General features: G+C 47.6%; 1 long non-coding RNA gene across 1 annotated transcript; it reads right to left on the reverse strand.

Annotated features, from left to right (window-relative positions):
• Window positions 1–30764: 30764 nt before the first annotated feature.
• Window positions 30765–42606, reverse strand: LOC142498521 (uncharacterized). Its single transcript, XR_012802453.1, has 3 exons — window positions 42310–42606; window positions 41889–42057; window positions 30765–31326 (listed from the first exon to the last, which is right to left on the reverse strand). It is a non-coding gene; the product is annotated as an uncharacterized LOC142498521 (long non-coding RNA).
• Between the last annotated feature and the right edge of the window lie 29483 nt (window positions 42607–72089).

The raw sequence follows: 72089 nt of genomic DNA on the forward strand, positions 1-72089 counted from the left end.
ACGTGGTGTATACCTCGGAATACCCATGTGATGGCGCGGAATTGCTTCCAACCGTACCGCCCTAAGACGCGAGTGCAGAAAATGGCATTGTAGTGTTGTGGCTTTTAAACACCTGAAATTGACACAGTAGCACTGTACTGTGCACATTACAATTCATTCATTTATTGCACACAATCCATGAAATTCAAACAAAGCAACAGCGATAAGCGCGGGTGCCTGGGGCGATTGGCCACGTTCATGCCGCATGGAGTACAGCAGCGCACACGAAAACGGCGCCGTGATTTCTTAAAATAATGGCCGCTGCAGCTGTATTAAGACATTGCATGCACAGTTAGAGATAATATATGTTATAGGCCTATGTAACAGTTACAGATCACATAAAAATCTGAGACAGTTTTAGTTTTGAAAGAACTTAGACTGGTGTTGGCAGTGAGAGTCTCCGGGAGACTGTTCCAGTTTTGGGGTGCACGGTAAGAGAAGGAGGAGCGGCCGGATACTTTGTTGAACTTTGGGACCATGAAAAGTCCCTTGGAGTCAGATCTCAGGTGATAAATGCTGCATTTGGTGAAGAGCACAAAGTCAGACATGTTCACAGGTCAAATCCATGTTTGCCTGAAACATTGTACAGAACAAGCAGTAAGTCACAGCAGATCTAGAGTGTATAACAAAAGAAGTGCCTTCACACTTAGGGGCCTATTCTATAAGCCTTCATAAAAAAAAAATCACTTGGCCGGCTCTGCCGCCAGTTTTTTGAGCGTTGCTATCACGGTATTCAGACAGCCTTGATTACCTGTGATAGCAAAATGCCCAAAACTGGCGAGTAGCCGGGAGCGTGAATATCGCCTCTCTCAAGGGGGCTCACCCGGCGATCTGTCCCAGCTGCACAGAGAGCGGCACAGAGAGAGACGCCTCTCCCTGCGCGTATCTCGCAGCCATCTCAGGCTTTTAATACAATTTTTAATACTAGTGTACGTGAGCAGGGGGTCTTCGGAGCAGAACCGCATTGATTTTGAGGTCCGGGGACCTCTGCTTCCCAAGATGCAGGCCCCGTTATGGGATGCCGATGTCTCCTATGCATTTTATTCCCACGGTCACGTGACGCGAGACATTTAAATGCATAGGAGATACCGGCACCCCATAACGGGGCCTGTATCTTGGGAAGCAGGGGGTCCCCGGACCTCAAATTAACGCGGTTCTGCTTCGGAGACCCCCTGCTCACGTACACTAGTATTAACAATTTTATTAAAACAGCTTCATTACCTTAGCGGCTATCCGTGTGCTCCTTCTATTTCTCACTGCCCCTTCATCCTTCTATTTCTTGTTTATAGCAATGTGAGACATTCTCACACTCACACTCTATCAGTCTCACACTCACACTCTATCAGTCTCACACTCACACTCTATCAGTCTCACACTCACACTCTATCAGTCTCACACTCACACTCTATCAGTCTCACACTCACACTCTATCAGTCTCACACTCACACTCTATCAGTCTCACACTCACACTCTATCAGTCTCACACTCACACTCTATCAGTCTCACACTCACACTCTATCAGACTCACACTCTATCAGTCCCTTCTAATGCTGCCACATTCCACACGTACTAAAAGTTGTAGTTTTTTTTGTGGGGAAAAAAGGCTGATGCTTCTCCTAAGTAATAGTTTTTCTGTCTGTTGATTCAATGCGTATTATATGATTTGTAGTAAGCAATCACAAGCTATGAAAAGAGAGCGATGGACATTTATTGATTTGATTTCTCATGTCTTTCTTGTTTGATTTTCCCTTTAAAAGGGCCAGGAGTGCTACGTAGCAGGCTTAACTAATTCAAGTATGTACTTATTTAATACCTTAAAACAGGGGTTCTAAAATCCAGTCCTCAATACCCCTCCCCTCCCCCCAACAGGTCAGGTTTTCATGATATCCCTGCTTCAGCACAGGTGACTCAAACAGTGGCTCAGTCAAAAAACTGAACCACCTGTGCTGAAGCTGGGATATCCTTAAAACTTGACCTGTTGGGGGGATCTTGAGGACTGGAAATGAGACCCCCTGCCTTGAAACATGTAACCCTTCTTAAAGTGATAATTCCACTTCTTCATACCACCATAATTGCCTGACATGTCACCCCATATCTACTAAGTCATGTTACTCCACAAGACCAATTCTGATGCCAACCCAACTGAATGGAGCCATAAGATATCCCCCAGGAATAGCACCGTTCAGTAAATATGGCCCATTCTCACTTTCTGTCTCCCGAGATTAACCGTTAGCCAAATAATGGCAATATAAAAAGGGGGGACACTTTGCCTGTCAAAAGGAAGGTTTTCACCTACAACCGTATAAAGATAAACATTGTATAAATCAGGAGGTGGTCAACTTCAGTCCTCAAGGGCTACCAGGTCAGGTTTTCAGGATATCCCTGCTACAGTGCAGGTGGCTCACCCCCTGTGCTGAAGCAGGGATATCCTGAAAACCTGACGTGTTGGGGTTCCTTGAATAGTGGAGTTGGCCGCCCCTGGTATAAACCTTCCAAACAATAGATTATTTTGTTTTTATCAAGTCCTCGATCACACAAAATGTACTCCCATTAAACTGCCATAAATTCACTTTGGACCTCCATGGGTCAAGTATCTGTCTTGTATATACTGTAGTTAACCCCTAGAGTGACATGCAGGGCTCTGATCCGGTACTGAACGGGTCAAAACAAGAGGCGAGAGAAACGAACGCCCCGGGCGGTTTTATATCTGTGTTTTTTCCATTTGGTCCCCCAGGCTTGTATTTCTTCTCCTCTTTATTCTCCGTGATAAATATGAACCCAGCGGAGGAGGAGATGTGGGGACTGGTCTGACAGCAAGATCTTGGAGAGAGCGCGATAGATCAACGATGAGCGGCTGTCAGAGAGGCCTCCTCCGTGCAGGGCTGGCAGCATGGCTTAGGCTGCGCTTATAGTGCGCGCAGCGGCGACGAGACGGGTGACATCGCCGCTAGCGAAAGTTGTAATTCGCTTTTGCGGCGACGTCGATAGGCGACAAGGTCATTGATTGGTTCAGAGGCTGTCACATGTGGTCGACAGCCTCTGAAAAAATAAAATTTGACCGGCTTCAAAATTTCGCGTCGCTCCCGTCGCGCTTACTATAAGCGCATGCGACGGCGGCAATACATTTGTTTTCGGGCGAGGTCGCCGGCACTATAAGCGCAGCCTAAGAATGACTAAATCTCCCCCAGCGCCTTCCCTCTGTTACACATCTCACATGGGGTCCTCGTCATCTCCTCCACTGCTAGAACGAAGGGAAAAACGGGGCAGGCGGGTGACCGTGAGAGATGTGGCATATGAACCTGATGTTCTGCAGAGGACGGATAAATAGGCAGGGTGTCCTATGCAGGCTGGGCGTACGTACCGGAAACACTGGATGTATATTTACCTGACCTGAGGAGGTAGAGCAGGGGGTGATCAACTCCAGCCCACAAGCCCCTTACCCCTCCAACAGGTCAGGTTTTCAGGATATTCCTGCTTCAGCACAACCTGTGTTAAAGCAGGGATATCCTGGAAACCTGACCTGTTTGGGAGGGGGGTGGGGGGGCTTGAGGACTGGAGTTGAGTATCCCTGAGGACCTGAGTATACACAGACAGGCTAGATATATACAGATCTCATGTCATAGAAAGGCTGGGAATATACAATTTGCCATACACGAGCCGGGATATGCGTATATACCAGGTGTATACACAGGTGTAAAGGCAAAGCATCAAAGTTTTTTGTAGCGTGCCAAGGCAACCATTATCTATGCCTGATTATGTTAGAGGCGCAATCCCACCGACTATCAACTTGACTTCCAAAGAAATCTTTGCTATTATATGGTGGTGAGAGATACATGTTACCAGGGGCGGATTGGAGACAGATATCGGGCCCCGGATGATATCTGTCTTACCGCCCCTCCTCACCACGATGGCCTCATGTGACATCACATTGTCATGACAACGCGTCACCATTTTACGTCAGGTCGTCATGACAACGCGACGCTGCAGGAGGAGATGCCACTCCGGTAAGAGACACTTACAGAGGCCCGGTGCTCTCCCCCGGCAATTAGTTTAATTGTTGTGGGGAAGAGCTCGGTGCCTCCGTAACCGCCATTAAGCCTAGGGTTGCCAGGCGGCTTCCCAGGTGAAAGGTGCAACGCACCTGGTTGGTGAATGGTGAAAGGTGCAACGCGCCTGGTTGGTGAATGGTGAAAGGTGCAACGCGCCTGGTTGGTGATTGGTGAAAGGTGCAACGCGCCTGGTTGGTGAATGGTGAAAGGTGCAACGCACCTGGTTGGTGAATGGTGAAAGGTGCATCGCGCCTGGTTGGTGAAAGGTGCAACGCACCTGGTTGGTGAATGGTGAAAGGTGCATCGCGCCTGGTTGGTGAAAGGTGCAACGCACCTGGTTGGTGAATGGTGAAAGGTGCAACGCGCCTGGTTGGTGAATGGTGAAAGGTGCAACGCACCTGGTTGGTGAATGGTGAAAGGTGCAACGCGCCTGGTTGGTGATTGGTGAAAGGTGCAACGCACCTGGTTGGTGAATGGTGAAAGGTGCAACGCACCTGGTTGGTGAATGGTGAAAGGTGCAACGCGCCTGGTTGGTGATTGGTGAAAGGTGCAACGCACCTGGTTGGTGAATGGTGAAAGGTGCAACGCACCTGGTTGGTGAATGGTGAAAGGTGCAACGCGCCTGGTTGGTGAAAGGTGCAACGCACCTGGTTGGTGAATGGTGAAAGGTGCAACGCGCCTGGTTGGTGAATGGTGAAAGGTGCAACGCGCGTGGTTGGTGAATGGTGAAAGGTGCAATGCACCTGGTTGGTGAATGGTGAAAGGTGCAACGCACCTGGTTGGTGAATGCTGAAAGGTGCAACGCGCCTGGTTGGTGAATGGTGAAAGGTGCAATGCACCTGGTTGGTGAATGGTGAAAGGTGCAACGCGCCTGGTTGGTGAATGGTGAAAGGTGCAACGCGCTTGAGACACACACCCCCCTTACCTCTCTGCTCCATGCTGTTTGCTCTGCGCCTTGGCCCCACCTCCAGGGTCCTGACACCTCTTCCTAGTTGGCTGCATTACCCAGCAGCAGCCAATCAGGATGGTGGAAGCTGCCCAGCTCCCTAGCAACAGCCCTGCTCTCTCTGGAAAATCCGGCGGCCCCCCAATCCGGTCAGGTCACTATGCACAGAGAGGTAATACCGGTATACACATACACGCCCAGAGAGGTAATACCGGTATACACATACACGCACAGAGAGGTAATACCGGTATACACATACACGCCCAGAGAGGTAATACCGGTATACACATACACGCCCAGAGAGGTAATACCGGTATACACATACATGCACAGAGAGGTAATACCGGTATACACATACATGCACAGAGAGGTAATACCGGTATACACATACATGCACAGAGAGGTAATACCGGTATACACATACACGCCCAGAGAGGTAATACCGGTATACACATACACGCCCAGAGAGGTAATACCGGTATACATATACACGCCCAGAGAGGTAATACCGGTATACACATACACGCCCAGAGAGGTAATACCGGTATACACATACACGCCCAGAGAGGTAATACCGGTATACACATACACGCCCAGAGAGGTAATACCGGTATACACATACACGCCCAGAGAGGTAATACCGGTATACACATACTCACACCCAGAGAGGTAATACTGGTATACACATACATGCCCAGAGAGGTAATACCGGTATACACATACACACCCAGAGCGGTAATACCGGTATACACATACACGCCCAGAGAGGTAATACCGGTATACACATACACGCCCAGAGAGGTAATACCGGTATACACATACACGCCCAGAGAGGTAATACCGGTATACACATACACGCCCAGAGAGGTAATACCGGTATACACATACACGCCCAGAGAGGTAATACCGGTATACACATACACGCCCAGAGAGGTAATACCGGTATACACATACACACCCAGAGAGGTAATACCGGTATACACATACACGCCCAGAGAGGTAATACCGGTATACACATACACACCCAGAGAGGTAATACCGGTATACATATACACGCCCAGAGAGGTAATACCGGTATACACATACACACCCAGAGAGGTAATACCGGTATACACATACACACCCAGAGAGGTAATACCGGTATACACATACACACCCAGAGAGGTAATACCGGTATACACATACACACCCAGTATTACGTCTCATTTTTTACTGAACAGAGCTTCCAAATACAGGACAGTCCGGTTCAATACTGGACACCTAATAAAGCTCCTAAGGCAGCACCGGCACATGGACCCACTGGCTCACGCCTTGTTTCCTGGCGGCCCAATCTGTCCCTGGATGTTCCAGAGTCAAGACTAGGTATGTAAAGCTTGGCACGTGGATATATATATATATATATATATTTTTTATTATATATATATATATATATATCCATCATCTGGAAGTAGATGCCCCCATTTCATTCAGAGCCCTATATTTACTTTGAGTGCATCACTAGATGGATATGTCCTAGGCTTTGGTCCAAATGTCTTCATCCTATACCTAGCAGCCATGGTCTTCAGACTGCTGCGTCTGGATTAGACACATCCCAAAGGGCTTCATCATACCTTAAAGTGTCTCTGATGTCAGCAGGGTCCTTGCTACCTTTTTTGGATGCAGAAATCGGAGACGGAATCTTGATTTGACTCTGTACATCTATGTATTTTCTCAACTTAAAATACTATGTTACTATAGTGGGTAAAGTCTTCTGTGCATTTTTTAAAGACATGACCTCATATGCTGGACATTTGTGCAGAGAAAGGACTTCACTGCTGGGCTCCTTAGCTCTTGTATCTCCATTCGGTGGGAAATTACATCCACCACCCCCTGTAACTCAGAGGGCCAGCTGTTTCTGCAGCTCCCAAACTCTGGGATTGCTACCTTGTCAGCAAGAAGTCCACTTGCCTTCCTTTAAGATGAACGGAGACCAGTTATTTCTTCCAGGGGCAGGTCCCATTAACATTAATGGAATAAATGGATTATATATATATATATATTAGCAAAATTAATCATCTCACAGGATGTTTCACAAAAAGATGCAGTGTTAAAAGGAATCAGGTATCCTTCCAGTGATGGGGGGTGAGAGATGAGAGTACCAGTGCTGGGGTAGGTAACCTCCCAGTGATGGGGGGTGAGAGATGAGAGTACCAGTGCTGGGGTAGGTAACCTCCCAGTGATGGGGGTGAGAGGAGAGAGTACCAGTGCTGGGGTAGGTATCCTCCCAGTGATGGGGGGTGAGAGATGAGAGAGTACCAGTGCTGGGGTAGGTATCCTCCCAGTGATGGGGGGTGAGAGATGAGAAAGTACCAGTGTTGTGGTGGGTATCCTCCCAGTGATGGGGGGTGAAAGAGGAGAGTACCAGTGATGTGGTGGGGGGTGTGAGAGGAGAGAGTACCAGTGCTGTGGTAGTTTTCTTCCCAGTGATGGGGGGGGTGAGAGAGGAGAGTACCAGTGCTGGGGTAGGTAACCTCCCAGTGATGGGGGTGAGAGGAGAGAGTACCAGTGCTGGGGTAGGTATCCTCGCAGTGATGGGGGGTGAGAGATGAGAGTACCAGTGCTGGGGTAGGTAACCTCCCAGTGATAGGGGTGAGAGGAGAGAGTACCAGTGCTGGGGTAGGTATCCGCGCAGTGATGGGGGGTGAGAGATGAGAGTACCAGTGCTGGGGTGGGTATCCTCCCAGTGATGGGGGGTGAGAGAGGAGAGAGTACCAATGCTGTGGTAGGTATCCTCCCAGTGGTGGGGGGTGAGAGAGGAGAGAGTACCAGTGCTGTGGGTAGGTATCCTCCCAGTAATGGGGGGTGTGAGTGGAGAGTACCAGTGCTGGGGTAGGTATCCTCTCAGTGATGGGGGGTGAGAGAGAAGAGAGTACCAGTGCTGTGTATCCTCTCAGTGATGGAGGGTGAGAGATGAGAGAGTACCAGTGCTGGGATAGGTAACCTCCCAGGGGTGGGGGGTGAGAGAGGAGAGTACCAGTGCTGGGGTAGGTATCCTCCCAGTAATGGGGGGTGAGAGACGAGAGTACCAGTGCTGTGGTGGGTATCCTCCCAGTGATGGGGGGTGAGAGAGGAGGCAGTACCAGTGCTGGGGTAGGTGTCCTCCCAGTGGCGGGGGGGAGGGGAGAGAGGAGAGAGTACCAGTGCTGTGGTGGGGGTGAGAAAGCAGAGAGTACCAGTGCTGTGGTGGGGGGTGAGAGAGGAGAGAGTACCAATGCTGTGGTGGGGGTGAGAGAGGAGAGAGTACCAGTGCTGTGGTGGGGGGTGAGAGAGGAGAGAGTACCAGTGCTGTGGTGGGGGTGAGAGAGGGAGAGTACCAGTGCTGTGGTGGGGGTGAGAGAGGAGAGAGTACCAGTGCTGTGGTGGGGGTGAGAGAGGAGAGAGTACCAGTGCTGTGGTGGGGGTGAGAGAGGAGAGAGTACCAGTGCTGTGGTGGGGGTGAGAGAGGAGAGAGTACCAGTGCTGTGGTGGGGGTGAGAGAGGAGAGAGTACCAGTGCTGTGTTTGGCTTATTTGCAGGTTATTCCACGTCTGCCCCTCTATCTGCTGACAGGTATATTTATTGTTACACTCTTTCAGAGTAATGGTAGGAATCAAGTCATTTTATTTATTTTAATGACACCCAGTTTGCAGAGTAACATTGATTAAATGTCCATATGGGGGCAGCCTTCGTTAAACACACTGTACTAGCAGCGCTCCACTTGCACACTGTCTTTCACCTCTGTGTAAAAATATACGTGTGTGTGTGTGTGTGTGTGTGTGGGCTCTCTGCTGCTTTGTTTGTGTTGGTGTGTGTCTGTGCTGGTGTGTTGGTGTGTTGGTGTGTGTGTGTGTGTGTGTGTGTGTGTGTGTGTGTGTGTGTGTATGCTGGTGTGTGTGTGTGTGTATATATATATATATATATAGGTTATGGTGGGTAAAAAAAGTGACAAAAACCCTCCACAGTAAAGTATAAAGCAACTGTAAATATTACTATTACTGTATGTTCATTTGCATGTCTTAGACAGGTCTAAGACATGCAAATGAACATACAGTAATATTTACAGTTGCTACATATATATATATATATATATATATATATATATATATATATATAGTGGTCGACAAATCACCAAAAAATCTACTCGCCGAACAAAAAAAATCTACTCGCTACCTAGTATAAAACGTGTGCTGCTTGGGCCAATAGGAGCTCGCCACGATGTTAAATCCACTCGCCCGGGGCGTGCAAATGTATAGGTTTGTCGAACACTGTATATATATATATTTTTTTTTATATATATATATATATATATATATATATATATATATATATATATATATATATATATTGTGAGTGTTGGTGTGTATACACACATACATATACACACATACATACATACATACACTATATATATTTTATAACTATTCTTCCAGCATACATTTTACAGGTATAGTACCACTACTTTTTAATACAGTAGCATGTCCCTAATTGCTTGTAGTATGAATTTTAGTGCATCACTTAGGTGTGTTTGTATTTATGTGCTAGGTGTTCGTGTGTGTGTATATAGTAGAGTATAGTGTGTGTATGTTGCAGATGGCCCTGCTAGCTTCCCGTTGGTTCTGTATCCATAGCACATGGAAGGTCACTGCTCCATCTGCCCGCATTGTCTCCAGTCTATTTGGTGAGAGCTTTAAAGTTTGATTTCAGATTAATTAGCATTTTAATAATGATGATCATCTCCAGGGAGCTTGTGTGAAAAGACTTGTCACAGAAATAGGCAAATAACACAGGCGCTGCGACACGAATATATAACACTAGCAAGGCATTTCTCCACTCCGTTTCCCAGGCCGGGGAGTTACAGGGACAAGGGGAAACGCGTCGGGGGCTGTGTATGAAACGTTGCTAAATCCAATTTAATGGTAAAAATTCCAATGGATGTATTCTTCCAGAGGTAGTTACAAGCTGCAGGCAAGGATCGGTGAGAAATGGAGACCAGAAATACATAGCCCAAGTATGTTCTCCATTTTTAACCTGCCCGTGCCTGAAGCTTGTAACCGCCTCTGGAAGAATAAATCCTTTGGAATTGCAAAAGACCTGCGTCAGACCAATATATTGGGACAAAGAATCTGTATTTTCACACACTTGGAACGGTTATTTTCAGTGTCCAAAATGACGATGGGCACACACAGACACACAGACACACAGACACACACACACACACAGACAGACAGACAGAGACACAAACAGACACACAGATACAGACACACAGACACACACAGACACACATACAGACACACATACAGAGAGACATACACAGAAACACACTAACACACCCAGATGTACACACACACACACACACACACACACACACACACACACACACACACACACACACACCCAAACACACACACACGCACAGACACGCACAGACAGACACACACATAATCTCTCTCTCTACACTTAGGTAGAGGCCTCGAAGCCGCAACGGTCCACGGATGCCGATGTTGGACCTGACTTCTGGCATGAGAGAGAGGCGCGCAGCAGCTGCGGTCGTGGGCATCCACAAAAGGCTTGGCGGGCGCCATGGTGCCTCGTGGGCACGCGTTGGGGATCACTGCAATATACCGTCAAACTGCTTCCCTCTGGAGAAGATTTGAGTCCCATTTATGGAATAGAGCCAACACTGGAAAGGGGCTTTGCAGCATAGTGAGTATGACATGGGCGCTTAACTCCAATCCTTAAGGGCCACCAACAGGTCAGGTTTACAGGATATCCCTGCTTCAGCACAGGTGGCTCAATCAGTCCCTGCTTCAGCACAGGTGGCTCAGTCAGTGGCTCAGTAGCCACTGATTGAGCCACCTATCCTGAAGCTGGGATATCCTGAAAACCTGACCTGTTGGGGGTCTTGAGGACTGGAGTTTAGAACCCCTTTAGTAGGGGCTAATCAATGCTGCCATGATACTGCTAGCTTGATCTCTTTATCCTTTTACCCCTCACTCACTTTGAGTGGCTGAAAAGCAAGTAGTAGTACTGTGCCCGACCGCACGTTCTACGGATATATTGGATTTTATACCGTTTTTATGCTTCAAAACAAAAAAAATCATTCTTTCTAAATCCATCTTTTATTTAGTGCAGTGTTTCCCAGCTCCAGTCCTCGGGGAACCCCAACAGGTCAGGTCTTAAGGATATCCCTGCTCCAGCACAGGTGGGTCAATCAGCGGCTCAGTCATTTTGACTGAGCCACCTGTGCTGGAGCAGGGATATCCTTAAGACCTGTCCTGTTGGGGTTCCCGGAGGACTGGAGCTGGGAAACACTGATAGTCGAACAATAAGGTAGGAAGAAGCATGTTTCGGGGAAAGAGGAGGGGGCGAGAGGGAGAGCTGACGCTCTGAAGCTGGGCGAGTTCGAGGCGAAGAAAGACATATGAGCAAGTGCTTCTTCACAGAAAGGGTAGTGGATACATGGACTAGCCTCCCGGCAGAGGTGGTGGATGCTAATACAGTGAAGGAATTCAGAAAGGCTTGGGATTGATATAGGGGCTTCCTATATAGGAAAGAAAGCCACGGATGTAATAGCGTGTGAGGCTGCACAGTAGGCAGGAAGGCGGGCAGACCAGGTGGGCTGAATTCTTATCTGCAGTCAGTTTCTATACCGAATTTTACACTTGTAAATAAAACAGTGTACAGTGAATAACTATCCCGCCTGTGAGCCCATTCACGTCTCAGACATGTCTGCAACTCTGCCCTTCCCCATTATCTCTTAGCATACAGCGCTTCCACTGCAGCCAGGGATCCTGGGGAATGACCTGCAAATGAGCACTCGCAGTGTCTCCCCTTTTGCCTCTTGACAGTAATGCGTAACTCCCACTCCCATCTCCCCCCGATTTCGATGAGAGGACGGGGGCGCCTCCCGTCAGCTGGAGAAGCTCAGTCTGCTCAGTGTGTCCTTCGGAGCGTGTGTTGGCCCGGGAGCCCGCGGAGATGGCCTGTTTTCCTGCATCATGTGACAGCAGCTGATCTCACCTCCATGAATGTGCCTATTCATCCTTTGCACACACACACATCAGGTCACCACGGGCTGCTCACCGACTTGAAAACGCGGGCTCTTTAACTCTTTACCCGCCAGAGGCGCCTGTGATGTGGCGTACAGCATTGAGCTGCAAGCTGTAATGCTGCTGGGGATTGCGGTTTTGAAGGGCCGTGCGTTTTTATTCTGCATTTTCACATTGGTGGCCCTTTTTTTGCATTAGGCGGTTAACACGTTCAGTGCTGGAGGGGAAAGGAATGGGAAGGATCGAGTTGCTTACAGGTCTCCTGAGCCGCACACATTACTCCACGTGAGGTCTGTGAAACAACAATACCCCAAATTCTACTTTCCAGCACCCAAATGTGTGAGATTTGGGGGTTTCTGCACCATAATAACAGTATAGAGTACGGAGTGAGACACCTTTGAAGTCTGTGGGATGTTACCTGCCTGCAAACTGGGGCAAAAAACAGCACCAAATATTACATAGTTACATCGTTACACAGAAGATGAGGTTGAAAAAAGACTTCCGTCCATCAAGTTCAACATATGCTAAATTTAGACGACAGATACTTATCCTATATCTGTACTTACAGTATATTGATCCAGAGGTAGGCAAGCAAAAGCCTCAGTGACATATCATCCAATGATGTCTCATAAGGAGAAAAATACATTCCTTCCTGACTGCAATATTGGCAATCAGATTATTCCCTGGATCAAAATCCTTCCCATGTTTACTTATTTGGTATATCCCTGTATAACTTTCCTTCCTAAAAAGATGTCCAACTGTTTTTTTTTAAAGATATCTAATGTATCTGCCATCCCAGTCTCCATGGGTAATGAATTCCAGATTGTAACTGCCCTTACTGTAAAAAAAAACCCTTTCCTTTGTTGCTGGTGAAATCTCCTTTCCTCCAACCTTAAGGGATGGCCCGAGTCCTTAGTACTGCCCGTGGGATGAATAATTCTTTTGAAAGCTCCTTGTATTGTCCCTGAATATATTTGTATATAGTTATCATATCCCCTCTTAGACATCTCTTTTCTAATGTAAATAAATCTAATTTAGCTAGCCTCTCCTCATAACTCAGATTTTCCATCCCCTTTATTAATTTGGTGTCTCTTCTCTGCCCTTTTTGTTGTTGTATTGTATTGTATGTCTTTATTTATATAGTGCCATTAATGTACATAGCGCTTGTATAGCATAGTTCCGTAATGTATTTTCAATGGAGTGATGCCTAAAATTGTACTCCATATTCAAGGTGTGGTCTTACTAATGCTTTGTAAAGGGGCATAATTATGTTTACTTCCCTTCCATCCATTGCCCGTTTAATGCAAGATAAGATCTTGTTTGCCTTTGCAGCTACTGCATGACATTGGACACTATTGCTAAGCCTGCTGTCTACAAGCACTCCTAAATCCTTCTCCATCAAGGATTCCCCTAATTTATCCACATTTAATTGGTGTCATCTATTTATTCTTGTTTCCCAAATGCATAACCTTACATTTATCTGTATTAAACCCCATCTGCCATTTACCTGCCCACGTTTCCAGTCTTTCCATGCCCTTCTGGAGAGAAATTACATCCTGCTCTTTTTCTACTACCTTACACAATTTAGTGTCATCAGAAAAGATGGAGACTTTGCTCTCGATGCCAACCTCAAGGCCACTAATAAACAAGTTAAAAAGCAGGGGTTCCAGTGCTGATCCTTGAGGTTCTCCACTCACGACTTTAGCCCAACCTGAAAAAGTCCATTTATTACAACTCTCTGTTCTCTATCCTTCAATCAGTTTTCAATCCAGGTGCAAATATTTTTACAGAGTCCAATTTCCTTCATTTTGTACACTAACTTCTTAGGTGGCACTGTACCAAAATCCTTTGCAAAATCTAAGTAGACCACATCAACTGCATTACCACGGTCTAAATTCCTTCTTACCTCAAAGAGACCAATAAGGTTAGTTGGCATGATCTATCCTTCATAAATCCATGCTGACTATTACTAATAATTTTTTGTTATACATTAGGAATTCCTGAATATTATCCTGTACTAATCCCTCAAGTAGTTTCCCCACTATTGATGTCAGGCTTACAGGTCTGTAATTCCCTGGTTGTGATCTAGCTCTCTTTTTAAATATAGGCATCACATCTGCTTTACGCCAATCTTCTGGTACTGAGCCCGTGGAAATATATCAAAGAAAAATATCCCCAAGAAAGCAATTCTTTTTTTATGATATACTGTTATTTTGTCCTAGTTTTACAATTGGGCGACTTTGATACATAACCTATGAGACCACAGAAAATGAATGAAACTTCACAGGTCTGATAATAATCATATATATGCTGATAATACCCCATGCCGTAGACTGGCCACTTTCGGCTCATTAGAATGAACTCTTAATCCCTTTGATAAATTACAGTGTAACCCAATTTTGGAAGGTTTGCAGCCTTTAATTGTTGTCCATTTCCCCGGCCCGCTCCCCAGGCGAGATGTGTCTTACCCATCTTTCCGCCTGAGCATCAGCAGCTCTGCTATATCGCCAACAGAAGCAAATGACAGATGTGGCTTGTGACAGTCACTGAGCTGGGATTGCACCTGCTCCCTGCCTGTAATGTGTGCGCTCTCCTGGACCTGTAACTTTGGGGGCGCAGGGAGATGGATTGTATGAGATCCATCAGCCAGACACATTGCATGGGGGGGGGGGAGGGGGAAGGGAGGGATGATCTGCAGAGCATAAGCCAGACAGACTCCCAAAAAAGGATTTTTATAGGGGTAAAGAAAAAGAAAACTTCCCTGCTGGAAGCAACGCATTGCAGGGCCCGCCAGCCTCATTCTGCAATGATCCAGCAGTGAAGAGGTTCGAGGCGGCAATAGGAAGCGCAGAGCATTGCTGGCCACACTAGCAGCAGAGCGGTTAATCAAGAGCGCGAGGGATTCGATTCTCTGCCATGAGAGGAAGTGAAGCGTGAAAAGGGGATAGTCACTGGGACAGTGAATGGGTTATCTAAGCAGGTCCACCTGTGCACATCAATGCCTCACATACAGGGGTCCATCACTACCGGGCTTAAACCAGGGGTGGGCAACTCCAGTCCTCAAGGGCCACCAACAGGTCAGTTTTTCAGGATACCCCTGCTTCAGCACAAGTGGCTCAAACAGTTGGTCAGTCGTTGACTAGCCAGGTCCAGTCTTCAAGGGCCAGCAACAGATCAGGGTTTATGGATATCCCTGCTTCAGTCGAAGACCGAGTCACTGATTGAGCCACCTGTGCTGAAGCAGGGATATCCTGAAAACCTAAGCTGCTGGTGTCCCTTGAGGAATGGAGTTGACCACCCCTGCCTTAAACTGTGTGCGAGCGTTGTGGCCTCCTACTATTTTCCTGCATAGAACTCGCACATGGCCGACACCTCCTCTTGCCTGAAGTATGCCGAAGCATTGATACTCACCGTAAGCAAGAGTGATGGATCTCCGCTCTCCGCTCAGCTACCGCGGCTTCTCCCCGGCTGCTGACACTTTGCCAGGGGAGCGCTCCATCATGTCTTGACGGCAAGAAGATTGAAAGTGGAACAGAGGCGGTTGGAGAGCATCTGCAAACTTGCGGAATGATTCCCTTATTTACATGTGCAGATATGAATCCGCAGGTGAGGGGGAGGGGGGGACTGCGCAGGGAAACAAGACGTTTGGCAAGTAAAAATGTGTGGAAATCTGCCCGGCATCATCTACATTGGGCAGAGAGGGAAGTAATACAGCATTGAGGGTGCATCAGATTCCCTGCAGCACCGTGACCAACTCATCCTGATTTCCAGGGTCTCCCCTTTCCCATACAGTAAATACAAGAACAACCAGGTAAAAATCACTACCCCCCACTAGTCCCTCTCTGGTTAATCCACAAAGACACGACTTCCCTTCCTGATCAGCCATTGGTTCCACCTTTTCATGATATACAATAATAATAAAAATAACAACCAATGGGAGTCAAAGTGCTTCCCAATTACACTATAGCGTGCGGTACAATTACACTATAGCGCGCGGTACAATTACACTATAGCGCGCGGTACAATTACACTATAGCGTGCGGTACAATGACACTATAGCGCGCGGTACAATTACACTATAGCGCGCGGTACAATTACACTATAGCGTGCGGTACAATTACACTATAGCGCGCGGTACAATTACACTATAGCGCGCGGTACAATTACACTATAGCGTGCGGTACAATTACACTATAGCGCGCGGTACAATTACACTATAGCGTGCGGTACAATTACATTATAGCGCGCGGTACAATTACACTATAGCGCGCGGTACAATTACACTATAGCGCGCGGTACAATTACACTATAGCGCGCGGTACAATGACACTATAGCGCCGGTACAATGACACTAGCGCGTGATACAATGACACTAGCGCGCGGTACAATTACACTATAGCGTGCGGTACAATTACACTATAGCGCGCGGTACAATGACACTATAGCGCGCGGTACAATGACACTATAGCGCCGGTACAATGACACTAGCGCGCGGTACAATGACACTAGCGCGCGGTACAATTACACTATAGCGCGCGGTACAATGACACTATAGCGCGCGGTACAATGACACTATAGCGCCGGTACAATGACACTAGCGCGGTACAATGACACTAGCGCGCGGTACAATTACACTATAGCGCGCGGTACAATTACACTATAGCGCGCAGTACAATTACACTATAGCGCGCGGTACAATTACACTATAGTGTGCGGTACAATTACACTAGGCCGGTACAATGACACTATAGCGCGCGGTACAATTACACTATAGCGCGCGGTACAATTACACTATAGCGCGCGGTACAATTACACTATAGCGCGCAGTACAATTACACTATAGCGCGCGGTACAATTACACTATAGTGTGCGGTACAATTACACTAGGCCGGTACAATGACACTAGCACGCACTGTACGCAGCACATATGCATTTTTACAGACAGTAAATATAGAACCCTTTCAAAATTGCCTTCTGACAGAACGCCAGCCTTCCTCTCCCGAAACACTATCGGGCGTTCTGTCAGAAGATATTATTTTATATGCCACATATTGCATTACAACGTAACATGCTTTTATAACTTTTATATCATTTCATTGAAAAACATATATATATATATAAAAAAAAGTGGCACCAAAAAACATTGCAATGGCTAAAAAAGTAAATGTCTCCTCTGATGGCGCTTGTGGTGAAATTCAGTGGGAGCCCAGGTAAGCCCCCGCGCTAAACCCTGATAACTCTAAGCGCTCACGACGATGCATTGGGCTGAAGTGAGGAGCAGCAGCCGTGTGGTGAAGGCCTCAGCCGCTGTACGGGAAAGCAGTGCCAAGCTTTGGATGGCAATGTGACTTGGTGCCTGGGACAGTAACACATTAGGTTACAAGCTCCCCTGCTTAGAGGCTCGCTCTGCCTGTATTGCTCCTCTACGAGCAGAGTAGAAATGGAAGCAGTGCAGGAATGTTTAAGGTACCCCTTTGAGGACTGTTCCACCTTGCTCGCTGACAGTGGCTATTCCATTGGCACCATGCATCAATGGAGGAGAGCACAGAACGAATTGCTGAGTGACCCGATGCTAACCATTAACTCTTCGTTGCCAGAGGGGCTTGCAATGCATTGCTTCGCTTGTGTTGTGCTTAAGATACTCAATGCTAGGAACTCAGCTCCTTTAGCCTGCAGCGCACAGGAGGGAAATTACGTACTTAATTTAACACGGATATAATGTGCATGTAAATAGCTTGCATAGGAAAATGTTGGAGGTGCAGATGCCTTAAGGACATTCCCTATGCCTCTCAATAGGAAGCTTTATAACCATCACTGCTGCTCTCAGAATGTACTTTGTGTGCTCAGCTCTTCACTATATCAATGGAAATGCAACCAATGGTGTTGAACAATTGTCACAAGAGTCCCTTAAGCGTCAGGACCTGATGGAAGCGCAGTGGCCCTGAAATGCTGATACTTTTACTCTGCTCTGGCATTGATAGCTAATGCGCTCGGGGTGGACATGCTTTAATGCAATGCTTCTCATTTGTTTTTATAGCCTAACAGCCCGGGTTCCCCAGCGACCTTGTGTCTGTCACTGTTTATTTCTGCCACTATCTGTCCTTTGGTTTTGTTTATCTTTCCGCCAGACCCCTTGCCTCCCATGACAGCTTCTGATTCTACTAGGTCAGGGGTGCTCAATTCCAGGCCCCCTCTTCCAACAGGTCAAGTTTACAGGATATCCCTGCTTTAGCACAGGTGGCTCAACCAGTCCCTGCTTCAGCACAGGTGGCTCAATCAGTCCCTGCTTCAGCACAGGTGGCTCAATTAGATTGAGCCACCTGTGCTGAAGCTGGGATATCCTGAAAACCTGACCTGTTGTGGGGGGTGGGGGGGGGGGGGGCTTGAGTTGAGCATCGCTGTACTAGGTCATGCCGACAGAGAGGCAGAGTTGCAGGCTTCCCCAAGATAAAGGCGGCCAGAGTCACCATTTCTGTTATTTCGCCTATTGCAAAACAGCGAAATCTGCACATCTGATCTAATAATAACAGAAATGCTGCAGAGATTAATAAGAAGTCTGGGGAGACGGGGAAGGGAAAGCGATGACAGGAGAACTTTACTCTGAGAGCGTTCGCTGCTGCTACTGGTTTGAAGGACAAATAGTCTATCTCACAGCAGAGGCAGAGGATGCTGTGTCTGGCAGCTGACCTTCATTTATCCTTTATGGGGACATGCTCCTGCCCCTCCGATGTTCACTTCTTGCACTTACATCTCCCCTGCACTCTAGTTCAAGGCCAATGATTACTGCCCAGCTGAGACTCTGAGTGCAGGAAAGGTCAGTTAACCCAGAGAGGGCTTGCAGGTTATTACATGCTGGTCTGGGAGGCTGAGAATGTATAGCCACCGCTGGGTATGTGTGCCAACTGTATATAGGCAGAGCTGGTGATGTGTGCCTACTGTATATAGGCAGAGCTGGTTATGTGTGCCTACTTTATATAGGCAGAGATGGTTGTGTGCCTACTGTATATAGGCAGAGATGGGTATGTGTGCCTACTGTATATACTGTAGGCAGAGCTGGTTATGTGTGCCTACTGTATATAGACAGAGCTGGTTATGTGTGCCTACTGTATATAGACAGAGCTGGTTATGTGTGCCTACTGTATATAGACAGAGCTGGTAACGGATCGTTGTTCATGTATAGGAAGAGCTGGTAATGTGTTTGTGTGCATGCGTGACATGTATAAACAGAGCTGATTATATGTGTACGTGTGTAGGCATAGGGGGTAACATGTATGTGTGCATGCTCAGTAAGAGCTGACACGTGTGTGCTGCTTCTAGACTGAGCTGGCAACGTGACTGTGCCATGTACACGTTTAGTAATTAACGTGTATGTACAGTATGCTGTGTATAGGATAACTGAATAACACATACACACACACACTCTGGGTATACAAGTGTGTTTGGGTCTATACTGAGTATTACATACCATACAGATGTAGCAAGACTTACTGTTCCCGGCGCCACGTCCACGCACGACCGCAATGCTGCCACGTGGAATCACGGCATGAAAACGGAAGGCAGCCCGGGCGTATTAACTCTGCGGGGGTCCGTATAACCCATGTATGAGATCTCTCTGAGTAACAGAGCTAACACACCTTGTGAGCTGCCTTCCAGGAGGCTAGATGCAACCCATGCATTAATAACCTTCAGTAGGGTGAGATAACCCAGCCTGACTTTGGGTCAGTGACTGTATTGCCCTGTATCTCTGGCACATTGTAGGCTCTCAGTAGCAGAATATTTGCTGATTAGTGAATGCAGGAAGGATTTAGTCCTGGATACACTATGCATTGTGTATTTATTATCACTATGCATCCTCACGCGCTGTCACCTTCCCCTTCAATCTTCCCAGCCTCCAACATCTCCCCCTGGACATCCAGCTTCATTTAAAGGGACAAGGTGTCGCTCTGCATAGCACATCACAATCCCTTCTGTGCCAGACAGCCTGTACAAACCTCAGCACCATCAGGATAAAGAGATTACTGTACATTAACAATTCTATCAAGTATATATATATATATTCATTGCATTACTTTAAAGAGAGCTTGATGCTCGTATCTCAAAAGAATGTGTGCAGCCACCCTTGGGGTGGAATCCGCAGAGAACATTTCTGATGCTCTGCTCTGCAAGATACTCTCCAAACATTGTAGGGGAAAGAAAGTATCATTGATTATTATTACTGACGATCCATTACATAAAGGTCAAGATTGACCATAAGCTGCTAACACCTGTACGCTAATACTTGGCACTGTTTAGTAAAGCTGGGCCAAGATTACATAGTTTGATTGCGATGGCTGCGGCTGTAATTGGGCACACACGCTTGGGAGCTCACAAGCAACACTTTAAGCACAATGCCACCACATTTGGGCATCCTGGTTCAAGAGTGTCACCTCCCTGTCACCTTACGCAGGTGACATCACCCGAAAGTGCTGGCCTCTGCACCTATTATTGCCGAATATTGAGCAAGCGGGAAAGTATACATTTTTTATTTACCTAAGTGCATCGCGTGTGTGTACGCGCATACACGCGAGTGCGCATCGTGTGAGCGGGGACTTGCATATATATATATATATATATGCAAGTCACCTCGCCAAGCACCGCCTGCTCAGCGCTAGCGGGGCCGCAGCCTAAGACGCGTGAATGTGCTCACAAGTGATATTATTTATATATATATATTCTATGTGCTGCCATGTCGCGGGCAGGTGACCTCAGGCTGTGGCGCAGCACTCCCGGCTTGGCTGTGAGATTGTATTCTCTCTCTTCTCTCATTCTCATTCGGAGGAGTTTGTAATAAATAAAGCATCGGATACCGCCGGAGTCCTGGAGGAGTTTTCTGCCGCCGTTTGCCGATGCTGAGTGACAGCTGGTTCCAGGTTTGGGGACCTTTCTGAGCTCTTTCCCTTAATGTTCCATCAAACAGCTTGGATCCCTTCTCCGCTCACCATTACTAATTCATTGTCACCTCGCCTTCTAAAGCTTCTCGGCGTGCCCTCTCCAAGACGGTGACACACAGCGGAAACAGAACTCTGTTGTGTTTTAGGAAGGAAATCATTACTTTTGTATGAACCTACCTCCGGCGCAGACGGAAACCAACCCTCGCTAACTGACGGAGACACCGGCTGCAGCTGAGGACCGTGTGTCTAACCCAATCGGCACATTTATTAGGCCGGTTGTAAACGCAGACGTTGCATCACCTCTGGTTTGGTTCCATTGTAGCCAGCACCTCCTCATCTGCTTTATCACGGTATCCCTATATCTGTGACGCAGGATTACTCCTCTCTTTAATTTCCCTTTCATTGTACTATGATAAGGTAACAAACCAGCATGAGAGCCAATCACATCTGTAATGTTCAGCACAAAACAAGGGGCTTACTCGTCTTCCGTCAATGGGGGCTATTGACCGAAATCGGCTGGAATGGCCCCTTTGGCGGATGAAGAAGGCTCTATATCTCCTATTTAGCCTCGCACGTGCTGACCGAGACCTGTGAGGTCACAAAACATGTACATCTCTAAAAAAAAAAACTCCTGTTGGTTCATTAAACGTTATTACAACATGCAATAAACCCACATTTTCCAGAACCAACACAGAGGCCTGCCACTCATTGCCACTTCGCAGGGAACATTAAGGGATTTTGCACTTCAATGCACTTTGTATGTACTGTATGTCTTTATTTATATAGCGCCATTCATGTACATAGCGCTTCACAGCAGTAATACACGTGACAATCATATAAATAACAAATAATACAAATAACAGATCATGGGAAGAAGTGCTTCAGACATAAATGTAACATTTCGGAAGAGGAGTCACTGCTCCGAAGAGCTTACAATCTAATTGGTAGGTAGGAAGAACGTACAGAGACAGTAGGAGGGCGTTCTGGTAAGTGCGTCTGCAGGGGGCCAAGCTTTATGTATCGTGTGTAGCCCGGTCCCCCTTGGACCACCCAGTAGCTCCTTACCTGCAGGCAGGGTGCGCTATGTAGTGGAGGCAGGTCCCGACAGTGTCGGGAGTACAGCTGGGAGTACAGGTAGGGCGACCGAGTCGCCGGCGGCTCCCATAGCAGGGCGCCACCATGTTGTTAATTCTCGCGCATGCGCAGTGCAGTCGCGCATGAGCAGAGGATCCCTCAGTCAGGTGGCCATGTTGGGGTTGGCGCCAGTGCGAGGGACACTTCGCGCATGCGCAGCCGGTCCCCTGGAGTGGCAGCCATTAGCCTGAAAGGTTCCAACAGGAACTACAAACCCCAGCAGCCATTGGGGTTGCAGCTCACATGGCGCGAACCAGCCAATAGGGCTGTAGTAGTCCCCCTGCAGGAATTAGTTACATTTTGCGCACTGTGACACACTAGGCAGTCAGAGCTGGGACAAGGAAGGGGTAGGTAGTGTGTGCAGGGGTCTGTGGCTCCTGCACTAGGCCAGAAAACCCCCATTTGGCCCCAGCTAGGACCCGACTCCTCTCAGCTTGTGGTTGCAGGGACAGGCCCATAGATAGGGACACTACCCCTGTAGCATTGAAAGTGAGGGACACAGACAGGACACGGCGGTATCCTGTTCACAGGTGGTCTGGGACCTGACACCTGCTACCAAAGAGACTCCTAAAGGTGGTGCCATCCACGCGGGACCCACCCAATGTAGAGGCGGAGGCATCGCGGGTTACGGCACCGGATCCGTGGATCCCATCATTCGCAATACAGCATCAGCGCGCCCGGGTGTGGACAACGAACTGCACCAACTCGCTCTTACACCTAACTGGGCGCCGCTGTACCATACATTGTGTTGGGGTATTGACCTTGTGGTCACTGGGTTGGTTGGATGCCCAAGGGCCCCTAGGAACTTTGGGAGGTACGGCCGTGCGAGGCCTGGAGGGTAGTTGTACTTTATTAGTGACATATGACATATAGTGACTGTTATGCTTTCCAAGTGTGTATTCTTTATTGTCCTGTAACGGAGTAATTCCACACAGTAGAATCCCGTACAGGTGGAGGCGCTACCGAGCACCAGGTTCCGACCAGCGGAGGCTCAGGTTTCCTCTGAGCCACAGGTATCACACCGCACCACACACACTGTAGCCCCACATCTCCCAGGGGGTGGGGGAAAGTGCATTACATGTGTACAGTATTAGCCACAGTGCTATTCATATGCTTCTTTAAGCAAGTGGGTCTTAAAGGTGGATAGAGAGGGTGCAAGTCGGGTACTTTGCTAAACTTCGTCATTTTGAACTTGTTTTTTTTTTAATAAGACTTTCTGGAAAATCTCTTTTAATGTTTCAGGTTTTTGAGCTGTTGCTGTGCCCTCTCCTTGGGAAAGATAAAGGGGTGCAATCGAAAATTCCAGCCCTGCGTCTCCAGTGCAAATACCATCAGCGGCAGACAAATAACCGCTCCAATGCATTTCCCCTAATACAGGTAGCTGTGACCCTCTCTCTTCTCGGCGTGCGAAGCAGGGAGCGGATGCGAGATGCAGGCTCGCTCTCTCTGTCCCCAAACCCCTTCACACCAGCTGTGCCCGGGGAGAGAGACGGTATCCCTGCTTGCAATGCAACAGCATATTCCCTCTGGTACAGACGGGCTCATTACTAAAGGAAGATCACCGCGGAAGTCAGGCGTTGGCAGCGAGATGGGAAAGCGGTGTAATGGTGCGGTGTGTGGCTGTCAGGCTCCCACGGCCACGCTGTGAGTGATGCCCTTGTGCCAGGAAAATCAGCTTCCAGGACCGAGGCTGCATCCTCTTAAAGGGTCGCTTGATTCAAAGGCACCGTTTCTATATGCTGAGAACCGTCTTCCCCTTGCTCAGGGAGATTGCAGCCCCCGCTGCAAGGAATGTTAAATGTTCCTGAAAAAGATGGCTTTGCAGCAGGGGTGGCCCAACTCCAGTGTTCAAGGGCCACCGACAGGTCAAGTTTTCAGGATATCCCTGCTTCAGCACAGGTGGCTTAATCAGTGGCTCAGTCAGTCCTGTGCTGAAGCAGGGATCTCCTGAAAACCTGACCTGTTGGTGGCCCTTGAGGACGGAAATTACCCACCCCAGCTTTACAGCATATTTAGTATGGACAAGAGGTATCTTTTTGAAACGGCGTCCATTCCTTGGATCAGGTTTTCCGCCCGATTTCCCATTCCTGTGATACCAAGCTCCAGAAAACAAGGTCTCAGGAACCGACCTGAAGGTCAGTTAGGGGTTGAACCCCCAGTAATAGTAACAATTTCTTTCTCTTTAGGATTTTTAATTTTTTTATTTTTTTTTTAATAAAAGGGCTATGCTTGGGAAACAAGGCTGCATCATAAATAGGACCTATTCTTCAAAGATGGATTTTGGAGACGGTTGGTTCTCTAACATTTTGCAAAGGGATTGAAGCCTAGACTGCAGCATAACATAAACAGTTACATTTTAGCACTAATGCCCTGTATAACACACCAGTTGGGGAAATATAATGGGGGGGGGGGAGGGGGGCTTGAGGTCAGGAGTGGAGCCCCCCTAACAAGTCAGGTTTTCAGGATATCCCTGCTTCAACACAGATGACTCAGTCCCTGCTTCAGCACAGGTGACTCGATCAGTCCCTGCTTCAGCACAGGTGGCTCAATCAGAGGCTCAGTCTGAGCCACCTGTGCTGAAGCAGGGATATTCTGTAAATCTTACCTGTTGGGGGGGGGGGGGGCATGAAGAATTGAGCACCCCATATCTATAATTCTCTTCTCTGTTGCCATGCGAAAGCAGCCCTGGTGCCTTATTGTATTATTAGAGACCACATTTCCTACGGCGTGCTTTTCCATGAGAAGGCTTCCATGCTGGCGCACACTGTATGGTCCCCTTTAAGTGAACGGACCATATTTACTAAACGGGGTTACTGCACCAGACACCTCTCCGATACCAGAAGGCAACTTCCAACACATCCACTTTAACGGGCCACATATGTCCTAAGCCGTGCTGGGAGGTGTTTTATGGAAAAGCACCGCTAAGTAAATATGGCCCTATATTAGAGAAGAGTTAACACCTTCACTGCCATAGGTGGCTGTCCTGCATTGCTTGATACGATACGTTGTGTGCACCTCTGGCAGCGGCGAGGTTAAAAGCGCCAGTGAGAGAGAGTTCAGCTGGCAGGCGGCAGATGGAACACACTCAACTGCAAAAGATGAATAAATACATTTCCATTTCTGGACGCATTTGTTTTCTCATTACGCCATGCATAATTAAAAAATTGAAGTTGACCCCGGGGGTGCCGTTAAATTTGAAGAGCATCAAGTATTCATGGACAGGAGCGAGCGGCGGGTTTTCTGGCCTGTGGTGTCGCCGGAGCTATCCGCGGCGAGGAGGGGTGCGTGCAGGACGATAGGGAGATGTCACAGGGGGGGGGGGGGGGGACACGCACACATCACGGGAACACAGGCGCCGATGGCAAGGAAACACGGCTAGGCCGACCACATGTGATGTGCCGGAGACCCCGAAACATGGCGAGAGGTGACAAGACATGAATGACGAATAGAAGGGGGGCAGGCGGGACAATGAGTGCTATGCTTAGTGCCGTTTATTAGACATAGCCCTAAATGTACTAATCAAACCAGATTTAACACATCCTCGCTGACAGCCTGTTATACGTGGATCTCTAAGACTAAAATAGTGGAGGGCTCTATGTTCAATGCTCCACGTTTTATTCCCCGAGGGTAATACAAAGCTAAAACGCTGACCGCATTAATGATGGAACATTAAGGCTAATAATCTGGCCAGAGAGCAGCGGGCAGGCTAATTACCCACTTACAGGAGAGAGCAGACCCCACCTTGCAGTGACAAGCTCAACGCTGGATGCTGACCGGCTAATAGGGTCAGCTCCCCATGGAAACAGAGTTAGAGTGGAGCGTGTCCACCCAGGCCCTTCCAGAAAGGGGAGGCTCTGTGTGGCTCCCTGTTCCATATGCTCTAAGTCTTATTCATTGGCATGAAGTTGATCTCCTCTCCAGCACTGGGGAGCGGGCAAGAGTAGCGCCCTTCTTGCTTAGACCCTGCAGCAGGTTTAGTAGTTAAAGCTGCAATCCAGGATTGAAGCCGGGGGTCTCCAGAGCTGAAACCCATTCATTTCAGCTGTGGGCACCTCCTGCTTCCCGAAATATGCACATCTATATGGGGTGCCGGTATCTCGGCGCTGCTTAAGGGCCCTGGTCACGTGGGACAATAGTAAGCCGCAGAGGATGACATCATAGCTTCCTATTGAAGGACGTGGGAGCTTTGAACGCCGCCATTAGGAGAACCCCAGGTAGCCCAGCTGGGGCTGCTACTAGAACCCCTACGGAGGTAAGTATTTTGGGAAGCAGGAGAGCCCCGGAGCTGAAACGAATGGGGTTCAGCTCCGAAGACCCCCTGCTTCAATCCTATTTCAAAATCAATTTAAATAGCACACAAAAAATGGTCCCCTTGTATCACTGCTTTAAAGGAGTGTCCCCAGTATCAAGTCCTGTAATGTCCCATGCGGATCACTTACACCATGAGAAGAGCCTCACTGCCTTTCTGCTGGGGAGGGGGGTGGGGGGTGGGGGGAGGGGGGGATGGATGTAGGATTTATTTTAAAGTCCGCACCAAAAATATTTTCATCTTCCGGAATTTTTAAAACCTACTTTACATTCACAATTCGGTTGTTGCTTCACAGTTCTTCAGTTACATAATATGTTTTTTCCCCCCCTTGAAAAGTGCCGTACATACAATTTTGTAGGTACAATGAGCTTACAATCTAATTTTAACGCCTGAGACACGGGGAGATAAAGTGACTTGCACGAAGTCACAAAGAGAGCCAACGCTGGGATTCAAACTGGGTTCACCCACTTCAAAGGCTAGTGAAAAAAAGCAGTCAGCCATGTAACACCCTCTCCATATAACTATTCCACGATCGCGCTGCATATCCGTGGCAGAATAAGAGATCTCCATCCTTTTCACCTCCCAAGCCCCTCCGAAATGCATTCGCATGCTGGTCCTTCATCTTGTTTCCTATAAACAGGCTGCTACACTGTGTCCCTTCAAGCTGATATATAGAGGCAACCTCAATGCTCCATGAGACACACATTATCACAGTATTACTTGCTGCAATATGAAGCCCATCAATCAGACCTCAAAGGATGGTTAGTAGCAAGAGCAGACATGCAGCCTGCTCCGGAGAATAATCATTCTGAATAAACACTGGGCTGTTCAAAGATATAGCAATGCGTTCACTACAAGGTTAGGAGGACAGGTACAGGAGATCTGTATATATTATATCCCAAAGTACAAACCTACTGGTCCAATCCATCCTATCTCAATGAGGTTTTAAGGCCATCTTTATTTTTTTCACCGATCATTCAAATGTATCTTGGGACTTGCTTCCCTTTAAAAACAGTGGTTAAAACTCAGTGGGGTCAGTGTCTCCATGCCTAGGGCAGTTTGCTTTTTCTGTTTGCCTCAAATCAAGCAGATCGTTAATCGGGGAGGTTTATGCCATTTTAGACCTGCCCGATGTTTGTGCCGTTAAGAGAAGGGGGGAATTGATGCACAGAGATGCACGATTTGATACAATTCCCTATTACACAGTATGTCTGGCATGTAACACCTTGCTTCTGAAATGGCACACGTACAACAGAATACATTCAGAGCAAACTGCCTTGATACCCTGAGGTTAAGAGCAGCAAGATAAAAACGCCTCTATGAGTCAAATTAGCTCCAAAAATGTCCTTAAAGCAGCAGTCCAAGCTACAGGTTTTTTTTAACATAATTTTACATTTTTGGGCCTTTTAATATGCGTTTCAATCCAATCCACACAATGATAAGTAATTAGCTAAGTTGACGATCGATCCGTTCTCCTGTGATCGATCAGCGAATAGGGGGTTCACTAAATGGCTGTCAGTGCCGCAGAAGAGGACCAAAGATGCAACGTTTTGTGGGGAAGATCATGTGACCAGGCAGTCACTAGATACAATTGATGCACTGCTCATTACATCAAAGACCAGAAGCAAATTCACAAAGGGAAGAGTCTTCGCCTCTCTCGGAACTTCTAGGTCCTACACAGGGTTCATTCTGCTCAGGGAAAGCTCTGCCAATGCGACACTGACCTAATTGCACCGGGGGACACAAAATACAGGTATGTGACCTTGCTGGAGGTTAAACTCTATTGTTCCCTGGCCAATGAACATCATGCCAGAAAGTCTGCCCACTCACATTAATGAGTAAAGGGAAAATGAGGACAGAAGTAAATAGGGAAAACTGCGCTTTCTCTACATGATAATATCATTATTACGCTCATCACATGCTGGTCTCTGCGAGATTCCCATGTGCTTTTCTCTAATGCTGCCATGTTAAGCCAATGTATATGGGTCGCAGTATACTACGGTACTGGAGTCCCTTTGGTGGTACATGGTCCAATTGACTTTCATTGAAATGGGCCCCATTGAACTGCAATCATTTCCACTTTGAGTGAGAGAAAACGCAGCTCTGACCTTGAACGACCTCCCTTCGCCATCAGGTGTATCCCCTAAACACCGTGGCTAACGACATTGTTCCAGCTGTCACTTACAAGTCTCTGCACCCTCAGCAATGTCTTTATATTATAAACTGAATACCATTAGTGCCGACTGTGTCTTCAATCTACAGCTAATTACACCCCCCAGTGCGTTAAAGCTACTTTTTATATCTGGGAAGCACACACGATGCAGTACAAAGCCATACAGAATATGGTTACATTCTTTAAATCTGGGGTTGGCCAACTCCAGTCCTCAAGGGGCCACCAGGTCAGGTTTTAAGGATAGCCCTGCTTCAGCTCAGGTGTCTCAGTCACAGCTTCAGCACCAGGTGGCTCAATCAGTCCCCGAGTCAACAGGTGGCTCAATCAGTGGCTGTTTGACTGAGTCACTGATTGAGCCACCTGTGCTGAAGCAGGGATGTCTGTAAAACCTGACCTGTTGGTGACCCTTGAGGACTGGAGTTGGCCACCCCTGCTTTAAATCATCTAAAGCTTCATAAACTGGGAAAATAAAACATTATGAAATTCCTCCAGTAACCGCTATGGCCTTGTAACTCCCTCTGGATTCATTTGACATTTGATTGAAACTACATATAAAGAGAAAACAAAACATATGTATCCCCAGCACTGTCAGACGGACCTGCAATGCTCTTTAATGACCTATAGCTCACCTGCCAGGCAAGGATCTAAGTCTCTCTAGCTGACCTTGTGCTATACGATGAATGTCTGATCATTTGCTTTTCACCGTTCATAACTGAGCTTCCGCTTTGATATATCCCATTATAATACCGGGCTGTGCAAGTGCACCCAAAACCATTCCTTATAACACCCTCTCTAATTGTTTCTATAATTACCCCCAATATCCCCACCCCTAACATCTACAATAGCCATTCACTCAATCCGCAGAGCTATACCGGTACAAAGCCCTTTCATACTGATGGAGCGGCCGTTAGCCGAACAAATCACGGCGCTGATTTTGAGTTCTCTGCTGTTCCCCACCCAGCATGAATTGCGGCCAATCGCCCCAGGCACACGCGCTTATCGCGGATGTTTTGTTTGAATTTCATGGATTGTTTCTTCGTTTGCAATACAATGGATGAATTGTAATGTGTACAGTACTGTGCTACTGTGTCAATTTCATGTTTTTAAAAGCCAGAACACTACAATGCGTTTTTCTGCACTCGCCGCGCTCGCATCTTAGTGCGGGAAGGCTGGGATTCATCCCGCGGTTTCTAATCGGGATTCCGATGTACATGACGCGTGAAGTGTTCGTATAAAGGCCGCTGCATCAGTATAGTGACATAAATGGCTGCTTTGTGAAACTGTGCTCAACTCAAGCTAGGCGTCCTCAGCTACACAGTGCCTGGGTCTGTTTGCCTGTGCCCTATTCGATTATGGTGGTCTTCAGCCTCCTGCCCTTGCCCTCTCTGACTGCACGGAGCCTGCAGCAGTTACATGTACTGTAATCTCTGTTTTTGATATTGAAGCATTAGGCCATTGAGGGGTTTTGTCTCCTCCATTGAGCGTTGGTTTGGGACGCGGCTCCTTTTGCTGGGATTTTCCTTGTTTATTTTAGAGAGGGAGAAACACCAGAGGATTTTTAGGGAAATAAAACAGATTACTTTTAATCTGCTGGGAACAGGCCAGAAGAAGGAGCTCACCCCCCCAAAAAACGTTGCCCCCCTTTTAACCCTTTGTGTTACCTTGCTCTCTTCCCTTCTCCTCCCCCCCCCCCCCCCCCACCCTCCTGTTTTCGGTTTATTTTCATTCCTGGCTCCCCTCCCTTTATCCCTCTTGGATTTTACTGCGATTTAGGTTTATTGCAGTGGACTTTTTTTTCTCACTTTTTGTATTATTGAGTCTGTTTATCCACTGTGCTTGTTCTCATCCGCACATTACCACTCATTCTGTGTATACACTGTGTTCGTTTCTAATATATGCTTATTTGATTTTTTTTTTCTGCACAGTAAAATACTTCTCTTTGACGTACTCTGGTGTGTTGGACATTACTCTTTGCTTGAGTGCTGAGAACTCGGTGTGTTTTCGCTATGTTCTCAATTTATCATCATTTCCATTCGTGTTGTATAGATATTCCGACAAGTAAAGGTTTCCCACCGGTATAGCGCTTTATTTATCTATGTTGTATAGATATACCTGGTATTTTTCACGCTCCAGGCCCAGATTTATTCATGCAAATGGGAAATACCGAGCACTACCGCTTAGCACTATTTAGTCAATCGGAACCTCAGTGTTTAATGAGACAATGATTCCATTCCATTTCCATTTTAGATGTGCCCAGCATTTTCCGATGCAATTTGTGCCTGTTGTGTTCGGAAGCAACTCGTGGCCATCATTATTTCTCCCACTAACTGAAATTACTATCATTTATTTAGAAGGCTTCAAGCATATTCTACAGCGCAGTAAAAAGTGTGAGATTGTAACAATAAAACACGCAGGAAATATTACAAGATTAACACATTGCTCTGAGGTGTAAGGAGCACGCCGCTCCAGGAAGCCCACAATGTAAAATATTTACTGTACGCGAATATATGAAAAGTAGCTACAAAAACACAGAAATCAAAGAAATGATACCATAATATTTGAGGTTTTTTTCTTGTAATTGTGTCAGAGAAGCTGGGGGTGCGTTTGGCTTGGTTTTTGTCCTTTCGGATGTCTGCCTGGTTCTGTTCTCCTTCCACTTAATCACAGGAAAAGTGTCCCCTAAAAAAAAAAAAACATGGATTTTATTAAGCAAATTGCCACAGCAGCTGCTGCTCTTTTGCAATTCCTGTGAATGCCAAGGCACAGCCCCTAGTGCGTTTCAGAACTTGGAAGCCGGATAGCTCCCTTCCCTTCCCGAGAGGCCCGCAACGCACTGCACAGTATGCCAGGCGGCAAAACCGGGGGATAGCTTAATAACGGGTCAGCTTTGTGAAAGGCTGGGAGTTTACCATACTCTAGTGTCATGTTTTTTTTTTTGCCCCGGCGATGGATGCCAGTAAACAGATTGGCAGCCCAAATGTAACATTAAGGGGACATGGCCTCCTGGACTAAAGGAGGTGCCAACATAAGGGGAATAGGATCAAAGCTTTTAAATTGTATTTAGGACACACAGAGGGGCCTGATATCCACAGACTGCAGGGGAGGTGCTCTGTTTTTGGGGGGGAACAGGAAGCCCTTATGTGCTCCATATCAATTCAAAGCAATGCTCCCTGGTAACCCCCCTCTCCTGCAAGACTTCTCTGTAGCACGAATACTCCATTCCAGCAGCATCGCCCTGTGCTCCCTGCGGTGTTGGATGTAGTGTGCTGTAAAACAGGTCATCATCCCCCCCCCCTCACCCCTCCCCCGCAGTTGAAGTGCTCCAGGAGTGTTGATACCCACCAGTGGTTCCTCTGCGGAGGTGAGAAACTGGTAACTAACCCCCGACACAAACCAGTTCACAGCCACTCAAACAGATCTGTTTGCTCAATTCTGTAGGATGGGGGCAAACACTCTGATAGAGATGGATTGTACCAGGCCAGGAAACACAGCTCCTCCAGTTTTCTACAGGGTTGCCAGAGAGTTTGTTTTGTACATTTTTAGTGTGTGAGAGTCAGACTGCTCTGCAACTATTGCTGACAGTAGGCTCCTGGTAGGTGACTTTAATGGGGCAGGGGGTCCCCAACGTGGTGCCCATGGGCATCGTGGCGCTCGACAAGCCTTTTGTTGGTGCCTGTGATTGACTGGCCAATCTCTCTCTGGTGGGACCAGCGCAGCACTGGAGGCCTCCCTGCTAGGTAAGTGCATTTTGTGTGTGTGTGCGCATGCGTGTTAATTGGTTGGTGGCCGCCACTCTCTCCTGAACTCTCATGTGTTCCCTTGGGCACAAAAAGGTGCGGGTCCCGCAACTGTACCTGCGCCAGACCCTGTATCCTGCATCACAAAGCTGTGAGTGCCCGCTGCTGCCACCACTTTCTAGGGCCATATCTGTAAGGTACGGTAACTTCCATTGTTCTGATAATGTTATGGGCATATTTGCAAAATCAGATTTTTTTAAATTGAGTATAGCAAACATCTGTTTGACATCCAACTACCCCCCCCCCTCCAACCCCTCCCCCCATTCTGGGCCCCCTGAGTAAAAAAAACAATAATATTCAATTACACCAAAACAGGCAAATGTTTGCTTTAAGCATTATTCCATGTGTTTACTTTATGTTAATTATGACATTAGACTGCCCTTGTACTGGATGATATAGATCAGGGGTGGCCAAGTCCAATCCTCAAAGGCCACCGACAGGTCAGGTTGTCAGGATATTCCTGCTTCAGCACAGGTGGCTCAGTCATTATCAATGAGCCACTGATTGTTTCACCTGTGCTGAAGCAGGGGTATCTGGAAAACCTAATCCGTTATTGGCCCTTGAGGACTGCAGTTGGCCACCGCTGATATAGATGAATATATATTCATATTTGTGGGACCCCTGTAGCCGCCGTGCCCCCCTCTGGAAATTCTCCTGCCCCCCCCCCCTGGGGGGTGCGCCCCCCACTTTTCGCACCGCTGTATTAGATAATACTTCATTTTTTTATTTTAAAATTCAACTGTTAATGAAGTTTAATACACTGAGCATCCTTTGATTTCTATAGCAGGCTTTAGCCCACCTCCTGTAAGATCTTTGTATCATTTTCCTGTTTGTGATCATTTGTTGCCAATATTCCCAGCAGTTTGAGCTGCAAGCTGTAACAATAGATAATGTTACCTTGGTAATATAAGAATACATTGTAGCTGCTGAGTTACACTGACTGAAGAATTGATTTGAAACTGACAGGCAGCCATTTAGTGAACCCTGGGAAACAGGATTTTGCTGATCGATAACAGCAGAACCTATCGATCGGCAGCTTAAGTAATTCATTTTCAATCAAGGTAATCAAAGGCGGCATATACTAAAACAAAAATATATATATATTTTTTTTTTTTAGACTGCTTGAATTGCCTCTTTAAATGTTTGTGTTCTCCTGCAGTGAAGCACAGTACTACTACTTGCGTTGAAGACATCTCTGGCATCGGAGGGCGTACCTGCCTGCACCCCTCCCCTCCATCATGGGTACATTAAATGGCGCTTGTAGTGGTTTCTGCTGCTGCAGTGGCCGGGCCCCAAGGGCTCACTTTGTCTTTATTTCCCGTATCGTTCACCGTCAGCTTGAGAAAACATGGCTAGCCGCCAGCTGACAGCTCTCAGGCCAGTCCTGTCACTTCCACTGCCCCAGGGGTCTTTGCGATGGAGGAAACAACCCTGAGGCTCAGTGCATATGCAACGGACGAATTGCCTGGGGCCCCAAGCAATGGAAGAACCCCAAACACACAGGGATTTAATTTCAGTGGGAGAATTCTCATATCTGCCACGAGGTTTTCTGTAACCTTGGTTTCCTCCGTGTGAGATGTAGTAACAATGTTGTTGAGATGAGCTACCGATGGCAGTAACGTACTGAACCCTCTCGCATCCAACGCAATGAAGGCCCCTGGAACAAAATACTTTGCAGCAGGGGTGCTCAACTCCAGTCCTCAAGACCCCCCAACAGGTCAGGTTTTAAGAATAGCCCTGCTTCAGCACAGGTGACACAATCAGTGGCTCAGACTTTGACTCAGTCAAAGTCTGAGCCACCTGTGCTGAAGCAGGGACTGATTGAGCCACCTGTGCGGACACAGGGATATCCTGAAAACTTGACCAGTTGGGGGGTCTTGTGGGGTTTTTTAAGGATTGGAGTTGAGAACCCCTGCATTACGGGTTTTAATCTGGGTGAAACAGAATTTTCCTTTAGTTTAACAAGAAACAGGAAAACTTTACGGATTTATTTTGAAACGAAATGGAGTTTGTTGATGTCCTCTGGCTCTTCCCTCTTGTGTGATGTCAGCGTGTATTAAACAGGACCCTGCACCGCCAAGGAACCCCTCCTCCTCCCCCCCTCATTCAGGGCCCCCTGAGTAAAAAAACAATAATATTCAATTACACCAAAACAGGCAAACGTTTGCTTTAATCCTTATTCCATGTGTTTACTTTATGTTAATTATGACATTAGACTGCCCTTGTACTGGATGATATAGATCGGTGGTAGCCAACTCTAGCCCTCAAAGGCCACCAACAGGTCAGGTTGTCTGGATATTCCTGCTTCAGCACAGGTGGCTCAGTCATTATCAATGAGCCACTGATTGTTTCACCTGTGCTGAAGCAGGGATATCTGGAAAACCTGACCTGTGAGTGGCCCTTGAGGACTGCAGTTGGCCACCGCTGATATAGATGAATATATATCTATATATATATTTCTCAAACCGTTGTATGCGTGTCTGTTTGTCCTGTGTCTCCCTGTGTCTAGGGGCAATCGCATTGGACCTTTGGCCCATCACTCTGCTCCCTTGGCCCGCCTGCCCCCACACACCTCTCATTGGCCTGAGGCGGAGTGACGGGCCAAAGGTCCAACACACACACACACAGACACACACACACACACACACACACACACACACACACACACACACACACACACACACACACACACACACACACACACCTCCCGCCCAGGTAAGTAACTAAACCGCCGCCTCCCCTCCCAGCACACACCCCTGCCGCCGCCTCAAACCCCTGTGCCTCCCGCTGCCTCCAACCCCTGTGCTTCCCACTGCCTCCAACCCCTGTGCCTCCCGCTGCCTCCAACCCCTGTGCCTCTCGCTGCCTCCAACCCCTGTGCCTCCCACTGCCTCCAACCCCTGTGCCTCCCCTCCCAGCGCAAAACCCCTGTGCCTCCCCTCCCAGCGCACACCTCTGCCGCCGGGGCCTCCAACCCCTGCGCCTCCCCTCCCAGCGCAAAACCCCTGTGCCTCCCCTCCCAGCGCAAAACCCCTGTGCCTCCCCTCCCAGCGCACAACCCCTGTGCCTCCCCTCCCAGCGCAAAACCTCTGTGCCTCCCCTCTTAGCGAAAAACCCCTGTGCCTCCCCTCCCAGCGCAAAACCCCTGTGCCTCCCCTCTTAGCGAAAAACCCCTGTGCCTCCCCTCCCAGCGCAAAACCCCTGTGCCTCCCGCTGCCTCCAACCCCTGCGCCTCCGCCCTCCCTTCCGGCATTGCCTCAAACCTCACACCCCGGCCGCTTGAGTCAGCGGGGGAGCGGCCGCATGGGAGCGAGCGCCCGGGACACAGCGGGGGAGTGGACAGCCGTCCGGGGGAGCGGACAGCCGGCCAGGGGAGCGGCCACAACACGCTGCCTCCCGCCTCAGATCTGCGTGGGAGCGGGCGGACGGATGAGGGAGCAGCCGGACGCGTGCACGCGCCCCCGTCTGCAGACGTCCACAACAGACCGAAGGTTTCGGGGGGGGGGGGGCAGACGACCGGCAGACACTGGGGGAAGGGGGAGCAAGCGGCCACATGATACATTAATTGTCACTCCCCCCCCACCCCACCCCACCCCTTACCCCCCACTTCCCTTCCCCCCCTCCCCCTTCTCCTCTCCCCCCCTTCTTCACCTCCCCCCCCTCTTTCACCTCCCCCCTTCACCTCCCCCCTTCACCTCCCCCCACCCCCCTTCACCTCCCCCCTTCACCTCTCCCCCCTTTCACCTCCACCCCTTCACTTCCCTCCCCCTTCACCTCCCCCCTCCACTTCCCCTCCCCTTCACCTCCCCTTCCCTCTCCCCTTCACCTCCCGTCACCCCTCCTCTACCTCCTGTTACCCCCCCTCCACCTCCTGTCACCCCCCTCCACCCCCGTCACCCCTTCCACCCCCCCTCAATCTCCTGTCACCCCCCCTCCACCTCCCCTCGCCCCTTCAACCCCCCCTTCACCTCCCCTCACCCCCCCTTCACCTCCCCTTACCACCCCTTCATCTCCCCCCTTCCCCTCCTCCACCTCCCCCATTGTACATTGTACTGTGGTGTGTTTACAATAAACCATTTTTATACAACATCGTATTACATTTTCTTCCATCTTTCTTTTCAACATTATTATCCAACCTTTTCAACAAATAGTCACCTATTGTTCCACGATTTATAAATAATACTACCTATTACGCATTTACATCCCGGGCAACGCCGGGTCTCTCAGCTAGTATATATATATTCATATTTGTATCGTTATTATCTGGAGGTGACCTGCTGCTTTAATCATTTAGTATTGTATGTATATTGGATAATGTATATGCTGCTTTTTATCCCAAATCAATTTGAAAGCGCTCTACACTTCATACAGCATGCGTGCAGCCACGTCTGAGCTGGAGATGTGGCATCGCCGTTCTCGTGCTCTGCATTCTCCAGCTGTGTGTGACTTCAGGAATGTCTCCTGATTTACCCTGAAGCAGGGGCGGCCAACTCCAGTCTTCAAGGGCCACCAACAGGTCAGGTTTTGAGGATATCCCTGCTTCCGCACAGGTGGCTCAATCAGTCCCTGCTTCAGCACGGGTGGCTCAGAGGCTCAGTCTGAGCCTCTGATTGAGCCACCTGTGCCGAAGCAGGGATATCCTGAAAACCTGAACTGTTGGTGGCCCTTGAGGACCGCACTTGGCCACTCCTGCCTTGTAGAGTTGCACACCCTTATCCGTGAATTGTCATATCAGAAGGAATAGCTAATAGCATATATAATTATAGTCCACGCAGGCTCTAAGCGCTGATCCGCTGGGAAGCAGCCAAACAGAACAATGTTAATATACCCATCTATTACAAGCCCTCTTTCTTTAGATAACTTGCTTGAATTCTTGTTCCTGTTTTCTTGCCTTCTGGTTCTCTCTGACTCGCCCGATCTCGTTCCCTTATCTCTTTATTCCACACCTCTCTTTTTCCTTCTGCCTGTTTTTCTCACTTGCCCTTGTGTTTATTCCCCCCCCCCCCCCTCCCTCCCTGGTCTCCAGTTTCTCTCGCTATCTCTCCATTCACCTTGCGCTCCCCCTCTCGCTCACTGTCGCACCTTACCCCTTCCTCTTTCATCTCTCCAAACAAGTCATCATCCCAGGTGCCGGTCAATTTGTCAGTTTTAATTGGATGGGTTTAGCGGTGGGCGAGAGCAGCTGCCAGCAGGCCCCGTAACCTGATGGTTTCATCCTCTCCAGCTCTGCAAGGACCTTGCGTTTAAAAAAGAGCTGGAAGGTGACCCCTGCTATGCATCAAGAGACACGGAAGGGGAGAATCGTTCTCATTGATTGATTTAGATGGCCCCTCCGCGCCATGACCAGTATGCGGTTAGAAGGCTGATCAACACGGCCTTTCCCTTGGTTTCGCTGACCCCCTTTGCTGCCTTATTGCCGGCCCCACTCGCAAGGAGGAGGTTCAAGGTACACGCCTGAAAGCACTCAGCCATGTAACGCCTCAATCCGTTAACCAAATAAAAAGAAGAATGTGTTTTTGTGTATATATATTCATATATATACACACACACACACACACACACATATATATAGACACGGTGTGCTCATTTGCATGTCATTTCCCAGAATCCCATGCTGCAGTGGAAGCACTCTATTGCTAGGTGATAATAGCAAAAAGCAGGGTTGCAGACCTGTCTAAGGCGTGTAATATAGTGCACGCGCGTGCGCTAATGTGCGCGCGCACGTCAATTATAATTGGCTGTTTTAGACAGGCGTTTCTATACTAGGGACGCGTGCGCACATGGCTGTGAGTGGTGGTGCGGCAGACCATGGAAAATACAATCAAATTGTATTTTCGCGATGCTGCCACGCCGCAAACCAATCACAGCGCGGCCTAACGCTGTGACATCAGAGTCATGCCCCCTAACAACGCTTGCACCCTAACAACTAAATGCGCAAGCCACGTGCACGCGCAATACCGGGCGCACGCACGCACGCACAGCAACAAGGACTATATAGCAAGCCAAAGACATGTGAATGTGCTCACAAGTGATATTTTTATTTGCTATATATAAATACACACACACACACACACACACACACACACACACACACACACACACACACACACACACACACACACACACACACACACACACACACACACACACACACACACACACACATATATATAATTATAAAGAACCTGTGCATACTGTATTAGTTTAATAGTATAACAAACACACATAAAAGAGAGTGCCACGCTCTGCACCATTGATTAGACCAGGGATGCTCAACTCCAGTCCTCAAGACCCCTTCAACAGATCAGGTTTCCTTGCTTCAGCACAGGTGGTGCTGTCTTTGACTGAGCCACTGATTGTGCCACCTATCCTGAAGCAGGGATATCCTGAAACCTGACTTGTTTGTGGCCCTTGAGGGCTAGAGTTGCCCCCCCCCCCCCCCTGCACTAGGTGCTAGTTAGTTTTACTAGGTGCTAGTTAGGAAGCTTCACTAGGGACTAGTTAGGCATTCTTTGCCCTTCTGCGAGTGCAGGGGTTAAGTGAATGGGAAGGTAAGCTTTTAGAATACAGAAGGGTTAGACATGTCTGTAATCATATAACCAGGAATGGGCACAGTATGGCAGAGCCAGCTCCTGCTGATGGGAGATCAATTTCAATTTTCATTTCAAGCAGTGAAAGCGCTAAGCAGAAACTGTCCACAGCTATGGAACCTCCTCCAGGTAGAAAGCTGAAGCGATGAATTATGCACGACTAAGGACAGAGGGGAATAGAACAGAAACAACATGGGAAGCCAAACCGGCCAAACAAAACTCAATGGGAGGAGGTTCGGAGAAGTCTCACTCCAGACTTGCAGCCAGATGATGTGAGCACAACAAGCTGCTATTTTTAATGAGTAAAACATAAAATACACACATGAGACTGCCTTGCAATGAGTGAGACTCACTCCAAATGAGTGAAAATGCCTTCCCATGAGTGAGACTCACTTCAAATCCACAAGACTCACTCCAAATGAGTGATAATGCCTTCCAATGAGCGATACTCAGTCCAAATGAGTGATAATGCCTTCCAATGAGTGAGAATCACTCCAAATGAGTGATAATGCCTTCCAATGAGTGAGAATCACTCCAAATGAGTGATAATGCCTTCGATTGAGCATGGCCGCTTTATACATTAGGCCGACTAGGCGCAGTGCCTAGGGCCTACAAACCTTTTAGGGCCTACAATATTTCACTTGAAAAAATACCTAAACAAAAAAAATCACAAAATAAGAGAAAACAGCACATTTTAATTTAAAATGCCTTCGAAGTATCGATACCTTTAAATATCGAAACAAAAGTATCGATGCCAAATATCGCTAGTATCGAAAGAAACAAGTAAACAATGAAAGTGCCTAGGGTCTACGAAGGTCTTAAAACGGCCCTTGCCAAACAAATGCGTTAGAATCCCTTCCAATGAGAGATACTCGCTCAAAATGAGTGATAATGCCTTCCAATGAGTGAGACTCACCCCAAATGAGTGATAATGCCTTCCAATGAGTGAGACTCACTCCAGATGAATGAGACTGCCTTCCAATGAGTGAGACTCACTCCAAATGACTGATAATGCCTTCCAATGAGTGAGACTCGCATGATTGAGACCACATTCTAATGACTGAGACTGACTGCAAATGAATATTACTCTTTTCTGAGTGGCACTCACTCCAAATGAGAAACAAGTTGTCTAATAGGTGAGATTTGACAGGCTTAGTCACCAGAGGTAAGATTGAGATTTTACTGTACCATTGAGGTGGTGTGTGTGTGTGACCATTTACTAGCAATTAATTGTAAGTGTTGCTAATGCAATCGATTGATAGTAGTAATAATAGTAATAATACCAACTCATCAAGGTCCTACAGCACTGGTGGCCAACTCCAGTCCTCAAGGGCCACCAACAGGTCAGGTTTTGAGGATATTCCTGCTTCAGCACAGGTGGCTCAAACAGTGGCTCAGTCGAAGACTGAGCCACTGATTGAGCCACCTGTGCTGGAGCAGCAACTGATTGAGCCACCTGTGCTGAAGCAGGGATATCCTTTAAACCTGACCCGTTGGTGGCCCTTGAAGACTGGAGTTGGCCACCTCTGTCCTACACCAAACAAGGTGCTCAACAATACTGGTCATGCGTTGACGGGGCTTGCAGTAATAACGCTTTGGCCAAAGGGTTTAACTAAATGACCCTTTTTGAAAAGAATATATAAGTTTTTCATTGTGTATTTTTGTCACATTGGATGTAGCCTTGGGCTTCTCTGTCTTTTGCTCTTCACAATAGCCAACTGCTAGCTGCTTCCTAGCTTATGGGTCCTTGTTAGACCTTCCAAACGAGGCCGTGCTCAGCTGTGTGCCTGGCTGCTTATATTTCTGCACGAGCAAAACAAAGGCCAAACCCCAGTCACTGCAGTCACTGCAGGCCTCCACGCCCCGGGTCCCCTCTCCAGTCCCGGCCACACGGACCTTAACGAGTAAAAACAGGAAGCAGATGGAGACTCTGATTGTTGGGATTTTTTTTTAATCATTTGTCAGCCCAGAAGAGCAGGAAGCAACATCAAAATGTTTGCCAGATTTGAGGTTAGCAGCTGAGGGCCGGGCCCTCCCCGCCTTCCCGTGGAGAGCATGTACTGCCCCAATCATACATGTGTTATGGAAAGACTGGGACGTATGACACTACTATCATGACACTAGTACCACTAAACATTACTCTGGCAGATCCCACACTATGCAGAAATGCAGGCAAACATTTCCCTGGGAGAGGTCCAGTTAACCACACACACACACACACACACACACACACACACACACACACACACACACACACACACACACACACACACACACACACACACACACACACACACACACACACACACACACACACACAATGTAAGAACTTCTTCACTGGACTGGTAGTGGACACATGGGACATCTTTCCAGCAAATGACAAACTATAGTCGTTTAATTCAAATATGTACCCTAAATAGATGAAAAACATGCCATGATAAACCAAACGGTTATGGGGTTTAGTTAGAGCATGAAAAGTAATATGGAGGGTATGCTTGTTTCTTTCCGCCCAGCCTGCAGAGGGCGTGCTGTGATTTGCAGTTACAGGACTGCCTCTGCAATTACTACAGCCAATTGACTGCTCCCCTATTCAATAGGGTGAGCATCCATTAACAGTGTGTTAACATGTCCCCAAGTAGAAAGGCATGCGCTGTTAACTGCACGTTAACAGCCTCTCGCCATGTTGAATAGGATCCAAGGAGAGTTAAGACACTGATGCAAAGGTGCAATTTAACCTATACTTGCATGCGCATACAAACAAATAAACATCATCTTTACTGCAGCTTACAAGAGACCCTCCTCTAGTTCATGTTTAATTATGGCCAGGCACAGGACAGATCTGTTCCTTAGTCACCTTCACATTAAGATGTCTCCTTCCTTCGCACAAACTGTCCTCCAAATGGGTCACACAGCTCAGGTCAATACAGCGGAATGAAATACTGCCTGACGATCAATCAAGTATAATATAGTGATTGATTGGAGCAGTGGATCTCCCCATGAAGTCAGCTTGCCACAACTTCATCCTGTCGAGTTAAAGGGCAAGGTCACATGTTATAGCAGGAAATCCAATGTATCCCCAATGCCTTGCAGCATTTCCCCCAATGTATTACTTCCACATTGTATCGAATGCCATTACAAATAAATAAATGATCTCTATTTAGCATTGCTGCTGAATATTCCCGTTTGCTTTTTATGCTCCATATTTTTTTTTTCCCCTCCACTCCAACTCCCCAACAACATGTTGTCTCAAGACTTCTGGAGTTGGAAAGCGACACCTGGTAAGAAGATGTCCTCTGAGTCCCGGCTCCTCTGAGGCATCTCATAAAACTTGCAAATAAGCCCTCAGTTTTATAAATGTGCCATCTGCATCAGCCTTCTGCTTGGTGATGAGCGGTGTTCTATTGCTGTTTATCCCATGCCCCTAACGCTATCCAAACACAGTAACCATGATTCATATTACGGGCATGATGCCCTGCTGGAACCCTGCTTATTTTTTCTCTTGCGTCTCACATTGAGAATGACAGAGCAGTCTGTTACACCATAAGACGTACTGTTCCTCCAGTGTGAACCAGCTGCTGAGAACATACCGTGTGGCCCCAGTGCAATCTGAATCAGGCGTTTTTTCCTGCTTTTATATATCAGAGGATAGTTGGCAACAAAAACAACCCTACCGTTGTCAGCTGCTCTGTGGCTCGCCCTAAACTCATTCACAATTATCAGGCGAGAGAAGTGATGAAATCCGTTCCTGGCCTTGCTGGCAGCTTGGCATTTTGTAGCTATATCCAAAAGCCAAGAAGCCTCTTGCTTCCTAAAGATGGTAGTAGACAAAGACAAAGGAAAGGCTTATTATTGTAACGCTTGCGCAAACCCACAAACAAGACCAGACCCCGGTACTGAGGTGGGAAGGTTTAGAGCCACACACCCACAGCAGCGGAGGCGTGCCTGGAAGGCGGATAGTCAGCGTAGCCAGGTCTGGGTTGGAGAGAGAAGGTTATTCCTGTCTACTTGCCGGGGTCTTGGGTTATAGATAACTACGCAGTTGAAGTCCGTAAGCCAATGGTCTGGGGTGGAGAAGACGGCGCAGTTGTGGTCCGTAAGCCTGGGTCGTGGAGTGGAGCGGTAAGTGTAGTCGTGGGTAAGCCAGGGTCAGAGCCAGAGAGGGTCCACAAACCAGCCGGGTCAGTACACGAAGGGTCACACTGCGTGAGAATACTGGAACAAGGCAAGGGAAGGCCAAACACAGGATCCGCACAAGGCTACACTTGGTTATGCTCAGCAATGCCACTGAGCACTAGCAGGGTATTTTAACAGGCAGGAAGCCAATCACACAGGAGACAGAGTGGGGCATGGCCCCAGCGGAGACGGGGACAGGTGCGGGAGGCAAGGGGCTCATCAGGGCTTGACGTGCAGCTGGAGATCGCCCGCAACATCACACGCGCATGCCGCGCGCGGAGGAGGTGCGATGCGTCCGAGGAGGCGGAGCCGAGCTCCGTGGCAGCAGCATATGAACAACGGGAGCGCACGCCCTGCAACGGGAGCAGGGGTGCGCGCACTGGAAGCGAGGGGAGCGGAGGCAGCGGCAGCTGCGGCACTTCTGGTAAGAGGAGGGAACACGCCGCAAGGGACGTACTCCCCGATTCCTCACAATTATTCAGGGATCCAGCAAGTAAACGGATGCAAGGGAAGCATCTGATCTATCACAGGTAGAGATGGGAGAATCCATCCAAATACGTTTCCCGGATTTTCTCGCATTTCTCCCCCCATCCCCCCCATCCCCATCAAAATCCATTTCATGGTGTCAAATCCGCAAACGGATTTGGTCGGTTTGAATCTGCCATTGGATACAGCCCATGGATGGATTTGTAGAGTCCAATCTGCGGATCCAGCAATCCGTTGGCGGAGTCTTTAAGAATGGGTTGCAGAATCTGCGGAGTGTGTTGGTAATAATAAATAAATCTGCAAAACGCGAATCGCCCTTGTTGAGATTAATCCGCTGAGATCTGCGGACTAAAGGAACCGACCGAGCCGTTCTGGATCCAAATTCGCCCCCAAAATTCACCCATTTCTAATCACAGCGAAACATATTGTTGCTTTCAATTGGATTCCTTTACTGAGCTAAATCTTGTGCTGTTTTACACCGGTTCTTCTGCAGAACCTCAGCTGATCTCCCGTTTGTCCCGCTTTGCGCGCTGCTCCCTTACATGCGCCTTCCCTGTCTTCATTGCCGGTTTGAAACTGGCTCCCTCTGCTCCCCCTCTCCAGGACTTTGCCTTGGATGGGCAATGGTTGTGCCGGTTATCTATCTGCAGGTAGGAAGAGGAACAAGTCTGGGAAACAAAGTTGTTTAACATTCCCCATCTCTGGCCAACCCAATTTCACACTAGAAACCCAAACATGACTATTGCGAGGGACGGCAGCACAAAGATTTTCATATCTTCAGAAAGATCTCAATCAGCTGGATGCGGAGGGTCAAGGTGAGTCTTGAATAATCGGATTTTCCAAATGCTATCGACAAACGGCTACAGCATATCTGAGCCAATCTGTGAACAGCTTTATCTGCAAACTCGATGGGTCCTAATTAACTTGATTTGAGCCACAGATCTAATGCTCTTATGTACCTCATTTAGGCAGCACGGGACAGGATCGGAGAGACCAATTCTCATATCTCATCACAGTCGGCAATAATAATCAATCTCATACACCCAATTTCATTCCGCTCTTTCATGAAGTGAAGATAAGCCAATTTCATGGCTGTGTCGGTAGCACTACCTCGTAGGCACACCCAAGTCCCTAATAAGCTCTGGGTCCCCTAATTCATTTGATGCATTACATTAAAATGATTCTACGAACATGTCTGGTACAGAACCAATAGAACTCTCTCTATGGATCCTTAGACCCATTAAAGCAGGGGTTCTCAACTCTAGTTCTCAAGACCCCCCAACAGGTCAGGTTTTTAGGATACCCCTGCTTCAGCACAGGTGGCTCAATTAGTGGCTAAGACTGAGCCACTGATTGAGCCACCTGTGCTGAAGCAGGGATATCCTGGAAATCTGACCTGTTGGGCGGGCTGGAGGACTGGAGTTGAGAACCCCTGCTGTAAGGATGGCAGCCAGTCCATGTTAGATAGCAGTCTTAATTCATGACAGAGCAAAGCACATCTCAATTGACTTTTATTTTAGTCTCCGTTTGGTATAACTCCACCAGTGCAGAAGTGCAGTAAACAAACCCTGTTAGATCAGGTACCGCTGCACCATGTGGACAGCTGAACCACATGGCGTGTCCCCATTCACTTCAAAAAGCAGCCTCGTAATTACCCAGCTTAAGCAGCTGTCTTCCTTCTTATTGCAAAGCTAATATAGTGCATACCAAGGTCTCTCACTACTTCATGGGCCATTCACTGGGTACGAGGAGGAGTGACCTTGTGCATTAGTCAATGTCCTCTGAAGTGGGAGCTTGAAAACAAATTGAAATTCCGAGTGATCTTGAACTAATCAGCTCACATCATCTCGTTGTGCTCCAAATTACAGAACAGCGGCGTTCTGCTGCAGCTGTGTACACTAGCAGCACTAAATAGAATTAAGGAGAAGCCGCCTAGTAATTGTAGCAGTCTCGAAAGTGGGAGGACTCCTTGTGAGAGCCAGTACCAACTCCTTTTGACATTGAGCGAGTCACTCACATCACAAGCGTAACTATAAGCTCTTCACAAAACGTATTTTACATACAGCACCGAGTACCAACAATGAGATTGTAAGCTCTTCGGGGCAGGGACTCCTTCTCCTAAATGTCACTTTTATGTCTGAAGCGCTTCTTCCCATCATGTGTTATTTCTTATTTATATGATTATGCCACGTGTATCACTGCTGTGAAGCCGCTCGTTACATTAATGGTGCTATATAGATAACGATATACATACAAACATACATATATGTGTATGTACACACACACACACACACACACACACACACACACACACACATATTATATAGTGTTACTATGTATGCTTCAGTTCATGGACTTATTCCTGTTAACCTCAGATCTAACTCTGTTCCCTGCTACTGATGACAGATCTCTTCTTCTTGGCCATCACAGCTGCCACTGCGCTGTTTCCCCTCACCCATAACAGCTTATGCACCAGTAATGAGAACATTGTTGTTTACGGGAAAAAAAATACATTTTCACGGATTCTTGATGCCATTAAACTTGTGGGCAGCGAGAGAGAAAGAAAGAGAGAGAGAGAGAGAGAGAGAGGGGTGGGAGGGGGGAAGACATGTGCTAATTACTGCAGTACGACTTTACTGCATTCATAAATAAACACGTAAGATCAATACTTGGGCCAATCTGTTAGGAAATGTTGCTGAGTTTGTGAGGGGCAGAACAATATTAGAGGCTGTGAAGCAGTAAACATGGCATGCCTCAGTGTACAACACCAGAGAGGATCTTGATTAACACAGCTAAGAGTAAGCAAGGGGTACATCTAGGGCCAGGCTGCTGCGCAGAACGGATGACACTGTTGATGGGATCAATATTCTATTTAGGGTAGACAAAGCCGGGCGGCTGAGTCCAGAGACAGGCTGGAGATGCACCAGCCCATGCTAGAAGGTGGCGGTAATGGCACTGTACTCACCCCTACTCTAGTTTTCTCTTGATTTAGTTCAATTTGTAATGGTTCCTATAAGGTAGGGCTGGGCTAACTCAGTCCTCAAGGACCACCAACAGATCAGGCTTTCTGGATATCCCTGGTTCAGCACAGGTGGCTCAGTCAAAGACTGAGCCACTGATTGAGCCACCTGTGCTGAAGCAGGAATATCCCCAATACCTGGCCTGTTGGTGGCTCTTGGGGACTAGAGTTAGCCCACCACTGCCTTATAGGAACCATTAAAAATTGAACTAAGTCTTTGACTGAGCCACTGATTGAGCCACCTGTGCTGAAGCATGGATATCCTGAAAACCTGACCTGTTGGTGGCCCTTGAGGGCTGGAGTTGCCACACCTGCTATAAGCTGTGAATATAGTAAGCAGATTAACTAGAAATAGCAATAGGTACAATACACATGGAACCGCCTGTAAATAATATTACAGGCGTGATGCACTGAAGCAGATATAACACCACTTTATTTAACCCTTTACAATGCGTTGCTGCACCCTCTGGACACAAAAGGGTTGGGGAGGAGTTTGGGCTGTACTTTATCAGGGGAGCAAATTGAAATCTAGGTATTGAGGGTTTACCTGGGAGGAGGAGGAGGAGGAGGAGGAGGAGGAGGAGGAGGAGGAGGAGGAAGAGGAGGAAGAGGAGGAAGAGGAGGAAGAGGAGGAAGAGGAGGAAGAGGAGGAAGAGGAGGAAGAGGAGGAAGAGGAGGAAGAGGAGGAAGAGGAGGAAGAGGAGGAAGAGGAGGAAGAGGAGGAAGAAGAGGAAGAGGAGGAAGATATAAGGACGGAAAGCTGGAGGGAAGAAGAGAATTAGTAAAGCCTTATAATATATATCAGTACACAATGGGAAAGGCAGCATATTGGCTGATATAACACCAGGGACTCACCCCGGCTGCGATATGAAGCAGTTCAGAGTATGACTACGCTTGTAACTTGCCGAGCGTTTTAGTTATTAAACGTAATGAAATTGAGTTGAACAAGAGAACGGCGAAAATTATTGATTTGTCTGTCATGGCGTACAGGCATTAAATCACAGGTTGGTTTTACACGGGACTTTTCCTGGCATTGTGGAGTAAAAGAATATCCCCGTGATTAGTTTACAAGCTGCAAAGTCAGTTTCATAGTCTGCTGGCGGCGTAAGTGTAAATATAGGCCGCACAACTACAAATGTTCCTGCAGAAATCTGCAACGTACCATATTTTCCCCGGAGGTATATGTACTGCTAACGCACCCCGGCTTTAGGACGCCAAGCCTCGGGGTACGGGGGGATGAACTTGAGACATAGATTGCTGCAGGTTTTCAGATGCTTTCATCAATGAACCGTTTGTAATCCATGGTACGGGGGCATGGAGGGTTTGGGTTATAAGGAACTCGTGCCCCAAACCCATGACCTCTCACAGAGAGAGATGAAGCATAGAGTAACATGTATCAAAACAGCTCTACAAGTACAGCTCATTCAGTGGTCAAAGTTTCATAAAACGTGTTAGGGGCTATGAACTAGTTAAGGGGGGGGTGGTAATGTTTTACCCCCCTCACTGGTAGATGGGTTTATTGCTGCGCTGTATGCACCTCTAGCACTGAATGAGAGCTTCATTTCTGAACATAGAGGCCATCTATGGTAGCTGGCATTTAGCCACTGCCGTTTCCAACCGAGTGTAGTAGGGCAGTTACAGAGGGGCAGCAAAAAGGACAGTCAGACCGAGGGGCAAGAAAGGGGACAGGGGCACAAACAGTGACAGAGATTAAGTAGACCAGGGCTGGCCAACTCCAGTCCTCAAGAGCCACCAACAGGTCAGGATTTGAGGATATCTCTGCTTCAGCACAGGTGGCTCAATCAGTGGCCACCTGTGATGAAGCTGGAACTGATTGATCCACCTGTGCTGAAGCTGGGACTGATTGAGCCATCTGTGCGGAAGCAGGGATATCCTTAAAACCTGTCCTGTTGGTGGCCCTTGAGGACTGGAGTTGGCCACCCCTGTTATAGAGGGACATTGTTTTTTTTTAGCATGGGGACTTGAAGCACTGACGGAGAGGGCTGGAGTTCGCCACCCCTGAACTAATTGATACATTTTCTCTTTGCATCAGTGTAACGAGGCAACGTGTTCCATTGTTGCCCCGGTTGCATAAATTTGCGATTCGGGGAGTGGCAGTGGCTGATATTCTCTCGCGATCTTCTGCGGTTGTCGTTTCCGTAAACGGGTAAGGGAGACCCTTTCTGCTCATCATAAAGCATTCAACCCCATCAAACCATCCCACCTTGCACCCGTTATTCTATCCCTGTTGGCACTGCCATAAATATCTACTCAAATGTCTCTATTTACTTATTTTGTGAGTCTGATCCCTGCTCTTTGTCATTTAAATGGGAAGCGCCACTGGCAGGACAGACAGAAAACCCTTCATGCAGAATATGCCGGACCTTTAAATGTACCCAGAGCTAAGTGGATTGTAAATTGCTCTTCATTCCAGCAGAACGGCGAGTTTAAGACATAAAGATATTCATCTTGCAGAAAGTTTAGCCGCAAGGTCTCTCCGAGTCCTGTTAAATAAAGTCTCCTTGCTGGCTAAATATTACTCAGCGCTGAGAGTTGAACTATATTATATCCATAAGTGCAGCTCATAAGGAGGGGTACAATGGCCGTGTTCCCCAAATGACACTTTTGGGGTCACTCTGAGATTATAGGGCTAGCAGTTTAGCCTTTTATTGTATGCTAGAAAAGCCCATTTCACCACGTGCCTTATATTATCAATGCAGCAATGCTTCCCCACAGGAATATCTATGGCGTTAAATGACCTACATCTGTACAGCTTAGACTCAGAGGATAGAACGGAGAGGGGGGATATGACGTTTAAATACGTACAGGAGGGCAGCATATTTTAGGAGGGTAGCAGGGTAAAGGGAAACATGAAGAACGACTTCTTCACTGAAAGGGTTGTGGATTTGCGGAACAGCCGCTCAGCAGACGTGGAAAGGGCTAGTACAATGAGGGAATTCAAACATGCTTGGGATAGACATAACCCTGCCCTAAATATTAAAGAAAGACGAGGATCAAATAAGGTTGGGAGTTTTGCAGCAGACAGGGAAATGTACAGCCTGGGGGGCTGCGGGCTTCTTATCTGCCGGCTAATTCTAGGGGCTCTGTGCGTCACATGACAAGTTCCGGCGCAAAGCCGTTATACCTGTGACAGACACTGCCTGTGTGCTAATCTTCGTTGCGTCTATTTCGGGACACCTGCGTCTGTCTGTGACGACACGAGGGATTGATGGTTTTCTGCATTGGTTTTCTCCGTTAACTTAAAGGTGTGCATGGGCCACCAGTGTGTGGAGGGGTGAGGGGGGAAGCCTCCAGTGTGGGGGGCGGGCGACCAGTTTGTGGGGGGGAGCCTCCAGTGTGTGGGGCGGGCGACCAGTGTGTGGGGGGGGGAGCCTCCAGCGTGGGGGGCGGGGATGGGCCGCCAGCGTGGGGGGAGGCCGCCAGGGTGGGTGGGGGGGGGAGGCCGCCAGGGTGGGTGGGGGGGGGGAGGCCGCCAGGGTGAGGGGGGGGTGGTGGCCTCCAGCTTGGGGTTCTAGGGAGGGGAGTTGGTATTTGAATGGGGAGTTGGGCAGTTGAAACGTGAGTTAGATACAAGACTCACACAGAGAGAGATATATACGTTGATATGGATGTGAGAAATGATACATAAATAGTTTAAAAGGCCAAGCACTGCTGAGTTTTCCTCGTGCTTCTCCGTGAGATAGATTTTTGGAACTGTGGAAGGAGGACCCTACACATGCAGATAAACTGGTGGCCAAATTGTAGCAGGTCACAAGGAAATCTGTATATTTCCACAGACACTCGGAAACAAATCGGCAACCTGGATGTCCTCTCTGGATCAGGAAAATTAGATAGTAAGCTCTTTAACACAGTGGTATTTCTGTATAGCTCTGTGATGTACAGTTGAGTATACTGTCAATGCATTGTTATTTATTTAATTTATTTATAAAATGTGTTACCAGGAAGTAATACATTGAGAGTTACCTCTCGTTTTCAAGCATGTCCTGGGCACAGAGTTGTGATGATAAATACATGGTTACAAATACATAGTTACATTACGTGAGCAGGGTTATACTTTATATACAAGACATTGCGTGCACAGTAAGAGATAATATATATTATAGGCGTATGTAACAGTTACAGACCAGATTAAAATGGGAGAGCTTTAGTTTTGAAAGAACTTAGACTGGTGGCGGCTGTGAGAGTCTCCGGGAGACTGTTCCAGTTGTGAGGTGCACGGTAAGAGAAGGAGGAGCGGCCGGATACTTTGCTGAACCTTGGGACTGTGAAGAGTCAGATCTCAGATGATTGTAGGCCTTTGTGGCAGGCCAGTGGTTAATGGAAGCCTCTGGGACTCTGACCTGATGCTGTGTCTCTGCACAGAGCTGCGACGCTGAGCAGGATGGATCCGAGTGTTGCATAATCTATCAAATCTGAAAAAGAAAAAAAAACTAAAACTTGAATCTGATGAATAGATGTTTGCTAAAGAAAGCAGTGATGGGTCGGCAGCTCTGAATGAGGTCAGAAAATCGATGCACAAAGTTAGAAGCAAGAAAAGCAATCTTCTGGAGTCATTGATTTTTTTTTTATGCCTGGCGTTATACAACTGGGTAGTACAGACAAACAGGAGAAGGTCCGAAGAGCTTACAATCTATTTCAGGGGTGGGCAACTCCAGTCCGCAAGGGCCACCAACAGGTCAGTTTTTCAGGATATCCCTGCTTCAGCACAGGTGGCTCAATCAGTTGGTCAGTCGTTGACTGGCCAAGACCAGTCCTAAAGTGCCACCATCAGATCAGGGTTTACAGATATCCCTGCTTCATCACAGGTGGCTCAATCAGTGGCCACTGATCGAGCCACCTGTGCTGAAGCAGGGATATCTTAAAAAGCTGACCTGTTTGTGGCCCTTGAGGACTGGTGTTGCCGACCCCTGGTCTACTTCATCTCTGTCCCCTTTCTTGCCTCTCGGTCTGACGTCCTTTTTTCTGCCCCTCTGTCACTGTCCTGCTACACTCAGGGGGAAACAGGGGAATGCATAAATCCCATCTAAATGTGGCTAGTGTAGATGGCTACTGTTCTGACAAGAAAATGACTTGTTCAAGAGATTGAGTCAGATTGTCGATCTCAGCCACGAGTGCCACATGAATAACACCAACACCAGTTGTTATGAGTCAATATAATTTATTGGGTACTTAGCTTCGGATATATTTCATCGTTCTATGGCACTCAGGATACCGCTCATGATGTCATCAACAACCAGGGGACTCCCATCATCGGTTAGGGTGAACTGCCTGGTCAATAGTTGCTATTCTGTGATCCATTTGTACTGTGCGCAGTCGTGAGTATACTATCAGCTTTGCCACAGTAGAAAGTCTGGCACATTTCTGTGCTGTACAAATGTATCAGAGAACACATCCAAGCATTCAGCCAACATCTCAGTTAGGGAGGCGAGGGAGTCCAGCTATATGTCGCACTTTCTCATAACAATTAGTCTAACTGTTATTTTCCATCAGTATCCCGTTCACAGCAAAATGACTACATGTGCGCATGTCTGTAAGAGACAAAAGGTAACCCGTCATGCACCTCGGTCATCAGAAACACAAACTCCATTCTCATTACAGCTACCATGATCAGAAATGAAGCCGAGCTTCAATGCCAGAGGTGCATACCGAGCTGTAATAAATCCATCTACCAGTGAGGAGGGTAAAACATCATCATCGTCATTCAATGAACTTATTTCCAATAAATACAACACACACTCAACATAAAACACAAAAGTTGAGTGTGCATAGGGGGGGCCTTGGATTGCCTGCGGTTCCTAGAGAAGGACCAGCTCTCGCTGTGATCAAACAGCTGCATGATTGTTTGAGCATCTGGAGTCCAAGTGCAGAGCAAAGCAGCGTGTGCTTCCAGCTGAGGATGCGGTAAAGTAGTCCGGCTCTCTCTGGACACGCAGAGAACATGCAACGTATGAGCAGCTTGGTGAGATCCGAGCGGCCCGGTGGGAGTAGTAAGTGAAGCAGTTTTAGACTGGTTTGCTGGGGACGGAGGTTTGTAAGTGACATAGATAGATGTTAATATGGGGGGTAGGAGCAGTGTGTTTAAAGGGTACCACTGATATTGGCTACGCCTTGTAATGTATTATGTGCTAAATGAAAACGTATCCCTGGTTCAAATCCCACGCTAAGCACTCCTTGTGACCTTGAGGGCGTCACTTTATCTTCCTGTGTCTCAGACACCACAATGCTATGTACAGTGCTGGGTACATTATCGGCACTATTTAAGTTGGTGATCATACTAAAATTCCACTTAGTTCACATGTAAGGTGTGCTTGCCAACATCCATGCAGTGTGTGACACTGTGGCACAGTATTACTATCACCCACCACACCTGCCACCCTCACTGCCGGTGACATATAGAAGGGTCTTACAGGTATTGCTTTGACCCTTTCACCACTAGGTGACACAGTGACACAATAAGGCTATTATAGAGTAACATTGAAACAAATAAGGAATATAAATAATGTGTCATTCAAGTATCCAGGCACTTTGCTCCCATTTCGCCCGGCAGATTTTGATGGGATGTAGCGAATACTGTATTTCTGTGCGTCATTCCCCCTCCTCCCCCCGCATCTAAAAGTCATCCAAGTTTCAGGTAGAGTTATCCTGGATCAGCGTCCTTCCCATGTTTACTTATTTGGTATATCCCTGTAAACCTTTCCTTTCTAAAAAGGTGTCCAACCTTTTTTTGAAGATATCTATTGTATCTGCCATCACAGTCTCCATGGGTAACTGCCCTTACTGTAAAGAACCCTTTCCTTTGTTGCTGGTGAAATCTCCTTTCCTCCAACCTTAAGGGATGACCCAGAGTCCTGTGTACTGCCCGTGGGATGAATAGTTCTTTTGAAAGCTCCTTGTATTGTCCCCGAATATATTTGTATATACATTTCAACCCCCTTATAACGCTGTGCTTGGGGTCCAAAGAATCACATCGCGCTCTTTAAGCGGATCGCGTTAGAAATAATTACAATTGTATGCATTGTACAATAAAGTATTTAAGATACCAATAATCGTGTTGTAAAGTATTCATAAATACGAAAATTGGGAGCCACGCTTGCATCGCGTTATAAGTGGATTTGCGTTGTAACGGATCGCGTTATAACGGGGTTGAGCTGTAGTTATCATATCCCCTCTTAGACGCCTCTTTTCTAATGTAAATAAATCTAATTTAGCTAGCCTCTCCTCACAAGTCAGATTGTCCATCCCCTTTATTAATTTGGTAGCTCTTCTCTGCACTCTCTCTAGTTCCATAATGTATTTTCTATGGAGTGGCGCCCAAAACTGTACTCCATATTCAATATCCATGGATAGCATCACAAAGATGCTACACCCATCGTCTTCCTGCCTACCTGCTACTTACAGGTCTTTTCATTTGAAGATACCTTTCTTATAGTAAAATACCAGCAAAGGGAGAGTTAAAACCTCTCGCGAGCAGAGCGCGGAGCAAAGTTTTCAATCACTAAACTGCAGTTACAAACAGCAGCTCCAATCCGTTCCGAGTGAAGCCTTCTGAATGGTGTTATGATAAATTCGGCGGGTTTACATATAGCAAATTGTTTTATTTTTCAGCTGGCTTGTACTCTTTCCTTAAAGAGACAAATTAGCATTTCAGTGTCTTCTTCTTTGGAGCTGTTCTGCAGTTAAACTGAGAAACGACTGAATACGTTCAGAAGAAAATCAAAGCACCTCCCCGTTTGTATCTAACATGGCCTAATAGATTTATGAGATGTGATTATGCCTGTGCAATGAGTTACAAAGCATGCAGATATAAAAGAACGGGTATGAAAAGTGAGCAGACGCCTCGCTACTGAATCCAGCCGCGGGAGACATTTATCTTGTTGCTGGTATAGTTTTTCTTTTATCATTCTTGTTTCCCACCTGTAAATCGCGCGGCAAACAGAGGATGGAAATAACTGGCAAGGCCAAAGAAGCAGCCTCCGTATCAGCTATAGAAGCATTGATGTGCACGATGCTAAATGGCTGCATTACTGCATGCAAATCAGTGGGATAAGATTGTCAGGGAGTCTCACTTATTCCTGATGCCCACTCTGTGTGAAGGAGAGACACAATTCCTGAGACCTGTCAGCTCACTCACACTGTCAGGTTGTCATCCCTCACCGCTCCACCTCAGTGTGAGTGTCCCCTCATACGTCCATCTCTCCCCCCTCACTGCGAGTGTCCCCTCATACATACATCTCTCCCTCTCATACATCCATCTCTCACTGGGAGTGTCCCCTCATACATCTCACCTCTTCCTCTCACTGTGAGTGTCCCCTCATACATCCATCTCTCCCTCTCATGCATCCATCTCTCCCTCTCACTGTGAGTGTCCCCTCATACGTCTCATCTCTTCCTCTCACTGTGAGTGTCCCCTCATACGTCCATCTCTCCCTCTCATGCATCGATCTCTCCCCCTCACTGTGAGTGTCCCCTCATATATCCATCTCTCCCTCTCATACATCCATCTCTCCCTCTCTCTGTGTGTCCCCTCATACATCCATCTCTCCCTCGCACTGTGAGTGTCCCCTCATACGTCCATCTCTGCCTCTCACTGAGAGTGTCCCCTCATACGTCTCACCTCTTCCTCTCACTGTGAGTGTCCCCTCAAACGTCTCACCTCTTCCTCTCACTGTGAGTGTCCCCTCAAACATCCATCTCTCCCCCTCACTGTGAGTCCCCCTCATACATCCATCTCTCCCTCTCAGTGTGAGTGTCCCCTCATACATCCATCTCTCCATCTCACTGTGAGTGTCCCCTCCTACATCCATCTCTCCCCCTCACTGTGAGTCCCCCTCATACATCCATCTCTCCCTCTCACTGTCAGTGTCCCCTCATACATCCATCTCTCCCTCTCACTGTGAGTGTCCCCTCATATGTCTCACCTCTTCCTCTCACTGTGAGTGTCCCCTCATACATCCATCTCTCCCTCTCACTGTGAGTGTCCCCTCATACGTCCATCTCTCCCTCTCACTGTGAGTGTCCCCTCATACATCCATCTCTCCCTCTCACTGTGAGTGTCCCGTCATACATCCATATCTCCCTCTCAGTGTGAGTGTCCCCTCATACATCCATCTCTCCCTCTCAGTGTGAGTGTTTCCTCATACATACATCTCTCCCTCTCACTGTGAGTGTCTCCTCATACATCCATCTCTCCCTCTCACTGTGAGTGTCTCCTCATACATCCATCTCTCCCTCTCCCTGTGAGTGTCTCCTCATACATCCATCTCCCCCCCTCACTGTGATTTCCCCATATACATCCATCTCTCGCCCTCACTGTGAGTGTTCCCTCATACATCCATCTCTCCCCCTCACTTTGAGTGTCTCCTCACTGAGTGTGCATTCTTATGGGTCACCTCTCCCCCTCACTGTGTGTCTCCTGATACATCTCACCTCTCCCCTTCACTGTGAGTGTCCCCTCATACATCTCACCTCTCCCCATCACTGTGAGAGCCCCCTCATACAATATCACCCCCTTACACTGAGGGTGCCAAATGAAACATCTCACCTCCCTCCCCTACCATGAATGTGCCCTCAATCCTGCTCCAGATTTCTCAATGATAGAAACCTTACTGAGAGGAGAGGATGTGTATCTGCTGCTCGCACCAGTCTTGCAGACGGGAAGACTTTGATAAGTAACCTCCAAAGAGTGCTTAGAAAGAAAAGGGTAACATGAAGACATATTGCTCTGCGTATTCAGTCTGCTGGCATTTAATTAGCTTGATATTTTTTTTTTTGGAATTACATGTCCTCTGCAGGCTGCCACAGAATAAAAGGACAGAACAGACGCCTAACCAAACCGAGACCATCATTAACTGCACCTCCCGGCAACGCTAACTTGTGCATCTCACCGAGTTATTTGCCAAAGTGGGCTTTTTAGTAGGCCAGAGTTTAAACCTCTCCGGGGTTAAGTGTCTGTCAGGCTGATCCTTGCACTGTGTCAGGCAGGAGAAATGTAAAAATTACTTATTCCCCTTAGCATGTCTGTGATTTCAAGGCTCCCCCCCCCCCCCCCCACAGGTTTGTTCAAATAAAGTTGGTGTCTGGCAGTTCTAATGGACAGGCTGCAAGGAAAGCAGAGAGTGGCCTGTCCACCAATCATTCGCCTGCTGCTTCTCTCTCTCTCTCTCTCTCTCTCTCTCTCTACCTGGGTAGGGATGTCAGACGTCCCATATACAGGATTGTCCCTTATTGACCCGGCTGTCCCGGAAAAATCTGTCGGGGCGCATAATTGTCCCGTATTTTAGCGCCTTGATGGGGGCAAGTGCCTGAACTTTCAACTGTGTAATAATTCCCTTTTCCGATAGATGTCTCCTTTCAAAATTATTACAATAATAACGTTAGGACACTGCCCGGTAATCTCCTAATACAGTGACCCCACCCCTATAGGCGTGACTTTCTCTCCCGCCGCTACTCGTTAGGTCAGCGCGCGTCTTTCCCCGCCCGGCCAAGCGCAGAGAGGATACAAACCAAAGAATGTCGCGGTCACGCGGGAGATACGTTCAGCCCGACGCGTTTGCAAATCATTCATTCATTATGATGTCACACTTTCACACTGCGTTTCTGCGTCACGTATTATAAAAACTTCAATGTGGCGACCCTACACCCGGCCCATTACCTGTGGCTCTGGCTCATCATTTTGTCCCAAATCATTTGATGATGCAAGTGATGCTGCGCATAGATCAGTGTTTTTCAAGTAAAGTTCCCCGGGCGTCCCCTAAAGGGTTCCCTGCAATTCTCGGGTCATTTGAAAATGGTACCAAATACAGAAGAATTTACAATGCATCTGATCTCAGACGCGCTATTAGAGAGGGTTGGGGTTCCTTACAATGCATCTGATCTCAGATGCGCTATTAGAGAGGGTCGGGGTTCCTTACAGTGCATCTGATCTCAGACGCGCTATTAGAGAGGGTTGGGGTTCCTTACAATGCATCTGATCTCAGACGCGTTATTAGAGAGGGTTGGGGTTCCTTACAATGCATCTGATCTCAGACGCGCTATTAGAGAGGGTTGGGGTTCCTTACAATGCATCTGATCTCAAAAGCGCTATTAGAGAGGGTTGGGGTTCCTTACAATGCATCTGATCTCAGAAGCGCTATTAGAGAGGGTTGGGGTTCCTTACAATGCATCTGATCTCAGACGCGCTATTAGAGAGGGTTGGGGTTCCTTACAATGCATCTGATCTCAGATGCGCTATTAGAGAGGGTTGGGGTTCCTTACAATGCATCTGATCTCAGACGCGCTATTAGAAAGGGTTGGGGTTCCTTACAATGCATCTGATCTCAGACGCGCTATTAGAGAGGGTTGGGGTTCCTTACAATGCATCTGATCTCAGACGCGCTATTAGAGAGGGTTGGGGTTCCTTACAATGCATCTGATCTCAGACGCGCTATTAGAGAGGGTTGGGGTTCCTTACAATGCATCTGATCTCAGACGCGCTATTAGAGAGGGTTGGGGTTCCGTACAATGCATCTGATCTCAGACGCGCTATTAGAGAGGGTTGGGGTTCCTTACAATGCATCTGGTCTCAGACGCGCTATTAGAAAGGGTTGGGGTTCCGTACAATGCATCTGATCTCAGACGCGCTATTAGAGAGGGTTGGGGTTCCTTACAATGCATCTGGTCTCAGACACGCTATTAGAGAGGGTTGGGGTTCCTTACAATGTATCTGATCTCAGACGCGCTATTAGAGAGGGTTGGGGTTCCTTACAATGCATCTGGTCTCAGACACGCTATTAGAGAGGGTTGGAGTTCCTTACAATGCATCTGATCTCAGACGCGCTATTAGAGAGGGTTGGGGTTCCGTACAATGCATCTGATCTCAGACGCGCTATTAGAGAGGGTTGGGGTTCCTTACAATGCATCTGGTCTCAGACACGCTATTAGAGAGGGTTGGAGTTCCTTACAATGCATCTGATCTCAGACGCGCTATTAGAGAGGTTCGGCGTTTCGCAATTTTTCACGATATAATTATAGGGTTCCTTAACCAAAAAACTATTGAAAACCATTGGCATAGATAAAACCAGAAACCGCAGCAGGTTTATCAAAGAGAACATTCCCCGGACATTTCTGGTAGATAATCCTGGGGCTGCTTTTTTACTCCGTTTATGCAACTGAGAGATTGTTACACATAAAAGTTGCAAAAACACCATCGTATTCCCCTCGCTTTTGCCATAAATGTATTTCCTTTTAATAAATCTGGTGCAGTTTTCTGTCCCAGTTTTGCCCGCCTTAGCGCTGAAAGTCAGCTGACACACACGCAATCTTTGGAGCCTCCTACATTCTGGTGCTTGATTCGCAAGCGTAGAACCTGCAGTGAGCAAAGTGTCCTGCCATCTCCTCCTCTCCAAGGGCTCTCAACTCCAGTCCTCAAGACCCCTCAACAGGTCAGGTTTTCAGGATATCCCTGCTTCAGTACAGGTGGCTCAATCAGTGCGTCAACTCCAGTCCTCAAGACCCCTCAACAGGTCAGGTTTTCAGGATATCCCTGCTTCAGTACAGGTGGCTCAATCAGTGCGTCAACTCCAGTCCTCAAGACCCCTCAACAGGTCAGGTTTTCAGGATATCCCTGCTTCAGTACAGGTGGCTCAATCAGTGCGTCAACTCCAGTCCTCAAGGGCCACCAGCCGTTCAGGGTTTACGGATATCCCTGCTTCAGCACAGGTGGCTCAATCAGTGGCTCAGTCGATGACTGTCCTGAAAACCTGACCTTGTAGTAGTAGCTCTTGAGAGTTGAGAACCCCTACGCTTAAGCACATGAAGTGGAACTGCTCACATCATTACTTTGTGTGCTAGGAGTGGGCTGTGTGTGAACTGGTTACATTGTTCCATGTGCACCCTCTCTGCGATGTTTGCCTGTGATTGCTGAAGCAGGGCTGATGGAATAATAAAGCCATTTACACAAAAGGCTGATAATGACGCCTCTCCTCCAGTTAAAACTAATGACAATGTCGGATGATTACCTCTCCTCCCCAGAGCTGTACACTGCGCCCCTTGGATTTAAAGAGCAGACGTCCCTTGCCTTCCGCGCCTTGTCCTCTGCAATGCCACTCGTACATAAGTGACCAAGAGCTCTGTGTAATAAGGGGGGGCCTCTTGTAGCACATTAAGGATCGCGGGCCTCGTCCGACAAGCCAGGAACCCCCGACAGCCGGGAAGGGCCCGGGACTGGGAGAGATGGCGGCCCCCTTCCTCCGCTGGACTTTTCCTTCCTCAACTCCTGGATAGGCCTAGGCCCCCACTCCATTTCATACATGCAAACCTCCCCCGCTCACTCAACACCTACATGCCCACTAGTGGGTGGCTGTGGGAGGTGGGGCCCTAGAGTCAGGTTCCCCGGTGGGCGTCTAGATCTCCTCTTGATCTTCCCAGCCGCGTTCAGAAGATATAAGCGTTTGAAATATTGAGGGGCCTATTCAGGTAGCTTTGATACTCAAAGTGGGGTTGTCAGGTGTCCAGTATTGAACCGGACTGACCAATATTTGAACTCTGTCCAGTAAAAAATGAGAGGTAATACTGATCATATACAGTATGTGTATACCGGTATTACCTCTCTGGGCGTGTGTATGTGTATACTGGTATTACCTCTCTGGGCGTGTATGTGTATACCGGTATTACCTCTCTGGGCGTGTATGTGTATACCGGTATTACCTCTCTGGGCGTGTGTGTTTATACCGGTATTACCTCTCTGGGCGTGTATGTGTATACCGGTATTACCTCTCTGGGCGTGTCTGTGTATACCGGTATTACCTCTCTGGGCGTGTATGTGTATTACCTCTCTGGGCGTGTATGTGTATACCGGTATTACCTCTCTGGGCGCGTCTGTGTATACCGGTATTACCTCTCTGGGCGTGTATCTGTATACCGGTATTACCTCTCTGGGCGTGTATCTGTATACCGGTATTACCTCTCTGGGCGTGTATGTGTATACCGGTATTACCTCTCTGTCCGTGTATGTGTATACCGGTATTACCTCTCTGGGCGTGTATGTGTATACCGGTATTACCTCTCTGGGCGTGTATGTGTATACCGGTATTACCTCTCTGGGTGTGTATGTGTATACCGGTATTACATCTCTGGGCGTGTATGTGTATACCGGTATTACCTCTCTGGGTGTGTATGTGTATACCGGTATTACCTCTCTGGGCGTGTATGTGTATACCGGTATTACCTCTGTGGGCGTGTATGTGTATACCGGTATTACCTCTCTGGGCGTGTCTGTGTATACCGGTATTACCTCTCTGGGCGTGTATCTGTATACCGGTATTACCTCTCTGGGCGTGTATCTGTATACCGGTATTACCTCTCTGGGCGTGTATCTGTATACCGGTATTACCTCTCTGGGCGTGTATGTGTATACCGGTATTACCTCTCTGTATATGTATGTGTATACCGGTATTACCTCTCTGGGCGTGTATGTGTATACCGGTATTACCTCTCTGGGTGTGTATGTGTATACCGGTATTACATCTCTGGGCGTGTATGTGTATACCGGTATTACCTCTCTGGGCGTGTATGTGTATACCGGTATTACCTCTCTGGGCGTGTATGTGTATACCGGTATTACCTCTCTGGGCGTGTATGTGTATACCGGTATTACCTCTCTGGGCGTGTATGTGTATACCGGTATTACCTCTTTGGGCGTGTATGTGTATACTGGTATTACCTCTCTGGGCGTGTATGTGTATACCGGTATTACCTCTGGGCGTGTATGTGTATACCGGTATTACCTCTTTGGGCGTGTATGTGTATACCGGTATTACCTCTCTGGGCGTGTATGTGTATACCGGTATTACCTCTCTGGGCGTGTATGTGTATACCGGTATTACCTTTCTGGGCGTGTATGTGTATACTGGTATTACCTCTCTGGGTGTGTATGTGTATACCGGTATTACCTCTCTGGGCGTGTATGTGTATACCGGTATTACCTCTCTGGGTGTGTATGTGTATACCGGTATTACCTCTCTGGGCGTGTATGTGTATACCGGTATTATTACCTCTCTGGGCGTGTATGTGTATACCGGTATTACCTCTCTGGGCGTGTATTTGTATACCGGTATTACCTCTCTGGGCGTGTATGTGTATACCGGTATTACCTCTCTGGGCGTGTATGTGTATATCGGTATTACATCTCTGGGCGTGTCTGTTGATACTGGTATTACCTCTCTGGGCGTTTATGTATATACCGGTATTACCTCTCTGGACATGTATGTGTATACCGGTATTACCTCTCTGGGCGTGTATGTGTATACCGGTATTACCTCTCTGGGCGTGTATGTGTGTACCAGTATTACCTCTCTGGGCGTTTATGTATATACCGGTATTACCTCTCTGGACATGTATGTGTATACCGGTATTACCTCTCTGGGTGTGTATGTGTATACTGGTATTACCTCTCTGGGTGTGTATGTGTATACCGGTATTACCTCTCTGGGCGTGGATGTGTATACCGGTATTACCTCTCTGGGTGTGTGTGTGTATACCGGTATTACCTCTCTGGGTGTGTATGTGTATACCGGTATTACCTCTCTGGGTGTGTGTGTATACCGGTATTACCTCTCTGGGCGTGTATGTGTATACCGGTATTACCTCTCTGGGCGTGTATGTGTATACCGGAATTACCTCTCTGGGCGTGTGTGTGTATACCGGTATTACCTCTCTGGGCGTGTGTGTGTATACCGGTATTACCTCTCTGGGCGTGTATGTGTATACCGGAATTACCTCTCTGGGCGTGTGTGTGTATACCGGTATTACCTCTCTGGGCGTGTATGTGTATACCGGAATTACCTCTCTGGGCATGTGTGTGTATACCGGTATTACCTCTCTGGGCGTGTATGTGTATACCGGAATTACCTCTCTGGGCATGTGTGTGTATACCGGTATTACCTCTCTGGGCGTGTGTGTGTATACCGGTATTACCTCTCTGGGTGTGTATGTGTATACCGGTATTACCTCTCTGGGCGTGTGTGTGTATACCGGTATTACCTCTCTGGGCTTGTATGTGTATTCCAGTATTATTACCTCTCTGGACATAGTGACCTGACCGGCTTGGGGGGATGCGGGATTTCCCCGAGCAGGGAGAGAGCAGGGCTGTTGCTAGGGGGCTGGGCAGCTTCCTCCATCCTGGTTGGCTGCTGCTGGGTAATGCAGCCAATCAGGAGGAGGTGTCCGGGGCCAGGGAGTGGGGCCAAGGAGAGGAGGAAACAGCATGGAGTCACAGGTGCGTCGCACCTTTCACCATTGTGTCCAGTATTTTAGGAGAAGTCACCTGGCAAGCCTATTGGTAAGTGACTTAACACTTGCAAAGTGCACTTTACATGAGATTTTGCATGTGTAGCTATTCAGAAAGCCGTCATAACATGTCAAAATCGCCTGTAAACGGCTTTTTTGATCAGCGTTATCACTCTCGCTCTGACGTGCGGTAATGTAGGTCAAAAACATCAGAAACTCGCATTTTTTGCCAGTCACTGCTATCCAAGTAGCGCCAAGATGCAAATCGCGAGTTAAATACACTTATTGTTTTGCTCCATCTAAAGGATGGCGAGATAGGATTAGCGATTTGCATCAGACGGAGTATCATTTATTGACTGATTGAAGCCGAGCGTCTCTGGACCTGACCCACATTCATTTCAGCTCCGGCGACCCCCGGCTTCAATCCTTTGTAATAAAAATAAAATAACAGCCCAGCTTCATTAACCTTAGTGGCTAACTGCCAAGGCAATGAAGGGGTTTAACCGCAGCACCCAGTTTGTTGGTGGTAGAGTGGGTGAGTGAGGGTGGTAGTTGCCCCAGGGTGGGTGGTTAGGCCACCCGGGAGGGTTGCGGGATGGGGTTACCCCCTTCATTACCTTAGAATTTCTCAGAGCCTTCCCCACAATACATCTCGGCCCCTTCTGCTTGTAGAGGAAGGGTACCTTCAAGGACCAGGAAAGGCTGAGATTATAGTGAGGGCGCATGACGAAGCACACGCCTCTCGCCCGAGTATTGTATTGTATGTCTTTATTTATATAGCGCCATTAATGTACATATAGCTTTACAGTAGTAATACACAGAGTAATCAAATAAACATATAATATAAATAACAGGTCATGGGAAGAAGTGCTTCAGACATAAAAGTAACATTAAGGAAGAGGAGTCCCTGCTCCGAGGAGCTTACAATCTAATTGGTAGGTAGGGAGAACGTTCAGAGAGTAGGAGGACAGTGTGGTAAGTGCGTCTGCAGGGGGCCAAGCTTTATGTCTCATGTGTCTAGTATTATCCACAGTGCTATTCATATGCTTCTTTAAGCAAGTGTGTCTTAAGGTGGGTTTTAAAGTGATGGGTGAACTCAGCTTCCTGTGATTCGGGAGGCGTGACGGAGACGTGGCGGACGCGTCGCCAGGCAGGTTCGCCCTCATTGGCTGAACCGCTTGCGTGATGCTGCTGCCGCCGCATGAAAAGACAAAATAATGTGTCTTTTCAAAAAACTCAATTTACTATTACTGTATACACTTCCCAATGTACCATGAAGACTCTAAGCTCTTTGGAACAGTGCATTTTTTTTTCTCTCTCGTATTTATTTTTATAACGGTGCCAGCGTACGGAGATATGAAAATACAATGAATGATATGTGGCATAAGACACAATAATTATATACCGGGGGGGGAATCCTGGTTGAGATTACAAAGTAAATGTCATGTGTTCGTGAGACTGTATTTTTGAATCTGCCATTATATAAACATTAAATAAAAAAAAAAAACACATTGACAAAGAAAAAAAAGCTCATATTCCCTGCTCTACTTGTCATTATTCTTAATACCCAGGAAGGAGCTGCGTTAATGTCTCTCCTTCTAAACAAGCGATAATAACAGCCACGCTGCTCTGTTTGCAGACGGAATGATACCCACCAAGGATATAAATGATTACAAGATCAGACCTGCCGCATGAACCCAATTTCATTTTTCTCCCCTTACCCTGTGCTCGGAAACCTAGAGAGGTTTAGATTTCATTAGCGAGCTTCCGCCTGACTGATGAGGAAAACAACGCTGATTTTTAATGTAGCAAGACGAAGGGGGAACGGAGAATAGGATAGGCACGAGCTGTCATTTTGTCACCAGCTCCCTAAACTGTCATGTACCGCGTCTTCTTATCCTAAGACAAAGGGCGGAGAGGCGGCTGCGTCGGGTAATGGGGGATGTGGCAGCCGAGCCACCTGTTGAACCCCGTTTGCAAAGGAAGGTGTTCAATGATGGAGAAGATGTTAAAAGGGTGAGTTCTATCTCTTGGCGCAGTGATTCCTACAGGGGGTTTGTGAGGTGTCTTGAAGGACCCCCACCCCCAAATTATCTGTAATGGGGGATCCCAGGCAGTATAGCGCGTTCCTGAACAGGTGTGGGGACTGCGCACTTAGTAAAGCCCCAAACTGCTCCTTAGCGTGAGTGGTATAGCTGTAATATACAGCAGGAACTTCCAAAGTCGCTCCCCACAATGCTTTGCATCCGCAGCAGCAGCAAGGCATCGTGAGGCGTGACTTTTATTTAAAAAATATTGTACCAGGAAAAAATACATTGAGTCTCGCCTCTCGTTTTCAAGAACGTCCTGGGCACTTTGGAAGCTCCCGCAGTGAGTGACAGCTATACCCCCGTGCTGTCTGCACACACTGAGGGGCAGTTCCGGGCTTTAATAAGCGTGTGTTTCCCCCACAAGCTCAGGACACCATACTGCCTGGGATCAGTCACACAGGTGTGTTAGTAATAGTCTGATAAGTCGGTAATAATTAGGGCAGGGGTTCTTAACGCCAGTTCTCAAAATTCCCCAACAGGTCAGGTTTTCAGGATATTCCAGCTTCAGCACAGGTGGCTCAGCTACTGACTGAGCCACCTGTGCTGAAGCAGGGATATCCTTAAAACCTGACCTGTTGGGGGTTCTTGAGGACTGGAGTTGAGAAACCCCGAACTAGGGGTTCATGGAACTAATATTTTCTAGCAGGGGGTGCACGGGGTATACAAAGGCTGGGAACCGCAGTGTTAGTGGGTACACTGGGCTAGTGAGTCAACCACAAGCCTATGTCGACATCAGCGGACTCCAAAGAGTTAATTCTTGGAGCTGCTTCTCCAAAGTGGAGGTGAGGGAGAACAAGAGGAGAGAGAGGCCTCCCACAGACAGCAGAGAGACACAGAGAGCTCATTAAAAGTGACTGCAGATAACTGAGGCTGGGTGGTAGCTCCTCTCCAATTCCAGGGCGACTTTAAGTGGAAGGACCAGATAATGTCTGCTGCCTTAATCTGACACATCGCTACACGCAATTAAAGGGGCAGCAGGCTGCTGCTAAAGGTGTAGTCCCACTTACCCACGGGCAGTGAAGCTGCATCCGAGTCTATGGCACGTTCACTATTATCGAAGTTTTCATGTTTCACGGTTTAAAGCTGCAATTCCTGATATTCTATTTTAAACACATTCTTTTTCCCCCGTGGACATTTAAAACCAATTAAGATGACTGCAGTGACCCTCAGCTTCCTTTATCATGTTTATGGGGATCCCATAAAGCACACAGTGTATAACACTGTCCAAATGGGATATTCCCTACAAATAATGGACAGTCCCGCTAAATTACAGACAACTGGTAACCCCCATTGGGATCAGCTGTGCAGCTGGACCAATCTCCACCCTACAGTATATAACATCCAGACCCCCACCCAAACCTTAATAGAATCAGCCATTCAGCTGGACCAAGCTCCACCCAATATAACATCCCCCCCAAAAAACCTTTAGGGATCAGCGGTGCGGCTGGACCAATCTCCCCCCTATATAACATCCACCCCACTCCCACCCACCCAAACCTTAATAGGATCAGCGGTGCGGCTGGACCAATCTCCCCCTATATAACATCCACCCCACCCCACTCAAACCTTAATAGGATCAGCCGGGCGGCTGGATCAATGTCCAACCTATGTAACCCCTTCCCCCCCCCCCCATCCTTAATGGAAGCCGCTGTCGGGCTGGGTCATACTCCACCCTGATATACCCTCCATCCTACAATCCTTACCTTCTTGATTCAACATTATCCCTCATTCCCACTAGAGTGCAAGCTCACAGAATCAGGGCCCTCCTTACCTCTTTGTATCTGTTTGCGCATGTTTGTCCTCATGTCACTGTATTATGTAATGCAGGTATACATCACTCTGCCCCCTATTGTACCGCGCTACGGAATATGTTGGCGCTTTACAAATAAATGATGATAATAATATTAATCCTACTGATGAAGTTTCATGTGGGTCATCAAACACATCGCCCTTTTCCGCCTGTTTGCCAATCGCAACGCGGGCCATTCTGGCAGCCGAGGGGTTAATGCGTACGGGATGTTCTGATGAGAGAATCATGTCTTCTAGGAGTGTGGGAAGAATCCAGCTGGGCCCTGAAATATCCTCGCTCCCCTGCAGGGAAATACCAATGCAATCAACCCCCCAACTGCAGCCGGAATCAGGCACACTGCAGACAGGCAGGAGGCTGGCGATGTGACAGGAGTGGCAGTGCTTTTAATGAATGAAATCATTCTTCAATGCCTCCCATTTTACCTATTCTACATCCCACCGCTGGTACCAATTCCCCTAATCTCCCCGAGCCTCACTTACAAATGGGCCGGTAGCCGTGTGGGTCCTTTCTTCCATGTGCACGCATCCCTCGATATACAGCAACTCGGTATAGGGAATTACACTATAATGGAATGTAACAATTAGGGAAGAGATTGGATATACAGAATGTTACATTCACGTTTACGGGATAATGAATCTCTAAACAAGGGGGGCGGGGAGGCTCAACTCCAGTCCTCAAGCCCCTCCCCCTCTCCAACAGGTCAGGTTTTCAGGATATCCCAGCTTCAGCACAGGTGGTTCAATCAGAGGCTCAGTCGAAGACTGAGCCTCTGATTGAGCCACCTGTGCTGAAGCAAGGATATCCTGAAAATTTGACCTGTGGGGGGGGGGGGGGGGGGGGAGGGGCTTGAGGACTGGAGTTGAGCCCCCCCCCCTTGTTTAGAGATTCAAAATTCCGTAAACGTGAATGTAACATTCTGTATATCCAATCTCTTCCCTAATTGTTACATTCCATTATAGCAGGGACTGATTGAGCCATTTGTGCTGAAGCAAGGTTATCCTGAAAACCTGACCTGTTGTGGGGGGGTAAGGGGGTACGGACTGGAGTTGAGCACCGCTGTTCTAAACTATAAATTTTGGGATGGGTGGGGACCATACAATGTGCGGTCTGTCCTTTGTCCTAGCGCAGTTCATCCGACTCTAGGTCGTGTGAGTGCGCTTTTCCTACCGATCTGGTTTCCCGCGCTCTTCGTTTTGACATATTATTATTATTATTCATAGTTTATCAAACAGTTATCGATTTCCCAATAAATAAGTGCTTAAAAAACTCCTGCTGCATTCTTAAGTGGTATTTTATTATGTCTCGGGCTGAATCATTTTTCCGTAGGGACGTCCAGTTATATAAAGAAACCAATGGGAAAATAGGGTTCGATAGACGGAATTTTGCTTTATGGACAACTTTTTAGGAACGGATCTGATCCGTATTTCGAGGGATTCCTGTAGCACCACAGGAGGGAGAGGGAGGAGTGGGTGTGATACCTTTTATTGGCCAAACAAGTAGTTGATATGTTACAAGCTTTCCACACTCTCAGGGTCGGGGTAGTACCCGATGAGGGACCCTGAGAGGTTGGAAAGCCTGTAACATATCAACCACTTGTTGCTCCAATTAAACGTATCGTACCCGCTCCTCCCTCTCCCTCCTGTGTTACTACTTATAAATGGGTAATAATTAGGGATTCCAGTTTTTGTTTTTAACCGGAAAAAAACCACCGACTGACCATCTTGCACTTTCGGTTAAAACCGATTAAAAAGAGCGGGGACCCCCCCAGGGATATTGTCTCTAGGTTTCACCACTTCCGCACATAGGAAGAAGTGTATAGAATTGCCCGAGAGGCCAGGTCACTGGAGTTTGAAGGAGTTAAGCTCCAGGTATATCAAGACCTGGCCCCAGCTACCCTCATGAAGAGAAGAGCCCTGGCCCCTAGCACACGTGTACTGAGGGACAACAACATTAAATATCGGTGGCTGTTTCCTTGTGCCCTTCTTTCCATCAAGAACGGAGTAGCCCACACCCTAAAGAAACCGGAGGATGGGGAGAGTTTCCTAATCAAACTGGGCATCCCCGGAGCCACCCGAAACATGCCGGGTTCCCCACTACCAAACCCTCCGTCCACATCTAACAGCCCCCCGGGCCCCTCCTGGTCCAAAGTGGGAGCCAACAAACCTAAGGGAATGACTGCCCCTGAGGCATCAGGATCGGAGTAAACCAGTTCCCCGCACTTCTGATTTCGCCCTAAGGTTAAACGCAGAGTTGATTGCTCAGAATACCCCTTCCCGCCAGTGCCCGGACCTACCTCCGCTCTCAAAATCCTGATCGAAACCCGGAGCTGAGCCGCACACCACTTCCGAGCAGCAGCCATCTTACCCCGATCCTCCCTGGTCCAGCGCGGGAGCTGCAATGAAGATGGCGCGAAACCGGGTATGACGTCATCTTCACCCCTCCACCTCTCGCGAGACCCAGAATTCATTTCACTCCGACGCCACCACCAAGATGGCCGCCGCCTCATTCAACAGAGGTCATGGAACCGGAGGCGGAAAGACCCCAGCTCACAAGGAAGCAGATGGAGGAGCAGTCCGGAGGCTCCCTAGCCCTCGGAGATGTGCCACAACAGAGTCCCTCATTAAATATTTTCCCCAGTCTTCGCCCCACTAACTAACACACTACTGTACCCAACACACAACACACCCTAACACATCCCACCTAACAAAACTAATAAACTAACATTTCACACTGACTCATGTGGTTACATCCCTAAAGGTATACTTGTCTATATATAGATATACATGTGTAGTTAAGGTTATATGTATTGTTAGATATGTCTCCACCCACACACGTACCACAGCTTAGCTACATATATCTGTGGATGGGAAATTATTTGTATTAATGTATGTTAATGCATAGACCGTGCAATATACACATGAAGCATTAATTTGTTATGTGATATCGGATATATCAAGACACAACGTTACATGGGCATCTGCAACTATATGCATCTATATTCTGGGGACGTACACTTGGTACGAAGATATAGATATAGATAGTGTAATATAAGTATAATACAGGGTAACATAGCTCGGCATAATAGAAAGAAGAAGAAATGGTGCTCTGAGTATATTTAGATTACACACCGCATTACGTGCAATGCAGAGTAGCAGACAGAAACAACATGTACCTAGGTTATATAGATTATACATAGGCCAAATAGGCTTTATAGATTCCCTACAGGATATCTCTAACTTTCTATAAAGCTGTAGGGGTTAAATAAGCTGCATAACTACCTACGTGACTACCTATTTGGATATTTGAATTATCGGTTAGTTAGATATATTAACTATACGCAACCGGATTAAGTAAGTACCTAACCCCCGCTAATCCCAACTGATACACACCTGTTTCACCTCCCAGTTATAAGTAAAAAGAGAAAACCAATTTCTTGTCCCCCTGCCTGAACGGCGGATTAATATATTATTATATATTAATATATCTCCTCACTGACTTTGACTCTGGCTCGTCACCACAATAAAGCCGAAACATCCAGCTTTTATCTAGCTGGGCGGGATTCGAGGAGGCACACTCTCTTCCCGACTGCCTCACGGATAGGTTGGGTATCTCATCAGGAACTATACATATCCCTAAGGCTTCCAAAATGTACAATTCTAATCCTTAACTCAATACTTAAACAATAACTACATTCTCTATTACAGGAAGTATTGTTAACTATGCTGTTCCCACAATAAGCAGTTATCACTATATTCGGTCCACGGGTGTCCCCCCCGCGTTCGTTCCCTTGTATTATAGTATGTATGCATATGCCTGTCTATGCGGCTGTAGGTCTATGTAAAGTTAGGCGGGGTCAGATGACTGATAATATGCTTTAATATATACTCCGGATAACTAGACTACACTCCCAATCGGGATAAATCGTCGATACGGGAGGTCTGGGCTCAAAGGCTCTGGCGAGACCTGGGCGGTTTTCACAGTGAGTTTTTCGTTCACCTACAGAAAGAGCCATATTTCTGTACTTACAGTTCACAGTTTAGGGTATATAACCTGTTTAATACCTGTTTAATGTGTTCGCGCTATTTGCCGCAATTTTGTTTTTTCATTAGACGAATGCCGGCGGGCCCAGCCTCGCCGTGGCATATGCGTTCTCTAAACTGGTCCCCTAGTTTAAGGGACCAGCCTCAAGACCTAGGGAGGTCTGACTCCATTTTTGGAGGCGGGCTCATCCGGGTGATGAGACCTGAAGACCTTCCCTCTAGGCGCAGGAGCCGTCCTTGGGGGCCCCCGAGGCGAGCTCTTGTCTTCCCTTTTTCCCCCTTCCTTTTTTTACTTTTCATATTTTGTACATTACTTAATTTATTTTGCTCTTTCCCCCATGTAGCTTTCCCAGTACGTACAACCTTCCCCCCCCCCCCCCCCCCAACCACACTCCCAAGATTCCGGGATCCAAGAGTCACACTCCAGACGCAAGCAGGAAAAGACAAAGATAAGACTACTTCGGGCAACGGTAGCAGTGAGTATCCATCATACGACACATCGTACCTCCTCCCTATTGTACAATGGCATTAAACTTAATCTCACACAACGTTAAGGGCTTCGATAGCCCAATTAAAAGAAGTCTAGCCTTCTCTGACTATAGGCGGAAGCAAGCTGAAGTGTTGCTCCTCCAGGAGACACACTTTAGTAAAAACAATACACCTAAATTTTTAGACAAGGGCTTCTCCCAGTTCTATACAGCTTCGGCGCCCACCAAAAAAGGCGGTGTAGCTATACTCTTTAGTAACAAAACTCCATTTGTAGTCCAAACTGTGAAAAAAGACGCGGAAGGTCGTTTTCTAATCCTTGTAGGCACTATACATGAACAACATATCACCTTAGCATCCCTATATGCCCCATGTATACAAGATGCTGCATTCTTCAATACATTTTTCCGAATCTTAAGCTCAATATCCCAAGGCAGCATAATCCTCGCAGGTGATTTCAATATAGTAATGCAAGCTTCCCTAGACAGATCAGGGGGAAAAGACTCGGACAACAAAAAAGCTCATTCCTCCCTACTTAAAAACATAAAAGATAACCAATTAGTGGACATTTGGAGAGAGACACACCCGACGAGTAAGGATTACACTTTTTACTCCCACCCACACACAACATATAGCAGAATCGACTACTTCTTAGTTTCGGGTCAAC

This window comes from Ascaphus truei, chromosome 7 (genome assembly GCF_040206685.1).
Source record: "Ascaphus truei isolate aAscTru1 chromosome 7, aAscTru1.hap1, whole genome shotgun sequence".
NCBI classification, from domain to species: Eukaryota; Metazoa; Chordata; class Amphibia; order Anura; family Ascaphidae; genus Ascaphus; species Ascaphus truei.